The sequence below is a fragment of the Nelusetta ayraudi genome, unplaced genomic scaffold, assembly GCF_046127955.1.
Source record: "Nelusetta ayraudi isolate G7.1 ecotype Tasmania unplaced genomic scaffold, CSIRO-AGI_Nayr_v1 ptg000059l, whole genome shotgun sequence".
NCBI classification, from domain to species: domain Eukaryota; kingdom Metazoa; phylum Chordata; class Actinopteri; order Tetraodontiformes; family Monacanthidae; genus Nelusetta; species Nelusetta ayraudi.
This window is the reverse complement of record NW_027466109.1, coordinates 3,258,993-3,319,940: the sequence shown is the minus strand read 5'-3', so window position 1 is coordinate 3,319,940 and position 60,948 is coordinate 3,258,993. Positions and strand designations below refer to the sequence as shown.

Sequence of the window (60,948 nt, the reverse complement as noted above, 5' to 3'; positions counted from 1 at the left end):
CAAGAGATCTTAATTGTCAGGAGTTGCAGGTCCTCTTTGCAATCCTGACAGTGGGCTTGTATAAAGATAATTAATGTGGCACCATACCACGAAATGAGGGCCGGTTATTCATTTGAGGTCATCGGTCTGCTCAACAGACTCAAATAGCTTAATTAACATGGTTAGTTTTGCTGATGAGGCTATTTTAAGTCTGACTTTATGTCAGTAAACCAGTTTTCAATCAGTGGTTTAATATCATTCTGTCTCATCCCGGCCACCCTCCCCTCTCCATGCACATGGAAGAGCAATGATATCCCAGGCTCTCCCTGCCTTGGACTTTCACTTGCGCATCAAAAGTATTTGTAACAAACCTTTATCAAAATAAAAAGTGATCTATAGGATTGATGGGGCATCCAAGAAATAAAATGGAAGTTTTTGTTTGTAGAACTACAGTGGACTGAGTTTAGGGGTTAACCCCGTCATTGATGGACGAAATTTCCTTTGACAACTGCTCAGCTGCTAAACAATAGCGGCTCTGTTGAAGACTGTTGTCCATTGTCGGTTGTGCATCTTCTCTGTGAATGAGCTGAGGAGTTCCCTTTGACACGTCGGTCTTCACAGGCACCAATCCACTCAAGTTTACATTTAAATGATTGCTCTTTTAGTGATAAATTAATAGACTACAGTAATGAGGCCTTTGTTTATCCAAAAAATCTCTATATAACTCTATGAAGCATATTTAGCTTTAAAGTCACACAAAAACATTTTTTCTGCTGAAACTGATGCTGCAGTGGCCGCAAGGTGATCTCAGAGGGCGAAACAGCAGCGGGCAGCGAGGTTCCCACTAACTAAGCAGCAGTATTGCTTCCCTTTGTGGCATCACATATGGCTGACTTGCAGAACTGTGCTCACACGCTTCCTGAAAAAAAAAAAAAAAAAAAAGCAGAGCAAGTATAAGATGGCTTGAAACAGCATTATTGTTAGAAAATCTGATTTTCTCACAGTCTTATTCAATACAGGGTATCTGACAAAGAGAACTTTATTCTTTATCTGTGAGAAGAGGCCCAGAAACAGTCATTGATAGTACATTAAAAAAACAAATATATCAATGTCACAAAAAAATATTCAGAGCGAGTTATAGAGAGAGACTCTGCATATAAAGATACATGGTAACATAACATGTTTGATCACAAGATAACAAATTCTCTATTACAGAGAAATTATTATTATTATTATTATTATTATTATTATTATTATTATTATTATTATTATGACCAACAATTTTCCCGAGGTGTTCCATTGCGGAGTCGTGACGTTAGCTACTAGTCGTCCCCCACGCGCGTGGGACGGGCACCGCTCGTGCTCGCTGTTGCTGGCCCACGCGCTCGCATCACGGTTCCTCTGGGTGACGTCAGCGTCCCCTGTGCTGCCAGTGGCCCATTGCCATATATATGTGTATGCCGGGCAAGATGGCGGCGATAGAGACGAGGTGTAATTGCCAGTGGACATAAACAGGCATTTGATTCAAAAGAAGGAACTCGCGACGCACACATTTACACACTCGGCCGCATCCTGTGTGCATTTGCCGCGTGACGAGGGTCGACCTGTTTTTTATTCCTCGTGTTTCGACGGTTTTTTTTTTTTAAAAAAAGAAAAAAAATATCAAAATGTTATTTGTGTTGTAGCTCGCCCGCTAACCGAGCAGCTGGCTAACACAGAGCGACCTAGCTAGCTGAGCGATCTGATCACAGCCAAGCCGCCGTGGAGTGGAGAATGGGAGAAAAGCTGGAGCTCAAGCTCAAATCGCCGGTCGGAGCAGAACCTGCTGGTTACCCGTGGCCATTACCAGTATACGTAAGTATTACCGCCTTCAATTTCCAGCGGTCCGGGGAGGATTTTTGTCTCGGTGTTTTTGTCTTTGTTAGCTAGCTCTTGGCTAACAGTGGCTAGCTGAGGGTGCCATGGCACGCTCGTCCACAGAGTCAGCTCATACTGGTTGGGATAGTGACAGCAGGCATTGTGTTTCACACACTAATATGACAGTTCATACATTTACTAGCGTTTGTGCTTGTTTATTGTTCTTACGTGAATTTTTGTGTCCGGATGGTGCCGTTGTCAAAATGAACGTAGACGCTGCCATGTGGTGACTTTCATCAAACTCAGTCACTGATACTATTTTGTGATTGTGTTGAGATAGTAGAGTCGTACACAGAGCATGATTCTCACCTATCCACACGTCGGTGTCTGCGACATTTTGGCCAGGGTCGACCAAAAGTGACAATTAGCTAAAGTTTTATTCCGACCCTTGTTTATATTGCCCGCCTAACCAGAGTGTTAATAATAACCACCGAGTTACCTGTTCGGGACAACCTACCAATCCGCCAGTAAAGGACTCGACAAGTCCAGCCGGTTGGCTATCGTGTGTGTGTGTGTGTGTGTGTGTGTGTGTGTGTGTGTGTGTGTGTGTGTGTGTGTGTGTGTGTGTGTGTGTGTGTGTGTTGTCAATGATGCATGTGTGCGAATGCCGCGCCGCATTCCTCGAGTGCTTTCGGTGTTTTGCTATCTGATGACATTCCTCTGATCAAGAGCAGCTGCTCGTTGTTTGGCAGTTGGAACCGAGCGCACGTCTTGATCGAGGACCTGTCAGCTTTATTTTTATTTTATTTTATTTTTCATTTTGAAATGCATTATTGGTTGCACTTACGATGGTGTAGATTTCTGCCCAGGGTGTTGTCACCACGCCAGTGTGGGTGAGAGCAGCAGTCGTCTCACCGGAGAAAAACGGAAAGGGAAGCGGTTTCAGTTTTTTTCTTCTTCAGCGATGACTCCATGTCGACTCAGACTCAGTTGCTCATTTATAGTAATTGCGGTGAGACGCTCTGTGCTTACTGCAAAAGCAAAGGTTTCTCCGAAGGTACCTGAATGGTTTTTTTTTTTTTTTTTATGTGTATCTTCTCTAAAAACCCACAACACACAGCATCTGACAGCATTGTGATTTGACTTTCGTTATTAGCAGCTCGTTTATGCCAATATCACTGATTGTCAGAGGAAGGCATTTGTTTACCGTTGTGTTCATACTTGGAATGCGTGCAACTTTCTCGCGTGGAGTTCTGCAACCTGTTCATCTGTTGCATTGTTTCTGTTTTCATCTGGGAGTGACTTCCTCACTCCATACCTCCTCCTCTCAGGTCCATATGGTCAGATCGACAGGGAGCCGGGTGGAAGAGACTGCTTCCATTCAGCACGGCTTTTTATGATAGAATTCAAAACACATGCCACTTTTGATACCCAGCCAGTACCCCCCCCCCCCCCCCCGCCCCAGTTTATTCACTTTACCGTTTTGCCCAGGATGAACTTCTTTGTAGTCGTACAAGAATCCATCCAGTGCTTCATTCTCAGTTGACTGACGACTCACACAACACTGAATCTTTCAGGCTGTCTTAGTGCAAAAGAAGCTGATTTAATGTCAAAGGGGATTTTGTTTTATGCCTCTTGATTTGATCTTTTTTTCTCCTGGTGTTCATGAATGATTGCTCCCACGTGAAGATTCTCTCTAAATGAATACACGTTTCTGTCCATCTGGTTCTAGATATAGACTCAGCCATGTGTCGCACGTTTCAAAAATAAGTTCAAGCTCATCGATATTGCAGATGGCGTTTAAGGCACACCAGGTTATTATAAAGCAAAAATAATGTTTCATAAATGCGTCTTCAAGAACTATGCGGTGGAAATATTCTGCTGCTCTATTTATTGTTTTTCTTTTCATTTATTCGAACCTAGCAGCAGCTATCTTGCTCAGTCCGATAAGTTGAACTGCAGTGTCAGTCGTATTTGTCCTGTGGTGTCTGCCTCATACAGATAAACCCGTGACCATGTCGACACAGCGTCTTTGAAAGCTTAACTTTTAAACAGTATGTGTGAAAGTAAATAGACTTGCATTCTAACTCTGTAAATAACTCTTTTGAGGTAAAAACAAAAGAAGGGAAACTCCATTGGCACATTTCAACAATATGTTTTAGTCATCACTAAGTACCTGTTGGCACACATACATACAAAATTCATTGTGTCTTGGGTTCATGATGTGACAGTAATCTCTGCTTATAAATTGCTACAGTATCAACTCACACAACGTCTTGTGTTAGTAAATCCAATGTGCTCCTAGAGTGGTACAGTACAAGCATGACTCACAGGCAAACTCCTGTCTGAGTTACTTGTTGTCATGTGCTGTTGATGTGCTGCGCTGTGCACATACAGTAATGGAGCAACTTGTTATGTAAAACCCCCTCACTTGAACTCCACGCAATGATGTTGGGAAAGATTGACTGAATGTGTTGTGTACAAAACCTCAGTCAAACGCTCGATGTGTTCACGCACCGTCATGCGTAAGAAGGGTCTTTTATGTGACTCACTTTTTTCAGACAGAGTTTATTTTTAGATGAACGTCTTTGCCGGTGTCCCTGCGTGACTTTGTCTCCGTGAGTGGATCGCCTCCCTGCCCCTCTGTCTTACTTGCTCCGTGACGCACCCTCCCCGCTCAGTTCACCGCGGCGGGCTCCCTGTAACAGGAACAATGTCTGTCAGAAGTGACAGGTTTCCTGCGCTGCAGTGACACATCTGAGCGTTTGCGCATGCGTGGCCGAGCGTTGACGGAAGTTTGCGCGGCGTCGTTGGCGGGCAGCGCTGAGCGGGAAGCCGCGAGCTCCAGGCTGGAGCGGTTAAGCCTTTGTGCCAGGCCTCAAACAGCTGAAAAATTCCGGGCTTCTCCTCCTCCCGTCTCTGCCCCCCCCCCCCCCCCTCTCGTCAGTTCCTTGCGTCTCTTGCTTTTGCTTTTTTTCCCCCCTCCCTCGTGTCTAAGCCTCTCTTACTTTCCCCCTGTCGTCCTCCAGCAGAGGCTCTCCTTGGCAGGCCGCTGGAGCTGCAGGCAGAAAGTGGGTCAGTGGGTCATTTGAGGCAGCAGGCGCAGGCAGGCTGGGCTCCTAGTGTAACCTGAGTCCTGTGACTCCCTCAGAGCCATTCTGCACATGACAACTGTCTGCGCTCGATCGATACGTTACGTCTTACTTTATTATTCCCCTCTGGCGTACGTTTAAGATCCACATCACCCATATTAAGCACAACCAACTTTCTCCGCCAAGACTTCCAATGATTGGACTTTTTAGCCACTGAGAGGCAAAGAAACACTTGATTTTTTTTCCCAAGACAATGTATCATGCAAGTATTTTATTAAAACCCCAGTCAAATGTATACGATTTGCCAATAATATTCCTGATTTTCGTTGTCAATTTTTTGCTTTGCACGGAAGAAGTGTGACAACATCTGGAGTAGAAAGTGATGTTGCATGCTGCCCTCTGTGAGTGGTGTCGTCCAGCTGCTCGTTTCCTGGCCAGCTGTGCAGCTATGTTAATGCATATGGATCTCCACTTCCTTCCTGCCTGCCTGCGGAACCATTTTCGCCCTCCAGCTCCAACCGCTCGAAAAATTATTTCTAAAAGCACTAAAATGATTGTCTAAATTGTAATTTACAGAACATAGAACATTGCTGAAAAATGATCACGAGAGTCATCCTCTTCCCCTTTTTTTTTTTTTTTTTTTTTTTTTTTTTAAGTTGTGTCATCATTTAGCGTTTTGCACTTGAACATTGTCAGTGAGGTTTTGTTAAAGGTTGATAAGTTTATTTCTAACAGGATTTCCTGGTCTTTTTTCCCTAAACTGCATTGACTTTTTTCATCAATGTTGGGCGGGTACTTTTGCATATTGGCTGTTTCGATAAGTCTAAATATCCGGCAGTTATTACTTAATTTATGCCTGCCTGCCTGCCTGTCTTATGTTTGTGAGAATTAGTATTTCTTCCTCTACAATAGCACAGAAAATTGTGAAGTGATGCTTTATTAATGTTAAATTTAAGGGTTTGTTTCTTTGTCTTTTTCTGTTTTCAGGATAAACATCACGATGCTGCTCATGAAATCATCGAGACCATCAGGTTCGTTACCCTTCCTCTCAGGCAGCTCTCACTTGCCACATAAACACCTAATCAGTGTGTGATCTCATCTTGCTCAAGGTGGGTGTGTGAGGAGATCCCAGACCTTAAACTGGCAATGGAGAACTACGTGCTTATTGACTATGACACCAAGAGGTGAGTAAAAAGCTCACAGTTGAAAGTGTTCACGTTTCTTAAGACATATGTCATAATTAGTGTAATTCTTTACATGTCCTTTTTTAGCCTTTTAAAAGGAACTTGTCTGATTAAAGTTTGTTTCTTGTTGTGCTTAAAGCTTTGAGAGCATGCAGAGACTCTGTGACAAGTACAACAGGGCCATTGACAGCATCCACCAACTGGTGAGTTTGTTTGTGTGAAGACTTTTTTCCCCATTTTGTCTGTGAAACTAGCGTGACAATAGCCACTGAAATGGGCAGCAGCTTCTGATGATTGAAAGCTTTTTCCAGTTTTCTTTGCCTTTAAGCCCTACGCTGATCTAAAGTGTCATCATCCTGATTTGATGACAAATGTTTGAGTTAGCCAGTGTAAATATATATCATTGCCCAAAAGTGTAAAATTATATTAAATAATAATAATAATGATAATAATAATACTTATAATAATAATAATAATAATAATAATAAAAATAATAATAATAATAATAATAATGATAATAAAACATTCTAATCACAAATCTTTAGTGTCCGTGGTCCTTATTCTGTCCTCTAATGATGTGTGCTCTCTGGTTGTTTAGTGGAAGGGGACCACCCAGCCCATGAAGCTAAATAAGCGTCCTTCCAACGGGCTCCTCAGACACATCTTGCAGCAGGTTTACAACCATTCTGTGACCGACCCGGAGAAACTCAACAACTATGAGCCCTTCTCTCCCGAGGTGTATGGGGAGACCTCCTTCGACCTGGTGTCTCAGATCATTGATGAGATGGAAATGATGGAAGACGATACCTTTGTTGACCTCGGCAGTGGTGAGGCAGCTGCTTTTTTGGGGATGTTATGGAAAAGCTGGTCCAATGTTGTTATTTTTAGACAAGCTAACAAAGCATCACAAAGATGCTGTCATGCATTCTAGATTTGGCCTGTTTTATATTAGCTGCACATGTTGAACCTCGTTGGGCTGCTCCCGCAGGTGTTGGACAGGTGGTGCTGCAGGTTGCAGCAGCAACCAATTGTAAACACTACTACGGGGTGGAGAAAGCCGACATTCCAGCCACCTATGCAGAGGTAACTGTAGATATCTTCAAGAACATTTGATTTATGTCCCTACTGCCTTGACAGTAGTGAGCTTCCTCACTGGCCGTAACACCTGGCTGTTATGGTGAGGTAAAGGTTAACTATTTGATTGAGGGATATACCGCTTTCTTCAAACTTCCTTGTCAACATCGGATTGTGTTTGAGTTTCAAAATGTAATGTTGGTTGTTTTGTTGTTAATAATGTTTTAATTGTGTTCTAGAGTATGGATAAGGAATTCAAAAAGTGGATGAAATGGTATGGGAAGAAACATGGCGAGTACACAGTAAGTTGATGTTTAGTGTCTCAGTTATAATACATCTGTGTGTGCTTCTGTTTATCTGCACATTTGAACCTTTTTTTTTTTTTCTTTCTTTCTTTCAGCTGGAGCGAGGCGACTTCCTGTCTGAAGAATGGAAGGAAAGGATCGCCACCACAAGGTGATGAACCAACCAAGGCAGCAGTTCAACTCTACTTTTCTATTATCCTTTCTTTAAACTCACAAATGTATTGGGTTCATTTTTAAGTTTTATTCTGCTAATTGTTTTTCTTTTTTGTGTCTTTCAGTATTATTTTTGTGAATAACTTTGCCTTTGGTCCAGAAGTAGATCATCAGTTGAAGGAGCGCTTTGCCAACATGAAGGAAGGTTTGTGCTGTTTCGCTTACTCCTCAATGTCAAGGCATAATTCATTTGCGAAACTATTATTGGTTATTATTATATGCTTAATGAATTTCCTGTGTCGTGAAATATAATCTCAACATAAACTCAACTCTCAGTCTTGCCTGTATGATGAATGTCTGTAGATGGGTTTGTTTGCTTACTTGTTTGTTTGTTTAGGGGTTAAAGAAGCTATCTGCCCAATGTAAAGCATACTCTATGACATTGTAGCACCAAAGAAAACATACTCATTCCTTTTGTTTATACTGTTCATTTACTTCCAGGTGGGAAAATTGTATCCTCTAAACCATTTGCACCTTTGAATTTTAGAATAAACAGTCGAAACTTGAGTGGTAAGTACAGTATTCAGAGAACAGTTTTATATATAAATGCTTTAAACACTCGTCTGACCTGCCATTCCATTCTGTTCTGTCTTTCTCAGACATTGGCACAATAATGCGCGTGGTGGAGCTTTCTCCACTCAGAGGCTCCGTCTCCTGGACTGGAAAGCCAGTTTCCTATTACCTGCATACCATAGACCGCACCATAGTAAGCACCAGAACTCTTGGGGGATGACCTGAATGCAGAGACTAGAGTATCTATTTAAGGAAAGCTTGACAAGTGGTCAAACAAATTGCTCCCCAGAAATAGACTGATGTAATAAGACCAGCTCTTGTCTTCGCGAGTCCCCCAGTCTCATGATGGGAGAACGTATGACAAAGCAGCACCAAGGATCACAATTTCTCAGGACACCTTCATTGAATATATTATCGATATATATCGTTAATGTACATCCAATATAAGTTTGTCTTTTTTTGCAATTGTGGTACATTAGTAAAACAGTTCTTTTAAGTTCATGAAAATAACTTGATTGGAAAAAGTAAATGCAGTAATAACACTAACCTGGAAAATTTCTCACTGTCTTACAGCTTGAAAACTATTTTGCTAGTCTCAAAAATCCTAAACTCAGGGTAAGTTATTGTTCATCTTTAGTGCACTGCTGAAGCTTCTATAATCACATTGTTCATGCATATTAATGACTGACGTCCTTATTACAGGAAGAGCAAGAGGCAGCTCGGCGTCGTCAGCAGAAAGATACAAAGGACAGTAAAAGCAATAGCAGCACACCAACGAAACCTAAAGAACAAATCAAGGTATTTTAGACTCATCGTGGATGCAACACAACTTTTACACCACAAGCTTTTGTAACACCGCCTGGCCTATTCTCTTTGAAACACTTCTCTCTGCCCGTATGTGATTACGATCCACCGCTGCTGTACTCTTTCAGCAGGACTCTTGCGGTGAGGAGGAGCGTCCTAGCTTGGACACCATGGTCAAGCCCTCACCCAAACCCCGAAGAGCCCGGCTGCTGCCCAAAGGTCGCAAGTTGAACAACAAGAAACGGGGTCGTCCCAAGAAAGTCACTGCGGCTGTGGAGAAGAAAAACCAGAAGAACCAGAGTGCTTTGGATCTGCTGCATGCAAAGACCCTCTCTGCAGCACCTCCTCAGGGTCAGAAGACACACACACACACACACACAAAACACAACTCAGCTGGGCATGACATGCTGAGTTTACCACAACACATCTTCACTGTCATGTTTCGAAACCTCAGTGTTGGCTAAATACTGCGTGTGTTTTCTGCTTCCAGATGCATACCGGCCACCTCAGAGTCCCTTCTACCAGCTACCTCCCAACTCTCATCACTATCCCTCTAATCAACTGCTTTTGAGCCCAACTCCTCCTGGTCTGCAACAACTCTTAGGTGAGTTTGTGGACATATTCAGACATGTTGGCATATGGACTTGAAAAGTACATTCTTCACAGAATTAACTTAATGAGACACTGTTTAACACTTCACACTTTAGAGCAGCGGCCCCCAACCTTTTTTGCATCATAGCCCGGTTTAATGTGAGACAATATTTTCAGGGTCCGGCATGGAACTTGTGGTATTTTCTAAATGTCATAATAAACGTGAATCCACTGTGTACACCTTTGGAACTTTATTAGCAGCGTCCTCTTAAAAACAACATGAGTAACATACGTTTTTTTCTGTCTCAATACTCCAAAGGCTGCTGAGATATAATCTGTGTTAGTGGTTGGACTCCTGGTATTGACTGTTAAACGTTGCTTTGTTTTTCTTGGAAGTCGTGGACTCTTCTGTCTCCTCACTGGACCTTTTCCTCTTTCCAAAGACGTTTGCTTTCACTCATGTTGCTCGCTAGCTTGCTGGCTCGTGGGTTTAATCTAGCGGCCTAGCGGCCTAGCCTTGACCTGCATCAAGAGTTGAGCCATAGATGGATGTAACGGAGCAAATCCGGTAATTTTTCAAAATAAAATTGTTCAGACTCGGATAATAAATAAAACAAATTTAATTTAACGGCAGTTAATTTTTCTGTCTGTGCGGCCCGGTACCAAATGACCCGGAGTTGGGGACCGCTGCTCTCGAACTTAAATGAAATGCTTTTTACCGGTTGTAAAACAGCAGCTGAACTCAATGGTTGGTTTTCAGATAACATCAAAGTCCAGTACCTCCAGTTCATGGGCCACATGAAGACCCCTCAGTACCGTTCCAACCTGCAGCAGCTTTTAGAGGAGGAAAAGGTGAGAGCAAATATTGCTTTTGTCACTTTGCTGACAGTCTTAATGCATTGTTTCATTTTAATAACATTTTGCCATTGTGGTCCCCATCTCCTCATCTGCATTTTTTGTTCTCATTCATCATCATTCATGTGTTCCCATTTCTCAATCCAGCAAAAGCACAGGGACCTGTCAGGGCAGGCGGAGCAGCTCCACTCTGTCTGTCAGGCTCACAAGGACAAGATCAAAGGTCTCTTTCAGGCCAAGCTGGATGAGGTGAGATTTGCTGCTTTATTGCACCCTTATATCATAAAGTCAATATTATGTGTATCACTATTACATAACAAACGCTCCCAGAAAAATCTTCATCTATTGCTCAGTTGTGGTTATGTAATTAACTTTATTTCATTGAATTATGGCCTTGTTTTTGAATACTTTTGCTCAATTTGCTGCCTATTTAAGTAGATGCGCAATGTGAATGTTTCACATGAAATGTTTTTATGCACAATGATTTTTTTTTCTCCCTTTTATAAACAGATAGGTGGTTTTCTTTTATTGTACTCCAGTAGCCTTATAGCAGCCTTCACCTGGAATTAAACTATTTTCAGCAGAAATCAGAAATTCACATACACATGATATGTATCTGGGTGCAACATGGTGGCATAGTGGTTAGCGCTGCCGCCTCACAGCAAGAAGGTCGTGGGTTTGATTCCAGGCCTGGGACCTTTCTGTGTGGAGTTTGTGAGGGAGACTCAAATGCAACACATCAGACGGTTCTGATGGGCTTTATCCACTTTTGATAATAATGGGCTTTGGTTGTCGATGGATATATGTATCTGTAAAACTGCGTACGCCTCTGCCTGTGTGTTTCAGCTGGGAGTGAAAGCCTTGACTGTGGAGGACCTGCTGCAGGCCCAGAAGGAGATCTCGGCTCACAATCGGCAGCTGAAAGAGCAGACGAAGCAGCTTGAGAGGGACATGGCCTTACTGAGGGACCACAGTCTGCTGCTGGTGAGGCCTCAGGCCCTGTTGGGATGCTGTTGTCATTCAGCATCCTCAGTGATTTCTACCTGCTGCTTTTCATTTCACCTTATTTCGTGCAAGGAGAAGATCTGTTAGTTTAACAAAGCAGTCGCGAAGAAGAACACTGACGCTTAACGTTGTTAGAGCCGTGACATTGAGATTTACAAGCTAGTAACATCTCACTACACAAGAAGGAAAGCTTGACATTTGAGACAGCGCAAGGTTCCATAGCCTGGGGCCATCTAAGCACATGAAAAACTGCAGCTTAACAAGAGTTTCTCTTTTCATAACAAGGTTGTCAATGATTGTTGATGGCTAAATAGTTTGTTTACGAAGTGCTGCACTTTGCACTTGAAAGTTGCTAAATTCCGTTGGCTTACTGTCTAAAATCCCAGGGAGCAACACAACAACGCTGCAGCGTTTTTCATAATAAAGACGGCACTTTATTTGAGGCGGCGTTTTAGTTCTGCTCGTGTTGTGGTCGTCATTTTGTCTATTCAGGGTTAATGGCAAAACGTGTCAAACAACACGCATTTACATAAAGTGTTTGTTTTGCAGCTGAAGTCACGGTGTGAGGAGCTGAAGCTAGACTGGGGCACTTTGTGCCTGGAGAGTTTGCTGAAGGAGAAACAGGCACTACGCAGGCAAATCTCTGAAAAGCAGAGACACTGCTTGGAGCTGCAGGTATGAAATTAACTGTCACTTGAAGATTGAAGATTATTTCACTTTTCTTTCACCGATGCATACTTTTATGAACCGCTGCTGCTGTTCCAGTCTTTTCCTAGTGTAATGGCTCCCCCTGGTGTCTGTTTATAGATCAGCATCGTGGAGTTGGAGAAAAGTCAACGGCAGCAGGAACTGCTGCAGCTCAAATCTTACAGCCCGTGCGACGGATCCCCCTACAGAAAGAACCACGAGTCGCGCTCGTCCGCTGAGGTGGACTCTAAACTGGGTCTGGCCTCTGCGCCGGCAGTCAACGGCATCAGCCTGGACTTATCAATGAACGGCACGAGCTCGCCATGTTACGACCGAGCCAGCGCCAAGGGGGAGCTCATCTCCCGCTACCTGCCCATCTCTCCGGACCACGAGATCACACCCTGCGCCCCCGACGCCCGGCAGAGACAGCTGAACCCCTCCAGCACGCTGCCTGATTACACGCGCTTCTCCCCGGCCAAAATCGCTCTGCGGAGGCATCTGAATCAGGACCCCACTGCCTTGAGCAATCAGAGAGGTTCAGGGCTACACGCATACAGGTTGGCGCAGAAGGAAAATAAACCTGTCTTTTTAGTAGATCTCCATTTTCTATTTCGTAAAACTGAGACTTCTCAAGCAGAACCACAGTCTGTGCTACTGTTAATATGTGGTGGCACAGTGTGACTACCTTCTTACACCTGCTGCTTTTGTCAAATTAAATTCTTATTATGAGTAAATTTGGCAATTAATTATTTTTCTTATCCAGTTTTATGACAGTAAACAGACATCATTGCTTAAATGTTCAAAATCTTAAAGTTGCATTCTAAGGCAGAATATCTTCAGCATTTTTCCCTCCTATTGTTTCAGGGAGGGTGGCGTCAACTCTACACTTGGATCCAAACAGAACTGTCCGTCTCCCAATGGGTCCGAGGCTCAAAATACTACCAAGGGTTTTGAGAGGGTACGTCTTTCTCTGCCTTTCCGCAAATCCTGCACCGTCGACAGACCCGTAACCACGCGTCTGCTCGACGCCTTTTGTTTTGCAGGGTGGTAAGGAGAGGAGCCCTGCGGTTCAGAGCGACAACAGCATTAAAAGCCTTCCAATAAGTATCCCCCTGAGCACTGTCCACCCCAGCAAGCTTCCAGTCAGCATCCCTCTGGCGAGTGTGGTGCTGCCGAGTCGTGCTGAGAGACTGGTGAGGGCGTTAAACGCGTGAAGTGACATCACAACGTAGCAGCCCTGCTACATTTCCAACTGAGATTTGTTTTTATTTTTATTCACGTTTCACTCATCCAATTTTTGCCTTTGAATTTAGAGCAAGCAGATTGTTTTAGAATTGTACCCACTGCTGCTAAATTTCATCTGTAGTCCCCAATAATGCAACAGTTAACATAAAAGTACAATTGACATAAAAAAATACAATATAATACAACAATTAACACAAAGCAATTGACATAAAACAGTCCATAAACATCCACAAGTCCATAAACCTTCACGCATATTAACTATGCCTACATTCTTGCACGCATATCGGCCATAAACATTTGCCCATAATAGTGACATCATGACTACACTATTGCACACGCACCAGCCATAGACATACTGCGCACACACAAGATTGACCCAGACTGAACATGGTTACAGCTGCTCACAAAGTTTGTTTGTCTAAGTTGTGCTTTAAAAGTTCTAAAAGTTGGACAGTCTCTGATATGGATGGGGAGCTATTTCCATTCCAAATGTCCTTGGATTGACCACATTGCGTCTAAATTGTACCTCACTGTCCCCCCTTGCGGTAGCTCAGGTCCCTGCACTCTTATCTGGTTGTTGTTTTTATATACTCTTCCAGGAGTGGTGTGTTCAGGCCATGTAGAGATTTAGTGATCGCACAGACATGTTTAAAATACTTAAGATTGTCAAAACTGAAAAATGAAAATACAAATGTGTTTATTTATTTATTAATGATGTGTTCTCTTTGTTGGTCATTTTAGAGAAGCACTCCAAGTCCAGTGTCTCAGACAGGTCAAACCAATGGTAAGTTACCCTTTACTTGCTTAAAATAGAATAACTTAACAATGTAATACAATAGAATCATCCTCCACTCCTCTTTAACACCTCCCATGCATCACCTGTTATGTTTTTACTTGTTATTTTTAGTCAATCTTTGCTCTCTATTTAGGATATTCAGGGCTGACAAATGGAGGTCCTCACCCTGAGGACCACAACGGTGCTTCTTCATCGCCTCCTCCACACGGCAACCCTCTCATGTCGGGACCAACGGGCCGAGGAGGCTCCATCCACAGCCCGCCGCTGAGCACCGGAGGGGTGCTCCAGTACGCCGATGGACCCCCGCGGAGTCTGTCGGAGGAAGGCCAGGACCACCAGGGACGGGACTCCGACGCCGAGGCCCACGACGGCGAGCTGCGGAGGAGAATCTTCTTCTCCTCCTCCTCGTCCTCCTCGTCCTCCTCGATATCAGGCAGCGGAGGCAGCGCGGTCGGAGGATCACGCATCCACCACCACTCTGGCAAGCAGGGCTACCATAGCAACCACCACCACCAGTCCCCCGGCGCGCAGCACTCTCACCCACCAGCACACGTGTCGTCATCGCACGGCCTCGGCACGCAGGAGGGACGCAAGCGCGGGAGGAGGAAGAGAAGCTCGGCGGCGGCCGTCACGGCCAGCGGCTCGCCGAAGAGAAGGTCGTTTTCTGGGCTCGGCTCCAACAACCACTCCTCAGGGTCCCCACTCAACATCAACTCCATGGTGAGTCACAGGGAAACGATGGAAGAATTTCTCTGCCTGAAACCCAGCAAGACCTCAGGGCTGAGCAAACTGTCGGACTTGGAAATGACATACAGGTTAAAAATAAAACTATTCAAATTATTTTGGCACCCAGCATTCGAGGGGGAGAAAGGAATTGAACAAAAGATGCCTGTTGTATGTTGTCCTGTTTTTATTTTTTCAAGGCTGTTTGAGTTCTTTGTTTCAACAGGTGAACAACATCAACCAGCCTCTGGAGATCTCGGCAATATCCTCCCCAGAACAATCCAGCTGCAGCTCCAACGGGCCCGATCTTGACCAGCCTCCCATCTTAAAGAGAGAGCGCCCCCTGGAGCTGAATGGCACAGGTCGTTACTCCTCAGCCCCAAGCTCTGATGACGAGGACTCAGGATATCCAGCCGATAGCTCCAGTTCACGGTAATAATCACTTCATACTCCTGACCTGCCCTCCTGAGGGCTCTTTGTTGTCCTTACATCTTGCGTTCTGCTTTCTAACTTCTTCTTGATAGATCATTTTAAGAGTGAATATGTCATTTTGAGCTTGTTGTTGATGTTTTATTTCCTTCATTTGATAGAATCGAAAGAAAAATTGCCACTATATCTTTGGACGGCCGTGATGGACCTGGTAGACTTGGCGACGGTGAAAGAGGTGAGTGGTGTAGATACTAATTAAAGCCATTTAATCTTTCACTCCTGCAACATAGTATTAAAGTTTGCTTTATTTTCCATCCTAAGGCAGGAAATCTGGCAGCAGCAGCGGCAACAGCACAGGCAGCGAGGCCTCCTCTTCGTCCTCGATATCCTCCACCGGCAAGTGGAAATCCACCTTCTCACCCATTTCAGACCCCAAGCAGCCCAATTCCGACCTCAGGCAAGGAGGGTCTCCGTTCGGCATGGGCTCGAGCCGGGGGACGGACTCTGACTCGGACCACAAGCAGCAGCAGCAGCAACAGCAGCAGCAGCAGCAGCAGCAGCATCAGCAGGTCAGGAAAGCCGGCGACGGGGACTCGTCCAGCTACATGACCACCAACCCCTTCCTCAGCCAGGAGGCAGGGGTCCGGGTCGGAGGCGTCGGCGTGGGCGTGGGCGTGGGCGTGTCCCAGGCCGGAGGAGGCTCCGACCAGCGCCAGGTTCTCCAGAAACAGAAGGGAAGCCGTGACTGGGAGCTGAAGACCAGCAGCCAGAACCTCTTCATATCAGCCGCGGCCAGCGCCGGAGGAGGAATACTGAACGGGAAGGTCGGAGGAGGAGGAGGAGCAGGTGGAGGAGGCGCCACGGCCGTCTCCTCGTCCGCAGGGTCCACGGTGGGACCTTACCTGGGTTCCCAGTTCCCACTGGGAGGCACGTCGGTCTTGCAGTCCTTGTTCGGGGCCCAGACGGGCGCGTCGACGGGAGGCGGGACGCCGCGCCTGGTCAACGGACACTCCGCCCTCGGGAGCTTCTCCAGTACGGGGCTGGCGGGGGGAGCGGCTGGAGGTGAGAATCTGTGTCCCCCTCAGCCGAGGTCCCAGTTAGTCTGGGACCACTGAGTAGTTTATCAGAGAAGTCATAGTGATGAGGAGGAAGAGGAGTGGGGGAGCCTGGTAAGTGTTGAGCCGCTGTCCCTCCGTCTGCTTCGCTGACTGACTGACTGACTGACCGACGCCGTGCTGCTTCGCTTTTGGCGCAGACGGGCTGCTCAAGTGCTGCTTTGGGAAACACCCTGAGAAATCTTTTGCGTTTGGGCCAAAACAAAAGCCTTGTTCAGACTGCCAGCCCAAATCCGATTTTTAGCCCATCTAGATTGAAACCGGATGGCTCTTTTGTAGTCTAAACAGTCACAAATCACATGAAATCCAGATTTTTGCAAGATGGATTGAAACCACTTTTGGGAGGTTGTTTCAAATCACATCTGGACAGATGCGTCTCAGTCTGAACAGCTCCAAACACAACGATCGGTTTTGGCTGTCTGTGACATCACTCTACACGACACAAGACCCAATGGGCCCATAATGTTGCCCAGTCTGAACAGAGCCCATCTGGACTACTTTCTAAAAACAGGGTGGACAGTCAGCCCTAAAAAAAAATCGGATTTGAGAAGGAATCTGATTGGAATCAGATTCGCCTGCAGTCTGAACGCAGCCAAATTCAACTACGTACCTCCAGACGATGGACATCCAGTCGTGTTCAGAGAGCATCGTCACACTGTCATTTTCTGTGGGTGTATCTGTCGTGTCCGAGTTGTACTTCAGAGTCGCTTCACTGGTGAGTCACAGAATCCCCATATTTGGCTCCGGATGCAGTTTGTCGCTGCTGTCAACTCCCTTTGATTGGCTCCACCACGGCCGCGGTGATCCGACTCTGTCTGCTTCTCCATGTGCTTGTCAAAGACTCGCTTGGCGCTGTTGCACAAACCTGGCTCAGTCCTTGCTTCTTCTCTTTGTCTCCCTCCCCCACCCCCCACCCCCCACTCCCCCCCTCTCGCTGTCCTTGCCACTCGGACCCGCCCCCTCCTCCCTCTGCCCCCCACCCTCCCCGTCCTATTTTTTTTTTCTGCTGTATGATTCGCAGGTATATTTCACCACGTGGTGCCCACCGTGTCCTCCCATCAGTTCGGGGCGCCGCAGCCCCCCGGCCCCGGAGGCCGCAGCTCTCTCAGTCTCTCCACCACCACATCCTCCTCCTCCGCGCCCCCCCAGACCCAGCAGCACAGCGCCGCCCGCCAGGCCGCCCCCGTGTCCTTGCCCCTCCCCCTCCCCCTGCCCCTCCCCCTCTCCCTGTCCCTGTCCCAGGCGCAGCACGGCCGCATCCAGTCGGTGCTGCACAGCCCGTCTCCGCCGGCGCTCAGCCTCCCCCCTCCTCCCCCGCTGCACAGCACCCCGCCCTCCTCCTCCTCCTCCTCCACCCCCACGCACTACGAAGCCCTGCCGCCCTCCCGATCGGACCCCCTCTACTCCCCCCGCCCCTCCCACTCCTCCCTCCACCATCAGCGAGCCCAGTCATCCCTTTCTCTCTCCCTCTCCTCCTCCTCTTCCTCCACCCCTCCATCTTCTGCTTCTGTCTCTGCCGCCGCTGCAATCGCTTCCGCGGCCTCCGCTTCCTGTCTCTCCACCTCCTCCTCCTCCTCCTCCTCGTCTCGCCCGTTCGCGGTGCACTACTCCCCCCGGCTGCCCCCTCCGCCACCGCCTGGCGGCTCCGCCGGGGGTGGGAGCATGTGGAGGACTCAGGGCATGCATGGCACCAACACCAGCTCCCAGCTCGCTGGCTCCAGGCCCAGATAGGGCTCGGAGTCCAGCGGAGGTGGGGAACAGGGCGGAAGGCAATCAGGAGGTGAAAGAGGGGGCGTGTGAGAGAGAGAGAGAGAGAGAGAGAGAGAGAGGGACAGAGACACAGTAGGGAGTGAGAGAGAAAGACGAGTGTGTTTTCTCTTTTCCTTCGTGCTGTTGTTCTGAATGATCAAGGTGAGTACATGCAGTTATGGTAGTTTTTGTAGAAAATAAGCTGGAAGAAATCAAGTTTTAACACCTGCGCTAGACCTGGGCGATTTTGGACAAAAATAAAATCACAAATTGTTTTTTTTCTTTGAAAACCCGATTTATTTTTTGGTCAAACTACAAGACAATGGAATAAATTATTTCAAATATTTTATTTTCATTTTTAAAGAAAAATACCCAACAAATGTCCCTATTGCAAATTAAGTGCAACTGAAAGATTCTGTAAATCCTCCTTGGGTTTAGTAAAGTGACAACATTTACAGTCTTCTTGACCAAGTCTTCTTAATCGCACAGCCCTAATCTGCGCTGAGTGATTAGCATCACAAGTGTACAGCCACTGTGCGCAGATGCAATATGTCCTCAAGCCAGGTTCCTGTCTGAACTGTGCCTTCTATAAATCCAGCATTAAATCTGTGTGTAAAAGTCAGTCAGATGTTTCCAGACGAGACTTGAAGGCGTTGACGGTGTGAAACTCCCTCGACTGATCCACGGCCTTCGCTTGTCATGAGATCACCCATTACACAACATTAATTTCTTTTTCTTTTTTTTGTCGCCCCCTTCCTTATCTTCCAGGTAATTGATACAAACTACCTCAAAAAAAAAAAAGAGAAAAAAAACAGCGGGAAAAAAACTATGCAACTGTCCGGGTGTGGACCAAGGCACTCTCCTCACTCCCTGGTGCTTCAGGACATCTGCACTACTCAGCCACCTCTGAGGCTACACCTGCACTGGGACATCACACACACGCGCGGGTGTGTAGCTAGCTGCGGTGTGTAGCAGCCTAGCCCACCTTTGGCTCACTGCCATCTGTGTTGCCTGAGTGTTTGTGTCTGTGTAGGAGCTGCCCAATTCTTGCGTCTCTGATCAAGCCGCTACATAGATGTAGCTACACACACACACACACACACACACACACACACACACACACACACACACACACACACACACACTAACACTGCTTTGGGATCTTTGAGCAGGATTCGTAGATGCTGATCATGTTTTTTGTGTGATTACAGGTTTAAGGTGCTAAACAGTTCAATAGTGTCTCAATATTATTGCAAAATCTGTTTCCTTTGACTTTTTCGTAACGCACGGTACATCTGTAAGCTAAACATTGTCTCACACGCGCGCAAACACACACACACACACACACACACACACACACACACACACACACACACACACGTGTTTACTCAGTTAAACACACACAGACCATATCAATGAACTCTGCTCATACACTTTGCCTGTCCACATGCACTCTCCTCTGTTTTCTTCCCGTTCCCACCATGAAGGCATGACACGTTAGTAACCACACAACAGGAAAGGACACATGATGAGGAACTGTTGGTCTAAATTCACACTGGATAGTTCAGATTAGTTAGCTATGTAGCAGAGGGCATGCAAGTCCTGGTTGGTTTGTTGTGGTACCACCTCAGAATTAAAAGCAACACAAAGCGTCTTTTGTCCGAGCTGGAATTATGTTTGCCTCTCTTTCAAAATGAGTTCATTTGCAAATGTGTGTCTGAGCCTCATTTTAGGCATTCCATAAAGTTGTTGTAAATGAGTTCAGATGGCACTGAACAGATCCAAACATGTTTCCATCTGGTGTTCTGTCCAGCCTCAGCCACTCGCAAGCCGTAAGCACGAGCGAAGGAAAAAAAAAATCATGAATTCCAGCTCACTTTGTATCAACTGGTTATTGTCCTCTACTCAGTCTGATGAATTACACTAATCAAGGGACGGTGGCAGAGATGCTCCGACAGCAGGAATACTTTTTAACTTTTCTTAAGCTAAATGGATTTTTCCCTCTGTGGTTGGGAATCAGAGGTTGAAATAAATCTTTTAAAGTCAGACGTGTGTGTGTGAACCGCGCGTACACACACACACACACACACACACACACACACACACACACACACACACACACACACACACACACACACACACACACACACACACTGAGGAAACAGATTTTTACAAAACAAACTACTGGACTTTCTTCACAGCCCTCTGTGGTTGCTCTTTAATTGTGTAATTTTTGTATTGAGTATTTGTACTGTGAATGTGATCCATTTTCTTTGTATAGTTTTGTATAATTTAGATAATTATATTTATACTGTCTGTCTCACTTGCCTTTGTAATTCCCCCCCCCCCACCCCCCCACCCCTTTTATTTTGAAAAGTTCTGAAATGTGTTGACATTGTAGAATGCAACAGCATGTGTACTTGACTCACAGTCCGAAAACAATGGTGCTACATTTGGACTGAACCTGAACTTATTTATTATATAATGGAAGAAAACATAAAAAAAAAAAAACAATCTGAAATCTCAGACCCCAGTGGTGCTGTACACAGGAACTGTTTTTGTAAAGTCTTTTCTTTTTTAGACATATATATATATGTGTGTATATATACGTATGTATATTTATATACATATATATATATATATATATATATATATATATATATAAATAATTTTAGAATTTCTCATGTTCCATGTACTCTGGCCTGGTGTACATGTGTAAATGCCACCTTTTTAGATGAAGCTGCTCTGCAGCAGCAGCAGCGGCCAACCTGCAGGCTGCAGGCTGTGAGTCACTGTCACTTTGCTTTCAGAAGTGAACAAGACACACTGTTTGTTTGGTTTTGTACATAACTCGCTTTAGGTTGTTTCTCCACCGTAAACAGAAAAGGTATATGAAATGTATCTATATACAGTCTAAACAAATACATATATATAAATATATATATATATATATACACATACATATATATAAATATCTATATATATATGAGTACATATAATGCATAGACGTGTTTTTGGTGCTGCATCGTGACCTTAAACTCGGCCTGTTAAACAGGAGGCTCTGAGCCAAGGGGAGGGAAGCGTCGCATCCCAGACGGTGCCTCACACGTGACACAACAGCACCCGAATCCTTGTCGTACACAGTGACGGAACTAAAGAAGACACACACACACACACACACACACACACACACACACACACACACACACACACACACACACACACACACAAAAAAAAAAAAAAACACAACAAAAAAAAAATGCTGTGCAGTTGTAATTCAAACTTAGGGTGCTGTGGCTTCAAGGCAAATCGATGCTGGCGCTCGCTAGAAGCATCTTTGTCGGTCAGATTTGATTTTTTTTTTTTTTTTTCATTATTTGTTTCGTGTTAATTCTGCAGGAACCTTGGAAATAATGGTGCTTCTGTTTCTTTAGATTTGACCATCTGATATCGTGTCTGTCTATAGACGTCCTACTGTCGAGGCCCTTCACCGTGCGCGGTGAACGTGTTGCGCAACCGTTCAGACGCACTGATGTGAAACACTTGGTTGTATGTGTGAGTGTTTTGTGTGTGTGCGTGTATGTGTGCGTCACTTGGCTGGGAGTGAGAAGAGCCAAACTTCCTATTTCCTCTCCGATAGGAGGAATGCACTTCAGCTCAGTCTCTGTGCGTCTCTGTGTGTGTGTGTGTTCTGTTGTGTTTTCCACCTGCCAGTGCATATCTAAGGGAAGGTTAGACTAATAATGAAAGCTTTATTGTCTGCACTTGCGTACGTCTGTCTCGCCTGCAGGTGAGGAGAGAAAGAAAAATCTCCTCTTAGGACATAAGTAGAGACTGTAGTCCATTAATTACCAGCACTGATGGCTCGTTTTTGTAATTGTTGTCAATGATGGTTTTGATTTTCTTATCCTCCGTGTTTGATACAGTCGCACTCCTCCTTTTAATTGTCTTCAGAATCCTGTCAGTTTTTTAATACTACTCGTGAGAAACGCAGCACGGTGCTCTCCTTCACTTAAAACAAGGAGCGTTGCAGCTATTAAAGAATACTACTCTTCCTGTTGTGCTCCTGGGTCTTATGGTTTTAATGAGCAAACACGCGCAAACTTGCTTCAGCGGCTTCTCCCCTCGGTCCGGTCAAAATCCCTGAGAGTCTCTGGGCCTGGACGGGCCAGTGTGGCATGCGTGAGGATAATCTTTGGAGCGTCATTACAGATTTCAACCAGTTTTTGATTTTTCGGGTCGTACTCGTACAATCAGCTAACAGGGTCGAGGTGCTGTCATTCTTCAAGTCCTTAGGTTTGAATAGGAGCTCGGCTGCAGCCCTCCAGTTTGTCCCATCCCATGAGAGCTTTGCAGCAGAAGCTGTTTACCTTAACTCCTGCCAAAGGTCTTCACTCAGGAACTTCCCAGATTGCTTGAAATCATGTAATGGAGTTTAAAAAAATAATAATTTGGAGGAAAAGGAAGAAACATTGAACTATTGGATATGACAGATTTATTTCCAACATCATGTGATGTGATTAAAGTCCCTCAATAACCAAACTCAGGACGTGGACTAACCTCTCAGTGAGTTACTGTCATGGTGAAGATAAAACGGATCCTTCACAGATTCATTCTCACGTCCGCACTCGCTCGGCCAGCCCGCTGAAATCCAGCCTTTTAAAGCTTTATGAGTCGGTTTAACCTCGAGAAGCTGTGAAACCACTTTCAGCATCTTCCACATCTCACAGATGCCTCCGTCTGGATGTGGGTCTCCGCGGAATGAGGCTCACTGTCCTCTGTCAGAGCACTTCCTGTTATTTTTTTGTTTTGTTTTTGGGGGAGGGCAGGGGTAGGGAGGGGGTTGTAGATGGGTGGCCAGCAGACGTGTGTGACCTTGTGTTTGTACAGACTCACTCTGACCGGTGCAGCCAGGGCAGGTTTGAGGTGCAATAACGGCAAACCTACTTTCCAAAAAACAGCCCTGGGTTTAAAAATGTTACTGTTGGTGTTGGTGCTTTTATTCTATGATGTTATTATTAATTAAATTGAATTAATGTTTTTTTCCTGGGTTTTATTATTAATAAAAAAAAAATGTTTCATACAATATTTGAATCTATTTTGTCTAATTTCGTTCCTGTTTAGACTCTAGAAGACCGTGCCAGCTGTGCTTCATCTAGTGCAGGGCTGGGCAAACTTTTTGACTGGTGGGACACAATGGGTTGTAACATTTGACAGAGGGGGCCTGAGCAGGAGCAAATGGATGGAGTGTTTTTGGTGAACCGCCTCATAGGAGAAAACAATATATCATGAGATATGTAGAAAACATGTTTTAATGTCAATTGAAAATGAACGAAAGCGTTACAACAAAATATGTCTTTGAAGCACTATGGTATTTCGCTCTTTATTGAAACAACTCTTGAAACGCTGAAAAAATTGATGAAATGCAGCTTTTTCATTACTTACTATTTATACAATTTCTTCAAGTTTGGCGGGACTGATTAGAACGTTTAATGGGCCGCATGTGGCCCCCGGGCCGTAGTTTGCCCATGCCTGATCTAGATTGAGATGCTATAGTTCATGAGGTCGAGGCCACAGAGAAACGGTTCCTGCAGTTGAAAAGCCCCTTCTGAAATATCTCCCTGCTCATAGCCCAGACAACATTCCAGTGCATCAATTGCAACATTGGACCTCAGATTGTGTTGCACCTACCAAGTAAAGTTCTGCACTACTTCAGCCACGGGCTGAATATTGCTATTTTGAAGGAAAGAAATAAAAGTTGGGAACTGTTTGTCCGGTGCTGAAGATTTGTAATGTAAAGGAATGAGCCTTGACTTTATCTCCTGGAATTCGTGGCTTCCACACAGCGGTGAGACCTTGACTGTCTGCAAAACAAGACCGCAGCTGTGTGATGGGAGTGAGGTCTCCCTGAAAGGAGGCAGCTCAGATCAGTCCCTCCCTGGGAGTCTTCATCTGCTGCTTCACCACCATTTGGTATGAAAGGAGTACGTCCATTAACAGGCTCCTGGTGAGTGTGTCCCTTCCGTGTGTTCGGACCAACTGTCATCTGTTTCTCTAGAATATTCAAATTGAAAGCCAACCTTGGAAAACAGCTGCTTGGATATGAAGCTGCTGCCTGCTGGGAGGAAGCCAGAACGGCTGAAGGTGTCTTTCCCATTCTGAGCTTTATCACTTGCCACTTGGTGCGCGCATATGTTGCTTTCTTCTGCAAACTATCATGAAGAGTTATCTCCTTTTCCTGCAGGTGCTTTATTGACAGACGACACATGTCACTGTTAGAAAATAATTTAAGTAACATGGGACCTTTGTTTAGATTACAATCCCCTTTTTCCGTTTTTACATTTCACTATTTCCTGAACTGAACTTGTAGTACTGGAGCTGGTTGGGTCTCCTTGTGTTTTTATCAATATTATCAATAAAGGTCTCCTGAGGTGGTAGTTACCTGTTATGGGGGTAAATAAATCCCCTCTCCTGCCTTTAACTTGCAAAAAGAAAAGAAAACGTCTGGAGATCGCTAGATATTCCAATTTTGGTGCATGTTTCAAGGTTAGCGGGAGGGGCGTGTGGGAGGAATTTTTACTCCCATCTGCGAGAGTTTGACCCGTGCATAATAAGTGATTGTGAGAGGTCTGACCACACAGGCGCACAGACAGACGGCGCTATGTTGGTGCTGCATGCTTTCCTCGGCGGAGCGTTGATGATCTGCACCAGTCGGCCCTGCGCGGCCCTGCAGCTTCACCATGAGCAGCAGCTGATGCCAGCGCTGGACCCCCCGCCGACAGGTCAGACTCTGCACACCTGGCACGGATTAAAACCTATGGAAGTGTGTTGCAGTCAATGTTGCTTTACAATTAGTAATGCCATGTTTTTGTCATTTGCGCGTGTGTCTCCTTCTGCTTTCAGATTTAACCTCAATGTAACAATGCAATCAATGTGAATTTCCCCTTGGGGATAAGTAACGTATCTTCTCCCTTTTTTCTTCAATTGGAGCAGATGATTCTAGAAGCAGCTCCGCAGATCTCTTGAACCTCAACGCCCCCTGCTTCGTGGACGATGTGCTTGCGGCGCTGCGCGACAGCATCGGAGACGACGGTCAACTCACAAGTCAAAGTCTGTCTGTGTTTGGATTCTGCTCGCTTCCTGGCCAGCCCTCAGGTTCCCTCTTGCTGGAGCTTGCCAGGGAAACGGGAAGGAAACAGGAGTTTGCTGGGCTGGAGATTGTGCATCCAGTGGGAGGTAAAGACAGCTGCAGTTCTAGTGTATGTTGTTTCTGTTCTCTAATAACTGCCACGTTTTCTTCATCAGCGCTCGTGACGGAGGAGGCTGAAACGGGGACAATTGAGTTGACCTTTGACCTCCCAGACTCTTCCACATTGAAGCGAAGCGCGCCCGTCGTGCTCCTGGCGCTCGAAGCGCCACCCCGAGGAGAAAACCTGGACGTCACTTTCTCCAGTCAGTCTCTGCAGCCTGACGCACAGGTAAGTAACTAAACACAAGTGCTTGAACTTGTTCACCCAGTGTTTGTCGTTGACATCCCCTCCCCGGCCGTCTTTCCTCCCAGTCTGTGTGCATCTCGGAGGAGACGAGCTACGTGCTGCTGACGGGAAGACAGAGTGTTTCCCGTCGCTGGAGGATCTGTGCTGCCTCCGCATCTCCACACAAGAGTACGACAACCGCCGGTAAAAACACACTCAAGTCCCGGTTCGATTGCGAAGGATGCGTCACACTTCCTCTCTCGGCAGAGCAAACTCTGAGGGACGTCCTGATTGGTGGAAAATCAAGAAGTAGGATCGGCGGCGCCCCACTTCTGCTTTTCTCAGGCGGCAGCGGAGCCGACGGAAGGTCGTCCAGTTCTGCTGGAGGTTCCGCCCCGGCTTCCTCGCTGACCGCCGCCTTCCTCTGCGAGCTGAGGCGCTTCCTGGGCGACTTCACGCCGCAGGAGCGCCGCCAGTCGCCCCCGCTGCGGCTCACCTCCTTGCAGTCGCTCCCGGCCGTGACCATCGGCCCGTCGTCCAGCGAGGCCCTGCTGGCGGCGCTCATCAACTCCTCCACCCTCACCGTCTTCTCCTTTGCCGGCTGCTGCTCCTCGCCGGCCCAGGTCCACGGCGGGGAGCTGAGCCTGTCCTCGGCGCTGCTGGAGGAGCTCCGGCAGAGGTTGGCCGCCGCCGTGGCTCGCAGCCTGGAGGTGATGAGGCAGGAGCAGGTGGGGGGCCGAGCCGCCGAGAGGCTGAGGAGGCTCGTGGAACTCAGCTCGTCTCTCGAGAGGGAAGCGGCGACAGGTGACGACAGATGCGTTTCTCCCTCCATCGTAGTCACATGACCTTGCGAAAAAGTTTTAGAAGCACGTCCCCTCTTCAATGCTTCCACAGTAGATGAGCTCGACACTGAAACGCTGAAAGAAAAATGTTAATTTTAAATTTGAAGGAAATAAATGGAGTGGTGGCCTAAAGTAGATTTTAAATTATTTATATTCTCTCTGTCTCTCTCTCTTTCTCCTCAGTAGCCTATTGTTATTAATGCAGATTAGCTGCACATAAGATTCATTTGTATTCAGTGGTTTCCAGTTGCGTAAAGGTCAGTCCATTGGCACGCATAAAATAAAACACCAATGGATTTTATGAGTTTAACTTTTTCTGCTCTTAGCACACCAAAAGCAAACCTGTGTTTGCATATTTTCTCTGAATTTCTGACAAAAATTCAATTCCATTTTAACTGGAAGATGTCACCCCTTGACCCTTGACCCTCACGACCTTCCTCCACTCCTGCATGGTCCAGGGGCCAGCCAGTACTGTGCCTTCCTGCTGCTCAAGGCCCTTCAGACGGTGGGCCGGAGCTACGAGGCGAAGAGAGGCCAGCGGGCCGCCAGGGCCAGTTCCCACAGCCCAGCCAGGGGCAGCCAGTGCGGCCTGAGGAGCCTCACTGTGTCCCTGGAGAGACACGTCATCAGCCCCGCCAGCGCCAACATCAACAACTGCCACGGCTCGTGCCAACTGCCCCTGGCCAATGCCAGCAGCCACGTCATCCTGCTCAACCTTCACATTGCGCACGAGGGCCAGGGTGCGGCCGAGCGGCCCCCCTGCTGCGTGCCCGTGGCCTACGAAGACATTAACATGGTGCACCTGGATGCCGACGGCATGGGGACCGAACTCATAACTCATAAAGACGTTGTGGCCACAGAGTGCGAATGCCGTTAAACCGCCCGTTTCAAGGACTGATGTCACTTTATTGGCTCCCTCCTTATGTAACTCATTTATTCACACAGTGTTTTTTCTCGTAAATGCTTGATATGTTTTTAATAGTTTAAAGAATACAGACAATGTAGTTTTCACATTGCAGCTCTGGTCCAAGAGCACAGCTGAGATCAGAGCTACAACAAACTACAACTAAAACAAAAAACCTCATCAAAACAAATCACAAATCACAAAACACACAGTTTGATTGTATGTATTGTTGTACAATTTTGCTTTATTAAACACAACATTTCTTCACAATTGTTCTTCAGTCATTCTGTAAATGTTTTGGCCCTTGTTTTTTTTTTGTTTTTTTTTTACTGTTTGAGCAGATGTAAACAACTCATCATTTATCTTTCGGTTTGAGCACGGCTTTTTTGCCCATTGGCCTTTTTCTTTTTCTTATGGCTCCAACTTCTTCAGTTCCCCACCACCACATTATGTTGTCCCAGATGGAAAACTGTGGGCGACAGTTTGAGAAAGATTAAGTATTTAAAGATTTTCACCACAGTTTGTTGCAGTTAGAAGGAAGCACACTTATATTCTCCAGTGTCTTATTTAGTGTGATGTACTTTAAGTTACTGCACACAAATAGGCCTCCAGTTATCCATCGTATTTTGAAAAAACAGAACCATTAAAACAATCAATCAAAGCCTTCTATGAAAAGGATTCCAACAAAAACAGCATACCTGAGGTAGTGTACCTTCCTGGAGACTCTTGACAAAAGAGCAAATACCCGTTTCCTCCACAAAAGAATCCATAGCACCTAGAGAACAGGGCAGTTAAGAAATACAATGAAACATGTTTGGTCTTGAAGAAAACAACATTTGCACCAAAAAACAAGGCATTAAAGGCCCAGCGTGTAAGATTTAGTGGCATCTAGTGGTAAGAACACATACTGCAAACAAGCAAAATCATGTCTGTGGCCATGTTGTCACTTTAGCTTCAGGCATCAAAAAAATAATTTTGCAATCAGACTGGTAATGTGAATCACCTCCCCAATCAAAAGTAGCTGACATCAGAACTACTTTACAAAGTTATTGGCTTATCAACAACAACTTCCCTCTTGTAGGCCACCGCAGGGTAAATCTCCCCATTATATTAGGGTGAAAACTGAGTGTTATTTTTCTTTTGGTAACATGCCACTGTTGCAGCACTGACCGTGTAGCTCATTGACTCCAGCGCTAACAAGCAGCACAACCAGAGCCAGCACCAAGCACCGGTTCATACTGAAGCCCTTCCATGGATTTGGGACCTCACTCAAGTCTTGAATGGACAGAATCCGGTCGTACGACACTATGAAAAGGGGGGGGGGGGGGGGGGGGGGACAAGTCAAATGTGTTCACTGGCTGTTCACAGAATTAGCCTGATGCCAAGTGTGTGTCACTTACTTTTAACGTTTTCAAATGTTGCAGGAGGCTCCAGTTAACTCATAAAGGTTAGGAAATAGATTCAAACTTTGCCCAAGATGAAACTGTAAATTAGGATGAACATATTTACTTTCTAATTAATTAAACGGCTGAAATGTTTCTTCAAAAGTGTGTATACGTGGAATTATCACTTTCACAGACTGGACTGTGCCGTCTGTCAGGCCAGCATTACACAGCTCAAAATAGAAACATGCTGCAAGTTTTACCAAAATAAAAATAAAAATGGGGGAGATGGAGTTAAAGTTGTATGATATTAACAAAATCAGAGCTTACCTGCTTTTCCTCTCAGTTTAGTCTCTCTTCAGCTGGTCGTTTAACAGTGTTGGGTTGGTAGGGGGCACTGGATGACACACAATCTGCACCGTGCCTTCTTTGCTTCTTAACTGACAAGCACAGGTGTCTGCTGGGGAATGTGTGTGTGTGTGTGTGTGTGGGAGGGGCGGGGGGGGTTCTCACTTGGCAGAAATGGCAGATAGGTGTCACAAATGGGCTGACTAGCTTCCTTAAAGATCCTTCATATTTGAATTGCTTTTCATTGCAATCATCTGTATCATCTGTAATCATCACTTTTTTTTTTAGTCCAAAGTGAAAATATTGCACTTCATGACAGAGTGTGAGTTACAAACAATATATTACATTACTGTCACATTAACGTCAATTTAACTATTAAACCCCACAACATAACACAAAATAACTGTGGACTGTGGAGTAATTGAGCACCATTTCTAGATTGCTACATGTTCATAAGATGTAAATATCTTTTTTCTTATTGTTTTTTTTTTTTGTTTTTTTTTTAACCCTACTAGTATTTTATTACATATATATATACATACATATAACATTTTCCATCTTTTTTGCACTACACCGTCAGTAATTATGCAAAATTATCCAGTGTGGTATTAGTGAACGCATTCTATTCTATTCTATTCTATTCTGTTTATGCACCTGTAAACAGAATCGTGTGATGTAGCCTGGTTGTGTTTGTGCTTCAGTGAAACGGGCCATTCGCTGCCTCGGGTTTACGTCACAGCAGCGTGGCCCCGCCCCCCAGGTTATACTGCAGCCTGACAGCTCCACATCCAGCATTACGCAAAGAGGACCGAGGAGCATCTGGTGGGGACGCTGGCCGGATGGTTAAATCCAACCTACAGACGATTTTGAATAGTCATTGTTTTGTAAGAGAAAAAGACAGAAATCCATCCGAGATGCCTGTCATCGAGCAGACCAGTAATAAACCCGAAAGTCAAAGGTAAAAAACAAAAAAAACAACCCGCCACGTCTCGACAGTCGGTGCGGATGGCTACGTGCTAATTTAGCGAGCTAAGCTACGTTTAAAAGCCGCGGCCTAGCGGGAGGAGCTCGGTCTGATGTTGAGGAGTGGCCTAGTAGTGGCTCTTTTCTTGTTTACATAACAGCGCTACTTATTATTCAGCTGATAATTTTAGTATAGAGTATGAGAAATGTCTTGACCCGGATTGCACTTGTACACACCAGAGCTACATTATCCGCTAATGCGTTCTACGACGGGAATTAACGATGGTGTTTATCGAATGCACAGTGGCGTCAAATTGCACACATCAGATCCATGCGCTAGTTGGCTAGCTTAGCTAAAGCACTAGCTAATCCACCCGTTAGCATTCACGGACTTGGTTACTAACTACATTTAAGTTGACGTTGTTTTACACTAGTAGTCATAAGTGCTTCATCGTGTATACCGCTCCATGTAATATAGTTACGCGTGTGCACCTTTTTAATCCGGTTATTGGACGGTGGATACTATTTTAAAAGCCTGCGTAGGGGATTTGTTAAGGTTAGCAGCGTTGTCTCAAGTCCGACTTTTCTATTCTGCTACGTGACAGATGTTTTTGTGTATTTGTACTTTGAATGCCAACTGTAAATGCTTGCGAAAACGAAGCGCGGAGAAAACATGATGTAGAGGTTGCTTATTGCGAACCAAACAGGTTTCGGTTCAAGTGTAACTCGAAGCCGCCAGCCTTGTTTTCCTTCCCACCAATTATTGGCTCCCTGGCACAGGTGTTGGCTCGACAGCCTCATATCCCAACCGTCACTTTGTCCAATATTTGCACATTAATTACTTTGTTTTCTCATCAGCGGCACGCTGTACTGTTGGTCCATGTTAAATTTTCGTTCTCGGGTCGGTTTGAAAACGCTTGTTTGTGGGTCAAAACCAGTTGAGAGCAACCCCCGAACGTGGATCGGATTAATGTGTGTTTTATTTGTATTTTCGATATATCGCCACTGTTGTGAAGAGCTTGGTGGATTTGACGACCTGCCAAACAAACCGTCGGGGTTTGTTTAAGGTTGCAGTCGATGCAGCTCGCGTGATCCGTGTCGTTAGTGTTGTGAACGAGTCGTAGGAAATTTCCACTGCGCTGCGAGGGGAGGGAGGGGGTGGTATGTTAAATGCTGAAATTGACGGTGACGTATTGTCGTCCATTAACATACACTGACATGGTTTCTTGTTCGTATCATGTGTAAATATGATGTTGACTTTGACTTCTACCTACTTTGCCGATTTAATTTGTAGTTTTTTTTTTGTTTGTTTTTTTAAGGGCACTATAGACGGTATTGTGTAACATCACATTGTTTACGTGATGATGTAAAGATATGCCAGGACAAATGGCTGCTTCAAAACCAGAGTGTCAATTCTAGTGGTTCTTCAAACTAGATCAGGCTGGTTGAACCAATGTCACGCCATCGAGAAAACCTCACCACTGACTAATCGCATTGCCACATCCTTCCTAGGAACTGAAACCATTTGTTTGCGATGATGAGTCTTGGCAAAAGGACATCTATCGGAGCAGAAGTTGAGGAGAGGAGAGTCATGTGATCGGGCTGTGGATGTGTTCCCCCTCCCGCACCAGAACACCGTATGCAGAATGAAAAAAGAAAAGGCTGTTGCCATTTGCTGTTTTTAACGTAATCTGTTAATGAGACTTAGAGAGGATCGCGTGTGTGCGAGCGAGTTTGCCTCCGACCGCCTTGTTACCGCAGGCGGCGGGATTCTCACTGCACAGTGACTCATTCAGCTTGCGTTAACTCGCATATCGATGGATTTTATTTGGATTTCGCACATCTGTTTCACATCTAGCACAGGAGTGAGATTTGGTTCAAGCAGCGCGTACGAGCGAGCGTGAGCCTCCGCCGCTGCGTCTATAATGGGCTATTTTCGCAGTGGCACCTCTGAGAATAGGCTTAATCTCAAGGCCGCCGGTGTATGCAGCCGCACACTGGGGCAGAGAAGAAGAAATGACTCGAGCGCAAATGAAAATGCCTCGTCTCGCCTGATGAACAGGTTTTTAGGCAGTGGTTTGCAATGGTACGTGGTCGTCGGCAGTAGTAAAAGTTCTCTGGGGCTCGGGCTGCTGCAGTCACGTTACAATCATGTGACACGTTTTACAATAAAGGCCAAATTGTTTGGTTCTTAATAGTTGCCTTTTTTTTTGTGAAGGAGAGCTACGGCTTGTATAAGAACCGATCATGATGGCTTTGCTCGGTGCAGCTCCCGTCATACATACGCAATATGTATGAGACGACATATTGTGACAAACACGAGTTCAATTATTTCCCTGAGCTTTTGTAATACATTATCAGTGGTGGGACCGGGTTCCATGCGTCACCAAACTCGCCTCCCGCCAGTTAATGTTAGACTTGAATATTTGCAAGGCAACAAGTCCTGCAATTATCTGTGCTAGGACAGCTACCGATTGAAGTGTGACTCCTACAAAACTGTTGCGTCTCTGTTGCGCTACATCGTGTTGAGGTACGACAAGTGAGCCTATACTGATGCCTCTCTCTTTCCCTGTGTGTTTTTGTCACCCTCCCTGCAGTATCACCAGTCCCAGTAGGTGCTCTTGCTGTTGCAGTAACCCGTGTCCGGGGCCTCTGTGGTGCTCCTGATGCCCCTCACCCACCCCTGAAGATCCCAGGTGGGCGAGGGAATGACCAGCGGGATCGCAATCTTTCAGCCAAGCTATTCTATTCTGTGAGTTTGACCACTTTCACTCATGTTCTGATATTGAAAGGCTTTATTACTGTTGACTTTAATATGTTGCTGCAGATAGGTTTGGGCTGCCAGGTATATTTTCAGGTTGTACCTGTGTGATAATTTCCCACGGTTTGGATTTGGCTGGTTGCATTCAGTCAGTCAGACATGAGCATGTTCCAGTGTTGCACGTTCTGACCTGTGCCGAGTGTCATGTTCACACACAGCGACTGGCCGTGGAGCAGAATTTGATACTTTTGCTCTTTATTGCGGGACGTGATTCGATTGGCACAGCTGCAGAGTGTTGTTTCCCACGACGCAGCTCACATGTGAAGTCTTTCTTTCTTGTATAATTACACAAGTGGCAGCCGTTCTTTTTTTAAAAAAACAAATCCCAGCGTGTAATTTCACATCTCTTTCTTCCGACACAATTTATGGATGTTTGTGTTGCTCTTTTCTCCCTCTTGCAGGACGCTCAGTTGCTGGTTCTTGAGGAGCCTCCCCCGGCCAACGGCAGAGTGCGTTTCTTGCTCTTTGAGCAGCGACGCACTGAAAACAAGCACTGTGTGTGGAGGGCAGCGCTGAAAGGAGGCAGCCTTTATGTTGAAATCCCTCCGGGAACTTTGCCTGAGGGCAGCAAAGACAGGTCAGGAGACAAACACTATGCCAGTGGATTACTGTTAGTTTTTCCACAAGTTTTACAAAGATTTACCAGAGTCATGATAAATGATTTTCTTGTTGTATTCATTGACCTTCCTCCTATAATCTGTTACCATGCCTTTATTTGTTGTTTGCTTGCTTTTTTCAGTTTTGCCCTTCTGCTGGAGTTTGCGGAAGAGAAACTGCAGGTCGATCAAGTGTTCATCTGTTTTCACAAGAACCGCGATGATAGAGGTCAGTCTCTTCAGCCCTGATTGTTCCTGTTAAACTCTGAGTCAACCAGATCCTCACATAATCCAGATGGTTTTAACGGTTAGTTGGCGCCCCCTTCTGTCTCACTTAGAGCGCCTTAATAGAGGCCTTCTAATTGAACGTTCTCATTTAGAACGCCTTAATAAACGCCAACTAACCGTTGAACCATCTCGATGATCGAAGGATCTAGATTACTTGTTCTCATTTGCCAGCAGATAGGTTTGTTTTCTGTGGTAACTATACCAGAAGGGCACATCAGGTTGTCGAGTCGAGGCAACGTGTCATAACAAAGTGAGGAATGAAGAATCAAAAGCCAAAATTGGCTGCAGCACTTCGATTCCTAACAAGTTTGCCAAGTTGACGGTAGCTGGAATAATTGTAAATGTCTTGAGTTTGCAGCTCATTATTTTCCTCATCCCATATTTATGATAGCTGGTAATTTTATGCATGTGTGATTCACAAAATCATGCCTTTGTATCTGCAAATGGTTAGATGGGACTGTGCCATGGCTGTTAATAGGGGACAGTGCTTAACTTTTGACTATTTGGTGTGTCGGGAATCCAGAATTGTGATGGAATAACTCCCTACCTTGACATAGCAAAACGTTTTTCTACACCGTTATGAATGAGACTGTGAAAGAGTGAAGAATCTCGTTGATCTCCGTGTGCTTTGCGTCTGGTCTCCCTTCAGCATCCCTGCTGCGAACGTTCAGTTTCCTGGGCTTTGAGATTGTGAGACCGGGTCATCCCCTCGTCCCCTCCCGCCCCGACGCTTTCTTCATGGCTTACAGCATCGAGCGAGACTCCTCTGACGACGATTAAATGACGCCGAGCAGTTACACGTACTTGTTGTTTCTCTCTCTCTTTTTTTTTTTTTTTTTTTTTTTTTTTGAGTCCATGCCTACGCATCTCGAGCAGTTTTGTTTCTTGGAAATCAATAATAAAAAAAAATTCTCAGTTAGGTTGAGGTTTCCTGTCAGAGGCTCCTTTGTGTTTGTTTTACCTTTACCCACCACGTGCTGTGTTCTGATGCTATTTGCACTAGGGTAAGATGTTAATATACCAGGAATGTAAAGCAAAACACCCAGTTAATATCAGGGCAAGTTGTCCTCACCGTTGTTACTCTTCCATGATGTCGTAGTGCTGCATCCCATACAACCTGATGATCATCTCCACAGTGGAATATTTATAATGCATTTAAATTCATCTTACTTGTGTAAGTAGGTATGTTTTTATAGTGATTATCATTTGATTCTCCTGTTTATATTGATTTTTAAAAATGTGTGCATGATTTTCATTTTGTTTTGATTCACTTGATAGAATTCTGCATGTTGTAACTGTAACAAATAAAAGTGCTCATGCGACAGAATCTCTACTGTGGTTTCGATGGCGACATCTGCTCTCTTTCTGCGCTGCTGCCCCTCGCAGCTGCTGTGCACAGTTGGCACAACTGTGAAGAAAGTCAAGTATGAAAAGATGAGTGAGCTGGATGGATGGAAAGCCTCCTGGTTTTTACTGACCTTCCTTGATGCGTATTAACAGCTGGACGGTAAAATGTTTGCTCCCGATTTTAAAAACAAACAAAAAAACAACTAAATATGCAACAACTGTTCCTGGGACACATAAGCCTTAATCATATGCTGCCATTTCCCAGGAGTTGGCGCTGAAACCTCAAAACTATATTTCAGTCAATGGTCACTGTCAGTCACTGTCATGATTGATGAAGAATGAAATGACACAAATCAAAGTTTGGAGTTACAGCAAAGATTGTGGAAATAAGACTAATAATATATATATATATAAAAATTGGACGGAAACTACAATTTCCTAGATCACTCTCAACTCCAGACCTCTTAGCGAGAAACGTTTTCACAAGTGGAAAGACATTAAAGGTCCCGTGTGTGAAGCATTAAAGGAATCCTGTCTCACTGCACATTTTGAATTTAGGCCACTGACAGGTGGGCTTTCTGGAAAAATGGCAGCTAACTAGGAGCAAGACCCTTGCACTATGTATATTCTTATATATGTGAGAACTGAGAACTGTTCTAATGGTAATAGTAATGACTTTTACTGTTCTGCAAGTATACACTTTTATCAATGTATGTGTGGGCAGTATGTCAAGCTCTTACCACCATAAAAATGATAAATCAGGCCAGATTTTACACAGCGGACCTTTAAAATAACCCTAACCTACAATGTTCAGTAATTTAGCATGCAGCTGGTGTAGAAATTCTGTTAAAAATGTCTTACTCTTTTTTTTTTTAATCTTCATATTGAATTTCTTCTCAAAATCCTTGCTTATAAGAAGCAGTCCTCGCTCAACTTGAGCCGCCGCTAACCGCTGATGCTTATAGTAGCCTTGGCGTCTGCAGACGATAGATACTTGAGGTGCATCACGTCCTCCCACGGCAGCGCTCGCCGATCCGGGCTCAGTCCTTGCTCTGCCAGCTTCAACACAAACAGCGCCCGCTTCACTGTCAGCCAGTGGTGGCCCCATGGCTCACAGAGGGGGACGCCGGGCCCCCAGAGGAGCTCCTGAAGGGCGACCACGGCGGCCTCCAGCTGGGTCCCGCTGCCCCCGTCACCCTGGAGCCGGGAGGCCAGGCGGAGCAGGTCCCTCCGATGCGAGGACGGAGCTGCGCCCGAGCCTGCGGAGGTTCTGCTGTCTCGTGACTGGAGGCAGAAGTGAATCAGAGCACTGATTTGGGACTTGATGTTGAGGAGGGTGCGGGGGCCGGACAGGGAAGAGCCGGCTGGGATCAGCACCACCAGGGGGCAGCCGTGCGTCCGCCACAACATCCCCATCTTTGCACTTTTCTCCTCCGTCTCCTCCAGCAACGACTCCTCTTCCACTCCTCCGTTTTTCCCACCTGCCCAGGGCCACACCAAGAAGATCTCGCGGGGCCTGAGCTCGGACGCAGAGCCGCCGTTCTGGTACAAGTGCGCCAGTCCGGTCAGCACCTGCAGCATCAGCGCGCTCAGCTGGCCGTCGTAATCCGAAGCCTGCAGCGAGGCGCTGCCCTGCACAAAGTCCTCCAGGGTGAAGAGAGGCAGGTCCCTCTCCACGCTCACCGGGTGTCCTCTCTGCAGGAAGGACTGGACCGAGGCCGGCTCGGGCTCCGCGGTGTCAGGCCGCAGGGGAGGAGCGTCGCCAAAACCACTGCTGGTGAAGTCCCTCGGCCGGAAATGAGCAACGACCTCTTGCACATTGGCATGTGGCGGCTGGTGTGCGGCAGCAGCCGAGTGGCTTTCGTCACTCTGTCTGTGGACCTGCGTCCAGGGAATCACACACACACACACACCCGTGAGACACAGGCAAAACATTGAACTGAAATATAAAAAAGATTACACACACGCACACCAGTGTTGACGAGTAATCTATTACTAAGTAATCCACTACTGTAACTGTGCAAAACGCACCAGTGCTGTACATGAGTTTGTTATGTGAAATGTGCACTTTGTGTTCAGAGAGCAAACATTCATTCATGTTGCTGCACTGAGGAACTGTGTACTTTTATGGCGTAATCCCAACAACACTGCCGTGCGCACGCACACACACACACACACACACACACACACACACACACACACACACACACACACACACACTCCTTCCTTTTGCAGCTGTGACATCTGATGACGGTTTTAGAGGAAGTGACTCAGGTACCGCAAGTCTGAGTGACAGTTGGTGCTGATTAACATCTTGTTACCTGCAGCAGTGCGCGGCACAAAAAGAGGCCTTTTGTGCAGCAAAGCGTATCAAGACCATCTTTTCCACCAAGTCAAAATGCACCAAAAACTAGTACACATAACACATGCCGGATGTGCTTGTTTTTAAAACTGCGTTTTTCTATTTATCTGCCACATGATAATTTGGAGCTGCATGGATACGGCAAGCGCTGAACCTCTACTGGGACAACACGGATGCAAACGCAATTCTAGCTACCCCAAAGATGTTTTTTTTTTAATATGAGGGCTTATGGTGTAAATGACCCACATCTCCTCGTCTGCTGTTTATCTGTCGGCATTACCTTCAAGGCCAGCAGCCTCCCAGGGAACTTGGGGCTGTGCAGCCTGTAGTAAACCGAATCTCCAACCTGCCTCGCCTTGCTGCCCGCCTGCAGCACGAAATCCTGGGGCAGGTAGGAGTCCACGTCCTTTCCCCTGCTGTCCTGCTGCAGCAGGATCCCGGCGTCCACTCTCTGCGCCATGCTTCTCAGGAAGGCTAGGTGGCAGTGCTGAATCCCCTGGAGGACCTCCCACTGGTCGGCGAAGCTGCCGAACAGGTGCGACAGGTGCGCGTCCGGGGTGTCCAAGGACACTCGGGAGTAGGGCGATGAGGGACCCGACCTCCCTACGCATGTGTCAAACTGCTCCGCCTCCATGGTGAAATGGCTGCTACGCACAGGCATCATCATGTACAGAGGGTTGTCAAAGTCTTGAGGTGGTCGCAGGATTGGAGACAGAGGTGAAGGTGGAGGCACCTCGGCACAGGGCAGGGAGAGCGTGCGAGCTAACCTCTTCCTCGGAACAGGCGGTGGAGTGTCATCGGAGAAGAATCTCATCAGGTGTTGAGACGAATCTGAGCAGCACGGCGGGAAAGTAACAAGTCAGAACAAGGTCAGCGGACACAAGGGAAAGTCTAGACCTGGAGTATTGAAAAAGTCAAAGTATGATCAGTTCAAACTAAATTTCATTTAGTCTTTTTGCAACCATTTTAGGCGGCACCTGCTGGCCAAATGATAGAGTGCAGGTTCTTTGGCACTTCTGTTGGCCTTACATTTTTTAACCACAAACTCCGTCCTTCCTTACAGTCAATGGACTGATAACATCACATTCAGCAAATGTTTCCCTTATTGGAGGCCTCAAAGCTGTAGTTTAGTGCTTTTGTACAAAGCTACAAAGCTTTGTACAAATTTGATTGGTCTGCTTGAATGTGCTGAAAAGTTCATCAACTCATCTTCTTTTCAATGTTTTTTTTTTCTTGGCTCTTTTTGTCAGATGTATGAACAAGAAGTTAAGAAATATTCAGATTAACTAAATAAAAACTACTATTGACTGTTGAAAGACGAATAATTCATCACACTGTTTTGACATTTAAGCCCCTGACTCCCGGCCACCTTGCTGAGACACAGTGGGAAGTAGACATCGACTGTGGGTGTGAGGAGGTTGTAATGAGACTCGTATTCGCATAACTAAAACAAAAAAGTAACAGTCGCAGGCAGTCACTTCCTCTTTCTGTTCTCCGCAGAAACACAAACTGAGAACAGTTGCATTTCTAGTGGGCGAGGCCTTGTTTTCCCACCGTACTTCCTCCGCAGACGTGGTCAAAGTCTCACGTTAACCCACCATAGCGCTGGTGTATGGGGCACTGCGCTGCGTGACAGTCGGTGGCCTGGGGGAAGACGTCGTTGTAAGCGTTGCTGCTGTGGAGCTCCACTGGGCTGAGCGGTCCGCAGTCATGTCCAGTGCTGGAGGATCTGGATGAGTGACTTCTGTTTGAGGAAAAAAAAAAAAATCCAACACATGCTTGGAGGAGAATTGAAAGAGTGACGGTGTTCTGCAGCAGTCGCTTCAGTGGAAAAATAAATAAATACATAAAAGTTTTAGGTGCAAGCATGAAAACTTATGTTGAGGATCTATAGCTGTACATCCAAATGTCCATAATGTAAATATCTTGTTTTGAGTCTTTTTTCCATACAGACATTTTATTTTTATTGATTGATTTATTTTTAGTTAATAACATTTTCCATATTTTTCTCCACTATACTGTTGCTGTAATTATGCACATTTCCCCACTGTGGGATGAATAAAGGTGTTCTATTCTATTCTATACTTTTTTGTAATTGCAGCTAAATCATCATTAATCTTTTATTTTTTTATTTTTTTATTTTTTGAATAAAATAATAATCAGTTGTTGGTACAAATGGGTGTTACATACCTGTGCTGCTTAACGGGCAGAGCCGGCGGTTCCATCTCTGCTTCCAGATGTCAACAGGTGAAGTCACTTCACCTCGAGCTCCTCCAGTTCACTGCTGCCACTGATCAGCGGCTCGCCAAGCGACCTCCCATCAGCTGGCGTGCCTCTCTCTCTCTCTCTCTCTCTCTCTCTCTCTCTCTCTCTCTCTCTCTCTCTCTCTCTCTTTCTCTCTGCTTTGCCTTCCTGCCTGCCTGAGTCGCACGTTATCTCTCATCTGAGCACGAGGTCGCAACCGGAACAGCGGCGTCTGTTTTTGAGGGCACCGGTGTATTTGTTGCGAGGTCTCGCCTCAGACGTGGCAGGATGGGGGAAGAAGGAGTGCAGAAAGAAACCCACCTTATGTGTCAGCTGTGAGTTGATGTGACGGTTGCCGTGCCAAAGCCTCAGGCGTGCACGCCGCAGTTTCACACTTCAACGCTCTAGAGATTTTTTTTTTTTTTTTAACTTTTCTTTTTTGTGAAAAAGCTCTTGGATACAAAACGCCATTAACAAAACATCGAGTCATTGAAAGGAACCGCTGCATGCTCCTGTGGGATCCACTGGGTGGTGCTGTGATGCACAATATATGGTAACGACACAAAGGTTGCAGTAGGACACACTGTGCCTGTGTTCTAATGAAATCAAAATAGCATGTTATTTAATCAGCCCTTACGTTTTTGTGATACATGTCGTGTGTGATTTCTTCCTGACCAAGTTGACTTCACATGACAAATGACTCCAGATATATTACAAGCGTTTGAACTCAAGTGCCTGGGCAAAATAGGAGCATTTGTATGTGTTTGAAAATAAGAAAAGGAAACTCTGAAAAATTATACTTATATTACGGATTGATAAACAAGGGCTGTATGTGATATACACCTGTCTTTATTTCGACCTTTAAGAACTTATATGCCTTCCATTTTTGCACTTCCTGTCAAGAGCAGCACCCATAAATGTATTTCAGGCACTATTATCTGCATAGGGCCACCATTGGTGCGGCTGCACGACCTCAAGTGCGTTCTTCAAGTGGTCTGTTTGCAGCTCCAGCACCGATCCTGAAGTGACTCATGCATCCAGACCCTTAGTGTCTCTGCAGCTATATTTGTCTTTGTCTCATTTAAAAAACACCATGACAATGAGTAAAGCAGCCCGGCCCTCAGCAGCTTATTAAGGAGTCAATGGGAAACCTTGTGAAATGAAAGATTTCGTGATGTAAGAAGACACAACTTCAACTTCCATTTCTGCTTTATGCCCACGGTGTCTGCAGCTAGGAAGTGCAACATGTGTCAATATTTCACAGCAAAACTCTTGAGTACTCGGTCGCACCTTCACCACAAAAGTCAACAGTTCATAAATATGTTTTGTTCCCAGGGTCCGCCAGCCGGCAGCAGCTTTCAGCAGTGTTGTCGACTCCCTTCTGTCAAGAAATGCATTCTTCGACTATGTTTTCTTTATAGACTCGTGTAAAAGCGTATAAATAGTATACGTCTATGTGAAACAATATTTCGCATTGTCCACATTGTCAAAGAATATAATTTTAGAGTCACTGGCATGGCACTGAAACAAACCAACACTCAGTGGGCTCCTAAATTGAAATCAAAATGTTTCTCTACTCTCGTGTTTTGGGCTGAAGCTTCCACCAGAGAGTCAAAGAAACTGCGTCACAACACGAGTAACCATAGGATCACGTGCTGGACAGGGACCTATTAGTAGACCATCATTAGTAAGACGAGCTGCTTGGTGTTTCAGTTGCTGCTGTTGCAGGCTTTGCAGCTCAGGGACACTGTGTGGCCACTGTGAGTGGGAGGAGTCAGAGTGGGACTTTTAAGATCATAAAAACACAAAGAGGAATTAATTAACTATCAACCTTGAGGTTTCACTTTGTGTGCTTCCTCCTCTGTTTTATGATCATCCATCCATCCATCCATCCATCCATCCATCCATCCATCAAATATGAGAAGCAGATTTCTTTTGTCTTAATGTGTGTTTGTTTTCCAGTTTCTAAAGGAAGCTTGACAGAAATATTTCAGTTCAAATAGGGTATTTTCAAGTCACCACAACTTTATTAATCCACAAAAGCATCATAAAGGCCGTCCACAGCCACACATGTTTCAAGCATTCACATTGTTGTGAGAGAATTGCTGCTGCAAGCTTGGATGAAATGTACTTGATCTTCTGAGGAAATTGGTGCAGAGATGAAATTGCAGTTGACCTTTTGTTTTTTTTCTTCCTGCGGCTCTGCGTTTGCATTAACAAACGGGGGTTCTGCACCATTTCACTCACAGCTTTCACGTGAATCAACACACATTTTGAAACCCCCTTTAGCTGACTTCAAACCCTCAGCCTGACTGTGACTTCATCCCATGCGATGTGAAGTGTTTCCTTATGAGTTCATAAAAACGCCTTTTGGGTTTACGGCTGCTGTTCACAGTTTGAGGTGGAGGAGCTCTACCTCCCTCCCTTGATGACCCCGTGACAGGCGCGTCCGCTGAGTCCTTGTGCTCCCACTCGTCTCCTGACAGGTGCGAGTCGGCGTCGACCGCCTTGACCCCTTGACCTTTGCTGGCGCAGCCCGCGTGGTCCTCGCCCTTGTGGAGGCGCCGCAGCGCCCCCTGGCAGAGCAGCGCCTCCTCGCTGGCCATCTGCGGGCTCTGGCTCAGGGTGACGAAGCCGTACGGCGTGGTGACCTTGGCGAGGTGCGGGAGGGAGAAGGCGGCCCGGCTGGCTGCGTCCAGGCAGTGCTGCTCCTGGTCGTAGGAGGAGGGGCGGGACACCTCCCTCTGCAGCAGCGACCTCCTGCGGCTGGACGGGTCCGAGACGCTGCGCTCGGCCCGGCGCTCCGACAGGAGCAAGCTGAGGCCCAGGGAGGAGGAGGAGGTGGAGGAGCAGGCGGAGGAAGAGTCCAGCTCCGTCTCCGAGTGCTCGAGGCCCTCCGACGGCTCCACCTGCATCTCCCTGTCCAGCGACCTGAAGCTGCTGTGCAGCGACAGGCTGGGGATGGTGAACTGCGGGATGCTGTCGGGCGTCAGGATGTTGGGGTAGACGTTCTCCCGGCTCGCCCGCCACTCGGATCCTGAGGAGCTCCCGAAGGACTTTGCATTGGCTGTGGCCCACAGCAGCGCCCGGATCCCCGCGCTGCTGTGGCGGCGCGCTTCGTGCCCCCCGTCATCGCTTCTGCTGTAAATGGCCCCGATGCTGAAGGTCCTGGTGACAGTGTTCTTCTCCATCGCTGGGCCTCTTGCAGACGCTTCACAAAGACACGCACGCGTGGAGAGTGGCGTGACGGAGGAGCCGAGGCCGCCTTTATGCGGCCCCGCGTCCCACGTTCTGTTTTGTGTCAACGGTTGCGCACGCGTGATGAAAGCTGCAGGCGGAAACGGTGACCAGTTTGGGAGCATGTTGAGTGCCGGAGCACAATGACAGCGACACTCTCATCAAACCTTTCACATGCTGAGGAGCAGACGCACACGCAGCGTCTCAAGTGTCTGCCTCATCCATGGAATCTTATTAAAAAAAATTTAAACTAACAGTTCCGCTGTATACAGAAGCTCACAGATGCTGGTGATCGTGATTAGCAACAAATATGTTTCGTATTTTCCCCCCTCTTTTATTTTTTTAATAATCATTTTAAATTAGCAGTCTGTAAATCAATGCACAGGAAAATACATTCACATCATTCATTATACAAGCGTTCTCACAAAATAATGGGCTCATTCAACAAACATGTACCAGTGGTTTAAATAAGAAACAAAAACAAAACGGGGATAATGCATCCAGACTTTATTAGACATTGTATTTACACTGAATATGAGCAGTTCTTTGTCAGTCAAACAATCATGTGAGCTGACGGGATTTCATGTCTTAGTTCATGTTCTTTACAGCCAGCAGAATCTTACAGTCAACTATATGCAAAATTATTTTTGTTTGTTTGTTGTCTATTTCCGAATAAGCTGGAAAAAAATACTTTTTACTAAGTATGTGAGATTAGGTTGTAGCTGAATATTGAATAGTGCTATTATATTTTATACTTAATTGTATATTTTATGGTATCTATATATTATCTCCCAAAAACCTGATAATCATGAAACTCCAGTAAAAATGTAAATGCATGATGTATTTGTAAGCATTTATATAAATAGTGTATCAATAGTAAATCAAGAAAGAATTCTAGTCAGTCAGGATTTGGATAGGTATTTGCTTTTTCCATCATTTGCTCCACTCCACATACTCCACACACACACACACACACACACACACACACACACACACACACACACACACACACACACACACTAAGACAGAACCGTGACCACCAGCTGCAGGTTAATTGGCGGCGCCGGCCTATTGGTCCGCTCTGATTGCTCCAGGTGTCCTCGCTGCCGCTGATTGGCTGCGGCGCCCGGGCGGTCTGCTACATTTCACCGCGCGACGCTCTTCCACAGCTGCACCGCCACTTGTTTGGGCCTCCTCGTTCTCTTCCTCCTCACCGCGGCGGGACGGTTAGCAGGTCCTCCACACACCTTACGCACGATGACTTCCGAGGTTCTGATTCCAGATCCGCAGGAGGAGGAGCAGCAGCAGGAGGAGCAGCAGGAGCAGGAGGAGGAGGAGGAGGAGCAGCAGCAACAGCAGGGGCAAAAGCCGCAGCAACAGGTGGAGCAGCAGGAGGAGCAAAAGCAGCAGCAGCAGCAGGAGGAGCAAAAGCAGCAACAGCAGGAGGAACAGAAGCAGCAGCAAAAACAGGAGACGAATGTTCACGTTGTGGCGGTGAGTGGCGAACTTGTCCAGGACACCAACGTGGAGATGTCGACCGACAAGCGGTCCAACGTGTGTTTGTTTCGTTCACCTGCAGGTGGCGGTGGTGCAGAGAAGCGGCGTCATGAGCTCTGTGCTGCGCGGCCTCTACTGGCCCTTCGGCATCGTGGTAGGCCTCCGAGCAGCTCTTCTGCCCTAACTACTCCCCGCCCGCGCCCCCACTCCTCGCGCCCTCCTCAATTGTGTCCTCCGACCCCACCCGCAGGTGCGAGCATGCCGGGGCGTCTGGTGGGTGCTGGGCTTCGGGCCGCCACAGGAGAAGGTCCAGCTCAGTCCGTCCTCCTCCTCCAGTCCGGAGCGACACAACGTGTCCGGCCGCAAGCGTGTGCGCGGCCTGACCCGGCTGCTGCTCTTCATTCTGCCCCGCTGGCTGCAGCGAGCCCTGGGCTTCCCGGTGTACAGCAGCATCGGCCGCTGCGTCTCTCCAGGTGGGACTGACTCACTCCTGGAGCTGCACGTCTTTTTTTTTTTTTTTTTTTTTTTTTAAATAGGCTTTAACAATGTCTTTATTTTCAACAAACCAGACAAGAAAACCAATTTGGCGGCACAAAAGTTTATAACTTGCAATGGAAGAGGCTTAACTCCTGAACACTGCGTGTATGAATAGCGTTTTCAGGTAGTGTCATCAACGTATGTGGCACAAAATCTGCGATTTTATTGACAAAAATGACTTGTCAAGTTCAAACTAACTGAAAAAGTGATTGTATGTCAGTGGAGATGTTTCCCTTACTTCATCACATAAACACTTGAGGCTTTTCCTTTGTCGCTGGTCTCCCGCTGATTGAGTTCTTCTCTGTATTTTTGCAGCTTCCACACGTTCCTCTTGGCTTTCCTGTAATTTTGACATTTCATTTCATGTTCATTGTATTTACTTCTGAGTATCGCCAATATGGCCGCATCCGGGTAACTGGCAAAAATGTGACCTCGGTGAAAACACTCTTTTGAAACTATATCTAAAACTACTGTGAATTTTCCCTTTTAAATGGGACTTTGCATGTTGAAAAACTTGGCAAATTACAATCGCATCATAATGTACTGAGTGCACAGCAAAATGACCTGTACTATCCTTTTTTAAATTTTTTTTTTTATTATGCTTTATTTTTTAAAAAGCAGGCATGTTTATCTGAACATTTGCTTGCATCAGCTTTCCTCAAGGGGCAGTGTGGAAAAACGGTGCAAGTGACTGGACTGAAATGCAAGAATACAACCTTAAAATAACATTTCCCAGATGATGGTCGCTGACCTTTTAAACTCGTCTCTGCACTACAGAAATCCGAGAGTCTCCAACCAAACCGTCTGGCAAGGGCAGCAAGAGGAAACAGGACGAGCTGGATGAGGAAGACTACATAGAGGAGGAAGAGGAGGCGCAGGGTGAGGAGGTGGAGGAAGAGGACGGTCGTCAGACGTGGGTGGAGGCTCTCAACCAGGAGCTCAACGATGAAGATGATGGCCCCGAGGTAGACCCGGACTATGAGGTTGGTGATCTTCTCTTCACTCTGCAGGCTGCCGCACTGGGATGTTGTTGTTGTTCAGATGGCCAATACAATGTGACGTCCCATCCACACCTCCACCTACGCACTTCCGTTAACATCTTTTCCGTGGTGGCTGTTTTGACACAGTCGGCCACGTGTAATTAAAAATGCCTACAGGCGTATCTTCTGGTTTTGGTTTTCGTCTGCTTTTGAACATGTCGGTCTGAACATGATGACCGGTTTGCAGCCCAGTACAGTTGAGACTGAGAGTGAAGAGTACCGCTCGCACAACAACACGGAGAGTGACCTGGAGGTCTAAGAAGAGAAAGACGTGGTTGTGATGGAAGATGGGAAATCGGTGAGAGATCAGCTTTGCTGTATGTAGTGTATTAAAAAAAATATTCAGTTCCTGCGGTTTAGTTCCCTAACGCTCATCTTTATTTTACAGGAGGCCTCTGACATTAATGCTGTTGTCGCTGACCCTGTTTAATGTTATATATTGTAATTTTTTTTGTGTTCTGTATTTGTAAACTAATTCAATAAAACCGTCCCTCACCTTGACATTGCTCTGGCCTCCCAGTAGATGGCAGTAACAATATTGCTATTATAGAACCTGGAGCCTGTGAGTGAGGAAGTTGGTGGTAGCATGAAGCATCACAGCACCAACGCATGTATTCACAAGATCTGCGCAGATGATGCACATTGCTTGACACCATGAAGAACTGGAAGGTTCCGACGCTCTTGCTTTGTGTTGAAGTGCAACACAGTGCGGCTTGAGCTTCAGAATGCAGTCGCTAATTCGACTTAACCTGAAAGGGTATTGGAGTAGAAGGGTTACGTGTTGGCAACTGGACTTGTTCTTGCAATCTCACAAGGAAAAAGCCCCTTGAAATGTGATTTTCATGTGGAAACTAAAAGCCACCAATAACGTTAACATTCATAACTTGCGACGCACACAACTCCATAATGCTTGAGTTCTATGTTCAAATTATATTTTTGGCTTGTTGTGGTTCTGCTTTCCTTAAGCACTTGTTAAAACCGACTCTACTGCAAGTCCTTTGCAGTAATTCCATCTCAGTCATTCTTCAGCTTACTTGGCGTTAGCCCTTACATTTACACTCTGCTGATGCAAAAAGAACACCTCAAAAGAAGTTTTGTTCAACCCTGTCAGATGCTTTGCTGTAACGGGCCACATGCGAGCCAGATCGGACACCGGGATGACCTTTATATGCTGCTTAATGTCGCCGTCGGGCAGTGTGTACAAAACGTTTCCTTTTTTTTTTGATAAAAATGGTTGTAAAATTGACTCCAGCATGTTGTTGTGAGATTGAAGAGACGGCTGGAAAAAGACACTGAGCCTGTGAAGGTCGCTCATCACTGCCCTGTTTACGCTGCACTTCCTGTTTTAATTGAAGAGTGTTCCGTTATCAACAGCAGAATGCAGCTGTCTTCCTGTAATTCCTGAAAACACACCCGAGTTGTTTTGACAGTCGACTGCTGTTTCTCCTCTCACTTGTTTTTCGCCCAAAAAAAAGCAGCTGCTGCCTTGGCGAAGGAGCATAACGCACATTGTTTCCTATAAAAGTGTGTGTGTGTGTTTGCGCACACGCAGGTGTCTTTGTTAGAAAGGCAGCTTCAGTGAGGAACTGAAAGTCTCTCGGGGAGGAGGCGGGCGGTGGGTTTTCTCTCCGCTGTCTGAACAGTTCACAGGCGGCAGCCGTAGGGAGCGCCGACCTCTGTCTCTGGTGTTTGTTGCCAGCTGGAGAGCTGCTTTTAAACCAGCAGCCCTGCCTTTGCTGCTCTACCGCAAGGTGAAAACAAAGCATTTGGGGTGGGGGTGGGGTAAGAAGGGGCCTTCAACATTTTACGTGCACATTCCCAGGTGCTGTTGCAGAGCCAAAGGCTGATGGGGCCCAGTGCTGTAAATGGGGAAGTTGCTGTGGTGTTCACTGCATGCAGGCTAAATGGACATACAATGTAATGTTTATTACCCGTTTTCTTTTTTTTTTTTCTTTTTTTATACTGCAGGCACACAGTGGGTTATTTATTTATTATCTATCTTTGGGGTCCACTATCTTTGATGTACACCCCAGGAAGAATAGTCTTCACTACGGTGATGACTAATGGTGATCCGTAATAGACAATCTATAGTTTACTATTTTGTCTTGTATGTTCTTGCCCTCACATGGGGCTGCCTAAAATTGATTTTTGCTGTTAATGTTGGTGACAATGTTGACAGTGACAAAGGATTCTGTTCAATCCAATAAATTGTTTGGTTGATCTGTTCGAGTGCCTATTTCAACAGCTCCATGTTATAGTCTGATCTTGATACTCTTATTATTTAATCCTGGACTTCAATGAAAAGTCTTGTTAGGTCAATGATGCACAAACAAAGGCAAGACTCTACAAATCTCAAGAAAATAGCATATTTAGCCCTTTGTTCACAGCGTCCTGTTAAAATGCTTGGGTGATAAAGCTGACCAAGACCACCACCAAAGCATTGTTAAATCTTTTTTTATTTTCTCCTGAATGTCGGTGTAGCATCCTCACATGATAATTCAACGCCGACGTTAGCCCTTTGTTCACAGCCTTCTGCCAAAGCGTTCCGTGTTAGCTTCCTGTTAAAACTAAATCTGATTGTTGAACCTTCAGCATGTTTGGAAAAAACACAGCAAACAAGATGTGGTGTCAAAAGGGTGGAAGGGAGTGCCTGACTGAGGCGTCACAGCCCTTTGTGACATCACAAAGTGTTGATTTCCAGAATTGTGTCACCCAGCAAAAAACAAACAAAAAAAAAACCCAGACTCCAAAACCTCCTGGCCTGCTCCATCTCGGCCTCCCTCCCGCCTCCCTCCCGCTTCCCGTCTGACTCCCGGTTTTGCTTCACCTCCAGGCTAATGACCGGCTGTCCTGGCACATTTCGCGAGCATCCATCATCCGAGGCGAAGGAGGGCAGCAGAGGAGGCATGAGAAATGGGGCGGACAGGTGGAACCTTCACTTACTCACTCACTCTGGCGCCGAGGACGGTGAGGCCTTCCGAGTGAACCGCGAGTGAAAGCGGTTCAGGGTGGGATTGAAACTTGGGGAAACGCCAAAGTTTGGCTTCATGTGAGGCTGCAGAAGTGTCAAAAAAAAGCGGACGTACAATAGAACACGGCATCGTCGCTTCCGTAATGTTGGTGTAATTACTGCAAATCGGTGCGAGTGTTCTTCATCACCGCAGCCTCTCGTCTCCACGAGTGTTTACTGCGTCTCGCCGGGCTCCTCGATCCATCCAGCAGGATTTTGAGCAGGCATGGCCAAACTACGGCCCGCGGGCCACATTCGGCCCGCTGCGTGTCTCTGTCCGGCCCACGTGAAGGTAGTCATATCCCCCCCACGCCCCCAACGACATTTTGGCGGCACGTAACTTTGCTGACACGTTAGCGTAGCGCGACGACGATAGCGTGCTTCCCCCCCACGCTGCTCCCCCGGTCAACGAAAAAAATGCCGGAATGTTGGCGCAATTTCCAACCAGCCCCCCCCCCCGTCAATGAAAAAAATGCCAGGACGTTAGCGCAATTTCCAACCCCCCCCCGTCCGTCCGTCAACAAAACTTTTGTGGCCCTCCGACACGCAGTCCTGTCATGTGTCCCATTGCAAATAAAGTTTGGCCACCCCTGACTTAGAGGCTTTGCCGCCGCCTGTGATCGTCCTTGTACGTCCTCTCTCACTCGCCAGGAGCCGGACGGCCCCTGGCAGGCGGCGGTTGCGGCGAGCGAAATCTGTTCGCACATTTCAGATTCTATTCTGAGACTTGCGAGGGTCCCGGACAACAGGAAAAGCAGGAGGCATGCGGGCAGACAGACAGCGGGAGCCATCTGTCTGTGCGAGCCCGTCGCCTGTTCTTTTTATCCGACTTGTGTCTCCTGTATTGAACCAGTCCGGAGCTGCTGCAGAGCTCCAGTGTCTCCGTCTCTGAATGCAGCCGTCAGACACCAGGAGCGAGTCTCCAAGGTCTTTTTCATGTGTTTCGTTCTGAATGCGCTGCTTTTGAAAGTCACTCTTTAAGAGTTTTCCGCCGGCGACCTGAGGCACGTGGCCTTTGACGCAGTGTCGCCCTCCGGTGGCGCCGCTGCCCAAGGTTCTTTTTTTTTTCCAGTGTTTGTTTGACACCATGACATCACCGCTGCTGTCAGAGCTGTGCAGCTTCTTCAGTGAGACGCAACTGTTGGTTTTAATTAAACGTGTCTGGATGCTTCAGACTTGTTTCTCTCTGGACCGGGTTGACACACTGGACGATGCTGACGATTACAATAAATTTGATTTTGGCCCGAGGCGTGATATGAAGCTTACTGTTAAACTGCTTCACAGCCAGCATATCAGCCAACCGTGACTCAGTCGCTCAACCAGTGGGCGTCTTTAATCATGAATAGCGAGTAGCGCTGTAAGCCTCTTTGAATAATTGCGGCTGCCAAATCTTGAAAGCCTCACTCGGTGAATTTTATATTGAACAGCTCTCATTTTCCTGATGTTCTTCTCGGTTTTAATAATTTACAGAATCTACAAAGAAATGTTTCTCATGATTCAGTTTTTTTTATTTTTTATTATTCAAAGTACAGCATACCGTGAAAGCGGCCAGGCCGGGAAACAGAGATGTAATTTGAGTCTCTCACAATTTAAAATGGCACCTTAATTGTTTTCCACAATTATGTTTGCCACTCGCCCAGTGGGATTGATGTTGTTTTGCTGTTGTATTGCAAGTGCAACAGCAGCAAATGATTGTCTTCAAATGAGTTGCTGCATCAGACCAGCTTAATTAGGAGGTTTGACAAGGATTAGTTTTTCACTTTTCTGTTTCCCTTGTTTTCTAATTAGTGAAACCTTTAGTGAAGAAATGAACGCTTGTACCACCGGCCAGTTTAGTGGAAGTGTTCCTCTTATATGTACTGATGATGCAGGCTGCTGAACACAGTGTGTGTGTGTTAGGTTTTTTTTCTTCACCACCTCCTGGGTTATAAAACGTTTGTGTACTTTTTTTTTGTATCCCCTGATTAAATTTGCAACGGTTAAAAACATTTTGTTCCCCTGTACCTCCTCTCCTGAGCTTGTTCCCTGTGATTTGCTGTCGGCCGTCGTCTCTGTCATGCCCTGTTTTTTCTTCTTTTTTTCTCTTCCCCCCGCAGCCCTCTGTGCTGCTGCACTTTGTGAGATCGTGCCAGGCGGAGCTGAGTGACAGGGGTGAGAACATGTACAGGGAATGTTAAGCGTCCTCTTAGTCACTGGGACGCCTCAGCCGCGTTGTGTGTGTGTGTGTGTGTGTGTGTGTGCACGTGCACACGCACTCTGAGGCAACTGGCGCGAGTCGTATCCTAAATGTGCATCTTTGATGTGCCCACGAGCTCTGATGAGAGTTGTCATCTTTTATGACGTCTGTCTTTGTTCAGTGACACACACACACACAAAGAGCCGAAGGTGAATACTCCCTGGCTGCCGTCCGAGCGACTGCAGTTTGATGGATCAGTGATTCAGCTCGTTTCAAATCTGAATTTCCCTCATGGCCGAGCAGCAGTGGCAGCAGTGACGCTGGACCTGATATTTCTGAAATTGGATGCTCGTGATTCCGAGTCACATGGCTGAACGGTGTGTGTGTGTGTGTGTGTGTGTGTGTGTGTGTGTGTGTGTGTGTGTGTGTGTGTGTGTGTGTGTGTGTGTGTGTGTGTGTGTGTGTGTGTGTGTGTGCGCGGTATTGATTGAAGCGATATATTAATGTTTCTGGCCGAGCTCCTCGGGCTGCTGTCTGAGTTAATGCTATCTGTTGAGTCGACAGGAAATGAAACCAGGAGGCAGCGGCGTCACAAGCTCAGCAGCACCTCACGGTTTGGACGGCTAAAAAAAAGAAGCCTCGAGGCCATTTGAAAATAAACATATTTCAGTGACTCGCTGGTCCAGGATGTCTCTCTTTTTTTTTTTTCCTTCTTTTTTTTTTTTTTTATTGTCGAAGCTGAAAACGCACATCCCCAAAAATAGATGGCATCATAAAATGTGCGTGACTGATGTGGCAATCTGCTAAATTCTGTGTCTGAGGACAAAACGAGCAACATTTCTGTGCCCTTAACTTAACTTTGAGATGAGACGTTTAAAACAAAAGTCCTGCAGGATAATTTTTTTTTGTTTGTCCTCCTGCTCCTTGTTTCACTGCTTTGTTAATGTGTTAATACGCATTGCTCTCCTCTTCCTCCCCGAAGCCCCTCCCACTCCCGACAACCGTGCCAGCAAACAACAACTAGGGGCACATGGACGCTAATAATAACGGAGCCTGCTGAAGTGGCTGCCGGTGGATTAAGTATCAGGAGGGACGTCCTCTAGCTCGCAGCCTGGCGCTCCCCCTTTGTCACTCGTCCTTGTCCTCAAGGGAACTGCAGGGAGCCGGTTTGTCTCAGTCTGCATGCGGTGCAAAACTAACGACATCTTGTGGTGAAGCGATGAGGCGCATTGTCTCCTGTGCGTTTTGGCTGCCACCTCCATTAGCATTGTGTTAACAGCCTCACTCCACCCGCCAAAGTTTCAGTGTCCCTGCTTAGAATGTGACGGAAGATCGTCTTTAAGGGTTTTTCTGAGTGGACCTCTTCCTGTCAGACGTTTTGCTCTTTCTCAGGTGGATGCAAGAATCAAATACCCCTGATTTGGGAAAGATTACTTCTGGCATGTCAGATTAGCTTCAAAAGAGTCTTTCGACTCAATAATTTATCTGACAAAATGACTTGGCTCAATGAAAGGGCCATCACTGTCGCACCACTTTAGCAAAGCTAACAGATATTCAGCCATGATACAGAGCCACAGTCTTTCCTTGTTTTAAACTCTAATTCCCCACCACCCACCGGCGTCTCTGGACACCGTCGTGACCTTGATGGCGGGGCCTCAAACCGACTTCTGCCGCAGTCGACGCAGTGTCCTGTAAATTCTCCTTTCGGAAGCATTGCTTGTCTGCAGGTGTCGACCTTTATAATTGGTTTTCACTTTTTGTCTCACCTCTTCCTGTGTGTCTGGCGGTTCGCGGCGGCAGTGACTCCAAACCAACGATCCCTTGGAAGCTTTATTCCGCAGCCTGATTGACTCGAGTGTGAAAAGTCACCGAGGGTAATAGCTTATTTGGCCTGTGCTCCCGACACTGATGGAGTTTTTCGGCGGGAGCCCGCATGTTTGTTATTTGAATCTGAAATGAGGGCACAAGCGAGAGAGCGCACTGGCTTGTTTTGAGGAGATTGTGTGTGTGTTTTTCTCCCCTCCGTTAAAAATGTCTCGCACAAAGAATGCAAGGTGTGTCGTCAGGGTGGCTTTTGTAGCGTTAGCAGGTGCCTAAAACCTGGCAACCGGACTGTAGGTGCGCTGTTTGGCATTAGCTGCTTTACGTAACCCCCACCCCATAAATTGTTAAATAATAAATAATAAAGGAGAGCCGGTAGCCAGATGATGGACAGGCAGGCAGCAAAGGGTCCCTCCGACACCTGGCAGCTCCAGAGTGAAGGCCGTGTGGCAGGAGGACAAAGGAGGTGAGAGGGCCGGCATCGCAAATAATCTCACCCAAAGTCGCCTCCAGCTGAGTCATCAGGTCATCAGTTTGTTTTGCAGCGGCCCTTTAAATGCACCTTCAGCGTTTGCCGCATGACGTCTTTTTGCTCCGTAATCCCTCCGCACACACACACACACTCCGCTTCCTGACACTTTCTTAAGCAGCTGTGTTTGGGTTGTGCGTCGAAGCTTAACTCGACGGGCCACGCGCCCTAATAATCTGTCCTGGCCGCAGCGCTAAGCTAAGCAAAGCTAAGCTAAGCTAAGCTAAGCGAAGCGGTCAGCGAGAAAAAAACGAGGCCCCTGCAACCGAAACTGCTGGCTCACGGAAAAAAAATTGAGACCGTGCATTTCTGAGAACTTTTCTAAATAGTGACTTGTTTTGAATAGAAATGCTGCCCAGATATCACAGCTGCTGTAACACGCTGTGGAAGTTATGACTAGAGCTTAGGAAGCCTGACGCGGACGAGGAAACCATCTCAATGTCCTTGTAAAGTAATTTTAAAAAGAAAAAAAATCCAATTTTTGAAATGTACACTTACTGATAACCAAAAAAAAAAAAACCCACAGCATGGAAAATGTCTCTCTTTGTGTCCATCTAATTGGTTTTCATTGTGTCGTCCCCGCTTCATTCGGCCGTATCGTGGCGCTGATTCGGATTCCTCTTGTCGGAGCCACTAAAACCGGCTGTAAAACCACAGAAAAGAGAAACGGAACTCCAGAGGTCTTTAATCCACCCACCACCCTGCGCTATGACTCCATCTGCATAGCATGTGGGAGGCTATTGTGTGATCTCGATGCCACATTAAATATGGGCAGAGTGCACACACACATGGACTTTCACACTGAAAGCGCTCACACAGACACACACACACACACACACACACACACACACACACACACACACACACACAAACGCATACACACTGGAAAGAAAAAGATACCGGAACAATAATCGAGTCAATGCGCAAAGAGTTTCTTGTCCGTGTTATGCAACCGTGTTTACACTGCCTGACTTTTTTCTTCTTCTGCAAACTATGAATGCGGGAGGAATCTGAGAAGTTTTTCCTTGTCGTGGCTGCATATTTTAGGTGGAAATGGCCGGAGGCAGAAGATGCTCTGGGGATGATGATGTGGTATAATTTAGGCTTCTATTTTGATAGAGTGTTCCCCTTGGGGTGCAGGAAGTTAGCTTCATGCACAAGCTGCGTTAATGACTGACTCTAAGTGGGCACGTCTTAGCATGCTTGACCCCACAGTTCCAAATATTGCCATTAAAAACTTCAGAATGGAAGAAGCAACTCTGTGCAAACCACAGATTCATCCCCCTGGAAGAAAATATATATTTTTTCTTCCTTGTAGCCTGAAATCACCCAGAACTTATTATTGTTTTGCTGTTCAAAATACGCAATTTGTTGCCTCGGCTCAGAGAGAGCAGAGTAACATGGCATCCCTTTAAACTGAAATTATATTTATGGAATGCTGAAGCCACATTGTGATGACGATGCCACGGTACATAATGATTCCCTCTTGTTTTACTAGAGAGGTGTCTGCTCCAGATTTTGGCAGGTTTATTTCCGCTGCAACAACTGCGGTCGCTGTCATTATTGGCTCATGAAAAGCCTCGCTGGAGAGGCAGGAATCTCATCCACATCCATATCCATGTAGGAGGGTGGGGGGAAGGTGGGGAGGATTTGTGGAAGACGATAGTGGGGATTTTGAACTGTGGATCCTAAACTTGAGGCTGACTCAGATCTGACATTGCTATAATTTCGTAAGAATGTTTCATAATATGAACTATCTCAGTCTAGTCCTCCTTTCGAACCATTTCTTTAAGAAGATTGCGCAACTATTTTTTTATATCTCATAAAATGCTTGGAAAAGCGCTTCCATTGCAACAAATTGCCACTTTCAGAAATCACCCAAAGTACCACCGCAGGTGTAAAAACTGGATTGCCGTATTAATGATGTGCCTTGTTTATTTATGATCATTGCTCAGGATTTCAGGGTAATTGAAAATGGACCTTTGGATCAACCTTGATGCCTAAAAAAATAAAAACAAAGCAGTGCTTAAAAAGTTTTTCTCTCGATAGATTTAAAAGTTTTCCCAGCCGTTCCATGAGCTTGCATCGCTGTTGGCCAATCAGCCTCCCTGCTGCCGTTAAGCACTTTAAATTCTCTCTCTCTCTCTGAGGATTTTTTTTTTCCTTGTTAAGGTGGAAATGAGCTGCGGCGGAGCAGGACTGCGTAATCCTCTCCTCGATCCCCTGCACTCCTTATTTACCCCTGACAGCTTCAAATTGAAACTGTGATCACATTTTCCACATCGTTTCTCAGCCGCGGCTTTTTTTTCTCTCTCTCTTCCTCTCTCTGAAATCCGCTCTTGCCTCTCGCCAGCAGTGAAAAAAGTGACTTTCCCCTCCTTGCTGTTCTCTCTTTAATGCTCCTTCCTTCTTCCTGAGCCCCCCCACCCCCCTACCACCACCTCCCCCCTCCGAGAGCCATCAACAGCCGGCCCTGACACTGTGTCGCTCACCGCCCGGGAGCCTCCAGCCCTGCTGCCTCCAGCCCCGCCGCCTGGTTCTCGTGGGGTCGGGCCGGGCCCATTTGTTAAGAGTGAAGAAAATAAAAAAGACAGAGTGGATTTGAGATTGGATTAGGGGGCGACGCCGAGGGGGAGGCTGGGCGGATTAATCAAGGCCAGTGTGTTTTCCTGGGTGACAGTTACAGACACTTCTGTCATTACTGTCTGGATGGATGGAGCAGAGTTCCTCCATCCGCTCTGTAAATATTGTTTGTCTGCTCTCTCTCTCTTTCTCTCTCTCCCTCTCTCCCTCTCTCTGTGGACAAAACAATTCAAAAGAAAAAGTTTGACTCAAGCGAGTTGCCGTAAAGAAACCTTCAACTTTTTTTTTTTCCAATTCGGTAACTTTTCGCCGCAGCTGAATTGACTCGTAGCTGCGGCTCGGACCCCTCAGGTGACAGCCGGAGGAGCGGAGGACGTGTAAATTCTAAAGACAGGAGCAGATGGCTGCGTCTGAGCAGCGCGGCTGCTATAAGGACATCTTAGTGTTTCAAAAAATAGATTTATACATATATATACATATATACATGTATATATAAAAGTCATAAAGTAGAGGATATTTTTCACCCTTTTGATTTGCTAGCTAATAAAAGCACAACAGATTGCCTTGTCAAACTACACGCACACACGCACGCGCTTGCATACTGGAAATGTCACCCCTGTCTGCAGACAGAGAGGTGGTGGTGGTGGTGGTGGTGAGGGGGGGTCGCATGCTTTGACAGCCAGGCGCTTTCCATCTGACGACCTGGCTCTGTGCCGCTGACTTCCTCTCCTGTCAGGTCTTGGGAGGGCAGTACTCGGCTTCACTTCTCGCTCCTCAGCCGCTGCCTCCACGGAGCCCCAAGCCCACAGACGACGGACGAACCAGCAAGGAAACGGAAGAGATTATAAATTAATAGTCGCATCTCATGAGTGGCGAGCGACTTGCTGGTAAACAGGAAGTGAGGTCAGATGACGACAGGAAGGGAGGAAGTGTCGCCTTTAAGTTAATATTGTATCGTAAAAGTCACACATTTGCTATCAGACATATGAAAACTAGCAATCCAGTTGAGCACAGTCAATTGTATGTGTGTATATATGTACACATATTGTATTGTGTTGTGAAGACGCAATTAAAGGTCTACCTGCCGTGAAGGTCATTTTTTTTTTTTTTAACTATTCTTGTCAAATCGGCCCCTTTGTGTGAGCAGCACGACGTCCCCTCTGCAGAAAGATATGGAACACAAAACGTGACACCTTCAAGCACAATGTTTCTGAAAGGTAAAAGGAGTGAAAACGCGAGAGAGACTTTTCTCACTATGTGGCAGTTCACTGAGTTGAGACACAGGTGAAGTCTGCTCAAGTCTATTTTGCACCATGTGGGCCCTTTAACAACCAGAAACACCTTCACATGTTCTGAAACAAGGCCCAGAGAGGAGAAAACACGCGGCTGACAAAAGTCAGCAAGCGTCTCCCTGCAGAGTCTAAATCCCAGAGGGCCGCTTTTTTTCCCTTCATTTTAGGAGAATCAGCAACATTAACGCACCCACCGCTTCTGCTGCTTCTGCTGCTTCTGCTGCTTCTGCTGCTGCTGCTCAGAAGAGAGACTGAAGATGAGTTGACTTTTTAATCCCCGAGAGAGCAGAAGAGCCAGCCTGCACCTTCCACTGCAGCTGTTTGTTCCTCCACGTGTCCCACTGCACTGCCAGCCTCTCTTTTTTCTCTGTCGCTGTGTGTGTGTGTGTGTGTGTGTGTGTGTGTGTGTGTGTGTGTGTGTGTGTGACAATCTGTACAACCAACAAAGACACAATTTTAAGTCGACCCCGTGTGACCTTAATTTGAAGCTAATCTGGTCACAGTGTCCCCTGCATGTGAGCGCCACGCTGTCCCCTGGAAGAGGCTCCGAGGGTTCCGTGTGTTCCCACAAATTAAGAAAATGAAGACGTGGCAGCGTTTTAACTTAATAAGTTTGGAGGTGTCGTGTGTCTCGGCCAGCTGTGAGCCGGCAGAAGAGCAGCAGCTGATGGAAGAATCTTTAGACACTTGCAGCTGCGCGCTGCGACTCTCCCTGCTGCCGCTCCGTTTCTGCCGACGTCGGCCGTATTGAGGCACAAATCCCAGACTCACTTCCACCTGAACCTTCATTTGCTGTCGCATTCGCTCGCGGCCTAATAGCTCGGGATAATCTCGGCTTTCTCCGCGCGAGCTGCCGCTGCTTTCTCTTTCTTTCGTTTTTCTTTTTTTTTTTTTTTCAAAAATCCTGTTTCATTTCATTTTTGTTTCCTTCACCCACAAAATAAAACTATTAATCACCCGGCCTGCCTCCTTCTGCTGCACTTAATCCTCCCCCGTCTCCGCCTCAAACACATACAAATACTTGGCAAGTCAAACATTAAGTTAACTCTGTGGCCGTCATGAATAATTGCTGTGGTGTAATTAGCAAAGCAAGCAGCAAAGCTCACTTTCCTTTTTTCTTTCTCCTAAATCTACAGCTTCTGCTTAATTCATGCAGCCCTACGCAGTCGAAACTCATGCAGCAAACTGCATTCTTGCACTTGTGTGCGCACCCACAGCCTCACACACGTATGTGTATATGCATAAACACACACGCCCACACACCTGCTACTTTCTTATTGCCAGGCAACAAATCAATTATTGAGCATTTCATTGAAGCTGCTGGCTCGGCTCCGGATGTGTCAAGCTAAGCTCGCAGTCCTGCTGTCGGCTGCGTGCACACACACACACACACACACACACACACACACACACACACACACACACACACTGGTGCAGAATGAAAGGGAAAAAAAACATTACAAACACACACACATATATATGTATATTATATATGGATACTATATATATATATATATATATATATATATATATATATATATATATATATATATATATATGTGTGTGTGTACCATACACACACACACACACACACACACACACAAACACACACTTTTTGGAAAAAAGCACATAATGTAAAACAATACTTTATGTGGCAGATATACTGTATGCATATATGTATGTATATATGTGTACATGCCATGTGGTTTGGATAAATCTCCCATCAGTACAGAAACGCTGTCTGTCTGCGTCTAATGGTGGATGTGTCCTAAACGCGTGGCTCCTGGCTCCCGACTCTTGGCTCCGCCCCCTGCTGTTGCCGCCAGTCTTTCTTATGCCCTGTGTGTCCCTGACTTTGGCAGCGCGGGCCGCCACCGGCTTTTTTATTCATGTGACGCAGCGATGTGTGCAGTGTGAGTCGAGGGGAGGGGAGATATGCCGCGTCCCTTTTGGGAGCCACTGACCCTCAGCACTAAAGGCTGGGTCCGTCTCTCAAGTACAGCGGCCACTTCTCGCTCTGACTGTGTTGACATTGACCCAGAAACGGCCGGCTCGCGGGCCATTTTTGTTCCTGCTGTTTAAAGCGTGTGTGTGTGTGTGTGTGTGTGTGTGTGTGTGTGCGCGCGCAAGCGCGAGTGCTGAAGTGAAGTGTAACGAGGTCAGATTTTGTTCTTAAAGGTCAGGACTATTTTTTTCCCCCCAAGAAAACCAAGAGAACAGGGACCCTCTGTTGGAGCGACACTGTAACTTTTTAATATCGAGCACCTCTAACCGGCTGCAAATTAGATCACGGAGCCCCCGTTTGATAAGGTTCCGTCCCTGGGTCCCTCGTCTAATAAATACGTTGCTTCACACAAAGTTTATGGAACCTGTGACCACATCAGTCAGACGTTTTGTCATTGTAAAAGCAGATTATTCACAGGGAGCCTCTCCAGGACCTCACAGTGAGGCAGAGGGTGGACACTCACACAGTCTTCGATTTATAATTCACCCCCCCTTTTTTTTCAACAAGGGACTGATGGCAGCCTGCAGGGGAAACATACTGTCATGGCTTTAAAAGGTCATATGAAGGTCAACCATCTTGATGATGATTGCAGTATCTATTTCGAAGCTTCGTCCCTGAGATTCGGCTGGCAACGATCATTTCTACACTTTGACTAGAGGCCGAAGTCATTTGCATTAGAAGAATTGAAGTTGAAACACTACATTTTGCCTCCGACAGAGACTTGAGCGGCTTCCACAACCAATTAGCTTCTTTTTAAGAGGCAGGAGACGCAAGAGCGAACAGCGACTGCCCTGAGCTGCTGTGGAAAAAGCACCCAAGAGGAGGAAGAAGCTGCTACGACTTGTAAACAATGACCTCCGCTGCTGCTGCTGCTGCTGAGGAGATTAAGTGTGAATGCTGCAGCCGTAACAGTGAATCGGAACCGAGGCCATTTTCACATTAAAAGGCACTTAAGGCTTTTTCTCGCTGGACGACACGATTCCACTTTGATCCCAACAGGCTTAGCCAAGATTTACGTTTTGAATAGCGCGTCGTGCAACATTTGCACAAATTAGAAAGCCTAAAATTTTCTCCAGTTACCAGTTCAGGTTTAGCCTCGTCTTTTCCAGCACTTTCTCCGGGCTCTTCACCAGATGGATGTGCACGATGAATCCAAAGAGTTTAGGAAATGTTGCCGAGTTCAAACCCGATTTATTTGTAACTAATAAAGTAGCAACTGATGGCAGCATTAGAGAGGGAAATAATCATTTGGCGTCACACATTCTGACACAAGCCAAAGTTATCAAGATGCAAAGCAGCACAATTTCATTTCTAATACTTCAGAACTTTTTATTTTATTTTATTTTTTACATAAATCCGTGTTGATGTGCTTCCTGTGGGTGGCAGCAATAATCAGACCGGCCCCCCCGGCGTTACGGCTCCGCTTTATTGTC

The 60,948-nt window shown here is 46.3% G+C and overlaps 5 protein-coding genes and 2 long non-coding RNA genes across 14 annotated transcripts; 4 read left to right on the top strand and 3 right to left on the bottom strand.

Moving 5' to 3' along the window:
• Positions 1-210: 210 nt before the first annotated feature.
• Positions 211-3,413, bottom strand: LOC142897274 (uncharacterized). 2 transcript variants are annotated; one of them, XR_012928442.1, is made up of 2 exons: positions 2,684-3,413; positions 211-898 (listed from the first exon to the last, which is right to left on the bottom strand). It is a non-coding gene; the product is annotated as an uncharacterized LOC142897274 (long non-coding RNA). The 2 variants fall into 2 exon arrangements; XR_012928441.1 differs by lacking the exon at positions 2,684-3,413 and adding an exon at positions 2,065-2,667.
• On the top strand, positions 1,430-21,394 carry dot1l (DOT1-like histone H3K79 methyltransferase). Of its 5 annotated transcripts, none has more exons than XR_012928438.1 (29): positions 1,430-1,833; positions 5,916-5,959; positions 6,038-6,112; positions 6,252-6,315; positions 6,711-6,939; positions 7,101-7,195; positions 7,426-7,488; positions 7,587-7,642; positions 7,770-7,849; positions 8,146-8,214; positions 8,304-8,410; positions 8,791-8,832; positions 8,920-9,015; positions 9,153-9,372; positions 9,512-9,625; positions 10,373-10,464; positions 10,615-10,716; positions 11,314-11,451; positions 12,022-12,147; positions 12,280-12,716; positions 13,024-13,117; positions 13,203-13,352; positions 14,146-14,188; positions 14,334-14,920; positions 15,150-15,355; positions 15,514-15,587; positions 15,674-16,414; positions 17,489-18,378; positions 18,985-21,394. XR_012928438.1 is itself a non-coding variant. In XM_076039441.1 (28 exons), exons 1-28 carry the CDS (start codon positions 1,753-1,755, stop codon positions 18,196-18,198), a joined length of 4,938 nt encoding a protein of 1,645 aa, XP_075895556.1. In that variant the 5' UTR covers positions 1,430-1,752; the 3' UTR covers positions 18,199-18,498. The 5 variants fall into 5 exon arrangements, 2 of the variants coding, with proteins under 2 accessions (XP_075895556.1, XP_075895557.1); XR_012928437.1 differs by having other exon boundaries at positions 9,150-9,372; XM_076039441.1 differs by lacking the exon at positions 18,985-21,394 and having other exon boundaries at positions 9,150-9,372; positions 17,489-18,498.
• A 2,205-nt stretch (positions 21,395-23,599) lies between these two features.
• On the top strand, positions 23,600-27,709 carry amh (anti-Mullerian hormone). 3 transcript variants are annotated; one of them, XM_076039447.1, is made up of 7 exons: positions 23,600-24,223; positions 24,858-24,998; positions 25,207-25,452; positions 25,522-25,694; positions 25,778-25,895; positions 25,959-26,495; positions 26,992-27,709. In XM_076039447.1, exons 2-7 carry the CDS (start codon positions 24,878-24,880, stop codon positions 27,408-27,410), a joined length of 1,614 nt encoding a protein of 537 aa, XP_075895562.1. In that variant the 5' UTR covers positions 23,600-24,223; positions 24,858-24,877; the 3' UTR covers positions 27,411-27,709. The 3 variants fall into 3 exon arrangements, with proteins under 3 accessions (XP_075895562.1, XP_075895563.1, XP_075895564.1); XM_076039448.1 differs by having other exon boundaries at positions 23,604-24,223; positions 25,210-25,452; XM_076039449.1 differs by having other exon boundaries at positions 23,606-24,223; positions 25,778-25,880.
• A 24-nt stretch (positions 27,710-27,733) lies between these two features.
• LOC142897273 (uncharacterized) lies at positions 27,734-29,308 on the bottom strand. Its single transcript, XR_012928440.1, has 5 exons — positions 29,150-29,308; positions 28,838-28,920; positions 28,608-28,742; positions 28,136-28,212; positions 27,734-27,906 (listed from the first exon to the last, which is right to left on the bottom strand). It is a non-coding gene; the product is annotated as an uncharacterized LOC142897273 (long non-coding RNA).
• A 639-nt stretch (positions 29,309-29,947) lies between these two features.
• oaz1a (ornithine decarboxylase antizyme 1a) lies at positions 29,948-35,162 on the top strand. The gene is given in 6 exon segments (XM_076039454.1): positions 29,948-30,125; positions 32,728-32,794; positions 32,796-32,882; positions 33,353-33,528; positions 33,691-33,776; positions 34,485-35,162. Coding segments are annotated over 6 exon segments (666 nt in total). The 5' UTR covers positions 29,948-30,006; the 3' UTR covers positions 34,616-35,162.
• LOC142897265 (inactive tyrosine-protein kinase PEAK1) lies at positions 34,640-39,938 on the bottom strand. Its single transcript, XM_076039445.1, has 4 exons — positions 39,735-39,938; positions 39,143-39,288; positions 37,825-38,375; positions 34,640-37,063 (listed from the first exon to the last, which is right to left on the bottom strand). The coding sequence occupies exons 1-4, from the start codon at positions 39,767-39,769 to the stop codon at positions 36,128-36,130; spliced, it is 1,668 nt and encodes a 555-aa protein (XP_075895560.1). The 5' UTR covers positions 39,770-39,938; the 3' UTR covers positions 34,640-36,127.
• A 4,647-nt stretch (positions 39,939-44,585) lies between these two features.
• org (oogenesis-related gene) lies at positions 44,586-46,600 on the top strand. The gene is made up of 5 exons (XM_076039312.1): positions 44,586-44,676; positions 44,773-44,995; positions 45,837-46,042; positions 46,287-46,397; positions 46,488-46,600. The coding sequence occupies exons 1-4, from the start codon at positions 44,632-44,634 to the stop codon at positions 46,356-46,358; spliced, it is 546 nt and encodes a 181-aa protein (XP_075895427.1). The 5' UTR covers positions 44,586-44,631; the 3' UTR covers positions 46,359-46,397; positions 46,488-46,600.
• Positions 46,601-60,948: the final 14,348 nt, after the last annotated feature.

Coding starts and splice junctions, on each gene's coding strand:
- org (XM_076039312.1), top strand. CDS start 44,632: ATGAGCTCTGTGCTGCGCGGCCTCTACTGGCCCTTCGGCATCGTG. Junction 44,996..45,836: donor CGGCCGCTGCGTCTCTCCAG/GTGGGACTGACT, acceptor TCTGCACTACAG/AAATCCGAGAGTCTCCAACC. Junction 46,043..46,286: donor AGGTAGACCCGGACTATGAG/GTTGGTGATCTT, acceptor ACCGGTTTGCAG/CCCAGTACAGTTGAGACTGA.
- dot1l (XM_076039441.1), top strand. CDS start 1,753: ATGGGAGAAAAGCTGGAGCTCAAGCTCAAATCGCCGGTCGGAGCAGAA. Junction 6,940..7,100: donor CTTTGTTGACCTCGGCAGTG/GTGAGGCAGCTG, acceptor CTGCTCCCGCAG/GTGTTGGACAGGTGGTGCTG. Junction 9,016..9,149: donor AACCTAAAGAACAAATCAAG/GTATTTTAGACT, acceptor GTACTCTTTCAG/CAGGACTCTTGCGGTGAGGA.
- amh (XM_076039447.1), top strand. CDS start 24,878: ATGTTGGTGCTGCATGCTTTCCTCGGCGGAGCGTTGATGATCTGCACC. Junction 25,453..25,521: donor GATTGTGCATCCAGTGGGAG/GTAAAGACAGCT, acceptor TTTCTTCATCAG/CGCTCGTGACGGAGGAGGCT. Junction 25,695..25,777: donor CTCTGCAGCCTGACGCACAG/GTAAGTAACTAA, acceptor CTTTCCTCCCAG/TCTGTGTGCATCTCGGAGGA.
- LOC142897265 (XM_076039445.1), bottom strand. CDS start 39,769: ATGGAACCGCCGGCTCTGCCCGTTAAGCAGCACAG. Junction 38,376..39,142: donor CCCCATACACCAGCGCTATG/GTGGGTTAACGT, acceptor CGTGCTGCTCAG/ATTCGTCTCAACACCTGATG. Junction 37,064..37,824: donor GGAGGCTGCTGGCCTTGAAG/GTAATGCCGACA, acceptor CCCTGGACGCAG/GTCCACAGACAGAGTGACGA.